Source organism: Abrus precatorius, unplaced genomic scaffold, assembly GCF_003935025.1.
Source record: "Abrus precatorius isolate BTA unplaced genomic scaffold, Abrus_2018 Scaffold5, whole genome shotgun sequence".
In the NCBI taxonomy this organism is placed as follows: domain Eukaryota; kingdom Viridiplantae; phylum Streptophyta; class Magnoliopsida; order Fabales; family Fabaceae; genus Abrus; species Abrus precatorius.
In genome coordinates this window covers 4,582,213-4,654,301 of record NW_020874395.1, presented here as the reverse complement: position 1 = coordinate 4,654,301, position 72,089 = coordinate 4,582,213, and the positions used below count along the sequence as shown (strand labels likewise).

Sequence of the window (72,089 nt, the reverse complement as noted above, 5' to 3'; positions counted from 1 at the left end):
ATTAGGTGGGGTTATAAATTAAAAAAATACATACTAATATTTCTTTTTTGTATATTTATATATTTTAAATTTAGATAACATTTAAAGTTATAAACTGAAAAATATCTGAAAGAATATTTAAGGAAGAGGAAGAATAAAGTATAATAAGAGACATCCTTAATGTCAAGAATGATTATTTTGTTTTGTTATATAAAAACATCTTAAAATTTTTATAAAAAAAAACTGATAAGTAATCTGTGAAAAAGGAAAATTTGAAATCAATAATTAATTTTTTAACATATCAAAATTTAAATTTATGATTTTAAAATTTATAGATACAGATAAATTCTGATATTAATGAATAGATAATTTGAAGTTCATCAAATTAAGTAACAATATTTAAATAAATAAATGATCAAATACTTAATATACCATAAAATTTGAAAAAAATTATGTCGAAAATGTAAACACTCATTTTTTATACATAAAAATTAATTGACATGTATAATTATATTGACAATATATAAAATTATATTTTATAACTATAATTTTTAAATAAATTTTGCAGGAGTGGCCAAGACATATCACGTGCTGAATTCGTGTGAATTTTACGAATTTTGGTTTGTATAATCCAATATTTTCATATTCAGCAACAACTGTTTATTTTTTCAAACTATACATAAAACCCTTTTTCCAAATTCATAATGTACCTAGCTACTTTCGAACTCTTTCTTCCTCGTTAGTTACTCATTATGTTTGCCGACTATTTTGATTTCAATATAACGTTCAAAAATATTAAAAAGAACTAAATTGTCATAAAATTTTAATTAAAAAATTTCGTACCTCTTAAAATCTTTAAAAAGTGCAAGTATTTTTTTATTAATTTTAATAAAGGGTCTCAATTTTGTTCTTTTAAATTATACCATCTATAAGATAATAGTCATTCTTGCTAACACAATACGATTTATAACAATAATATACATACACTTATATAGTATTTTAACTCTTTCACTATTTTTACATCATATTATTTATCATTTTTTTTACTTTTTATTCTCTATTATTTTATCTTTCTTTTCTTTCTCTGCTTTTAATATCTTAAAAATGGGGTACCAACGTTATTCTATTGTTTAAATGTACATTACATGGAAATAATAAAACGTCGGTGCATAATGAAAAGTTACAAGAAAAAATTTAACCAATTAGAAGCTATATATTTCAAATTGCTTGAATTCAACACATGGCATTTATGTTAAGAGTCAAATGCCACCAATATTAGAAGGTCATAAAACCTTCAATTATAGAGCACCTTAAAGTAACCTCCCAAACTAGTAAGACCAGCATTCAAATCGTGGGAAAATGTTCATTATATAAGGACTTGAATCCTTGCTAATCTTCCATATTCACATCTTAAAGCTAGCTAGTGCCTAGATAAGTTAACACACCAACCCCACATTCAAAGGTTCATTTCAATGGCAACCATGTCAAGTTTTGTTCCTTTGACCGTCCTCAGTATAGTTGTATTAGTAGTTGGAGGCATTGTGTCTGGGGCAGAAGCTAGGCCAAGGGCATTCTTTGTGTTTGGAGATTCACTTGTTGATAGTGGAAATAACAATTACTTGGCTACCACCGCACGTGCTGATGCCCCTCCTTATGGAATTGATTACCCTCCATCTCATAGACCAACTGGTCGTTTCTCCAATGGCTACAATATTCCTGATCTTATCAGTTAAGTTCACATATCTCATTCACTTTTTATGTTCCCCACCTTTTTAGCTTCAACATTCATCTTTTTTAACTTTCATTTTCATCATGCACATTTGAACCCTTTTTGTTAATGTGCCATTAACTATTGTAATATAGAGTTTAATTTTAATATTCTGTTAATATAAAAAAATTTACACCATTAATTAATTAAACATTATTTTAGTTATAACTTTTAAAGTAATTATTATAAAAGTTAATAATATTTATTAATTATTATAAAGTAATTATAAACTATGCATAGTTTCAAAGTATATGCATGTCTAACCAGTTGGGTTGTTCAGGTCAACGACTTGGTGCTGAGTCTACATTGCCATATTTAAACCCAGAATTAACAGGACAGAAGCTCTTAGTTGGTGCCAATTTTGCTTCAGCTGGAATTGGAATCCTTAATGACACTGGAATTCAGTTTGTATGTGCATCAGAATACATAAACATGACCCAAGATAAATTTTGAAAAAATAAAAACATTTAGTTTGTAAATTTTAAAATTTAAGGCTAATTATAAGGATTGCACTTGAAATTGATTGTGTGGAACTTATAATTTGCAGGTAAATGTAATCAGAATGTATAGACAGCTAGAGTATTTTAAAGAGTATCAGAACAGAGTGAGTGCTCTAATTGGAGCTTCACAAGCTAAGAGTCTGGTGAATCAAGCACTAGTCTTAATCACTGTAGGTGGCAATGATTTTGTAAACAACTACTACTTGGTGCCAAATTCTGCAAGGTCTCGCCAGTATCCACTGCCAGCATATGTCAGATATCTCATCTCTGAGTACAAGAAGCTTTTGCAGGTAACACCCTATTGATTAAACACAAGGACAAGGGTTTATTAATGTCTTATGATACTTAGTTTTCTCATATATGTATGCATTGTAGAGGTTATATGATCTTGGAGCTCGTAGAGTTCTTGTGACTGGCACTGGGCCTTTGGGTTGTGTTCCTTCAGAATTGGCCCAACGTGGAAGAAATGGACAATGTGCTGCTGACTTGCAACGTGCTGCAGCATTGTTTAACCCTCAACTTGAACAAATGTTATTACAACTCAATAGGAAAATTGGAAGGGACATTTTTATTGCTGCAAACACAGGACAAATGCACAACAACTTTGTCAGTAACCCATCAGCATTTGGTATGTGACACTAAACTATGTACTAACTTTCACACAAGGTTGCCATGCAGCCATTGCTTTCTTTTACTCATCTATGTGGTTGCTTTGTTCAGGGTTTGTTTCGGCAAAAATAGCTTGTTGTGGGCAAGGACCCTACAATGGTCTTGGGCTATGCACAGCACTCTCCAACCTGTGCCCCAATAGAGATTTGTATGCATTTTGGGATGCATTCCATCCATCTGAAAAGGCCAATAGGCTTATTGTCGAGGAGATCATGTCTGGTTCTAAAACTTACATGAACCCAATGAACCTCAGCACCATCTTAGCTTTGGATGCTATTAACACGTGAAGATACACAAATCCTAGCACTTGTATTGCCCTTCCATGCTAGTTCATGACAGCTTCTTGTTTTTTGAGTATTTTAATTGTGATTATGGTATTCCTCCTATATAAGTGAGGAGCAATATTAAAGGAAGATACAAACTTCCATTTACCAAAAGTTACAACGGACGACATAAATGGTAAATTCATTGTTACATTGTCCAGTTTATCCCCTTACCCTAGCTAATTATTTCATGAGATCTCAATATATTATAACAAAATGCTATTTCTACCCTTGAGGTTTTATATTCTCTTTATACCTATATTAAAGATAAAAACTCCTTTTATTTTGTTAAAATAATATACAGAAGAAGAATTACAAATTTAAGTATGAAAATAACTTCATTGATATTAAAGGGCATGCATGCAAGAGTGAGTGGATAGTTCACGTTCGTAAAATTCATGAGTATTATCCCTAAACACCCCATTCCTTTTTACATTGTTCTTCCCGGAATATATGGAATAATCCAGAAACAAAAAAGCAAATCATACACAAGTATGATCATTTGCACCGAAAAAACAAAAAAGACACACGTTCAGCTAATTAACTTCTATATGCTTGGGAAAAAAATGAAATTTTATTGCATATGTTCAATTGTAGAATCAAAAGATTCTTATGTTTGTTTATAAGAAATATGGAGATAGCCATTGCTGTTCCAAATCTCATTTACAAATTTATTGAACCCTATTTGAAATTATTTAATTAAATAAATAGTCCTTAAAAATATATTGTTTTTAATATAATTTTTATAAAAAATTTATTCAATTTTAATTTTGAAAATTAAAAAAATGATTTTAGTCTCTTTTGAGGGACTGAAATTACATTTTTTAATATAAAATCTAGAATTAAAATTTTTTTATAGGAACTAAAAGTAAAAATAGTAATATTTTTAAAAAATAATTACTTAATTATGTCTTTAAATTATTATAATTTTTTTATTTATCTTATTTTAAAATAATTTTATTAAATAAATGAGATGGCATCAATTAATTTATATTATTATTTTTTTGATAATTTTTTATTGTAAAAAATTAATGTTTTTGTTACATATAGTAAGGTTTATTGAAAAACAGTTTGTAAAAATTGTACATAAAAGAAATAAAGGTAAAATATTTTTAAAATTGAAGAGATAAAAGGAGAAATTATTAAAAGTTAATAGAGACAAAAATGAAAAAGCATAGCTGAAAGGTAGCATTATAAAAATGCTAACTAAAATAATGTTAAGAAAAAAGTACTTAACTACATATTTTAGCTACATTACTTAACAACGATGTTTTTATAAAACAAGCTTTTCAGGTAATAGAATAAGCTTATTTGAATTATCTTTCTAAACACACTCATATAAGGAGAAAAGTCATCCTTCACTTGCTTCCATTGGTATGTTACTACATCGAGATCAAATGTGCTATAATGTTGTGTCATTAGATAATTGTGTTTATTTCTTTTAATCATCTTAATTTATCAAATATTGATGCATATAAAGGATTTCCTTTTATTCTTCGATCAGAATCAAATTAGATAACTTTGTAAGGTTAGAATCCCATTATACTTATTATTGTTGTCTTCAGTCTTGATCAAAGTGATTGATTTTTTTTTTCTTTGATGGGATACTTTTCTGTGTGTGTATTTCGTTATTTTAATAAAATTTAGTATTTAATAATGTAAAGTTTTATATTGATAAAATAAAATAAAAATTAGTATTATTGTTTTCTATGTTTTCAAATTTGCACCCAGTGCTTGCTATAATTTAGAATTTATTATGCTAGCTGAAAGAAAATTTCTTGGTAGCCGAGATTTATTCTATAATTCTGCATTCTATAGGATTAATAAAATCTTAATTATGAACTGTTCTCCCTAATACATGATAACCATAATGTCATTGTGTTAGACTGCTAAAAATGAATGAGCTTACATGAATCCTTAAAATTGTTCGTGCTATGTGGAAATGTAATAAAGAAATAAATAATGATGAGACACTACCTATGCGTTTCAATTCAATTTAGTAAATTGCAACAGAACTATAAACCTTAAAAAGAGAACCGAGAATGTCCAAGTAATTATAAGTCAAGTAACTCTCCCTAGAAAAACCAGATTTGACCCCTCCTCACTTCAATTAGATAATTCAGTAACACCTAATAATAAGCTTAATAAGAAAAAGTAACCTAAAGTCTTTAAAATGGACTAAATAAAAGTGTGACAAAACTGAATTAAGAAAGTTTTGGAATAGACCTCCATTATGGATTATCTTATATGCTTACACACATGAAACTTCGATGTGAAAGTTTATATATTAATTTTGTTATACTATTAGAGTGATTGTAAAAGTAATATGTATATGACTTAGCATAAAAATGATGAATCAATTTAAGCATCCACCATGCATTGTTTACATGGAGAGGAAGGAAAGGTCAAGATAACAGAATGACACAGCTATAGAATGTTTATGTTTAGGTTCACAAAAGAACCTTAGCGGTAACGAGGGGAGATAATCCAATGGTGTGGAGTAGCTCACCTTAGCCAAGTCCTAACATGGATACTCATTACTAGGGTCGTGGCAAGCCCATTCCTAAAGAATGCTTATAGTGTGGGTTAAAGATTGACTAACAACAACTTTGTGCTTATTGTAATAGGAAATGGGGTCTTCTAATTGTCACTGGAATGATCATGAAATTAAAGAAAGTGTAAAAATATGAGTGACATACATTACATTCATGCATTCTTTTAAAAGTTTACATGTATATCTATTGTATTATGTAAATTCTGCGTAGGGATTGCCTTACTTGTTAGAATGAGAATTTCTTGATGATTCTTAATATTGTGATATATTCATTGCTTTGTCAATTATTCCTTTTGTGTTTGTTTTTTTGAAATCTTTCTTGCTCTTTGTTCTATATATATAAGTCCTACCTAGCGAGGAGGATGTATGCACTTACAAGCTGAAGACACATTGATGCATCTACAAGGAGTTAATCACCATGGACGTGGAACCTTTGACTGAAGAGGATTGGAAGTCTTTTTGGAATGACAGTATTTTGGTTGAGATCTTCATTCTCATACCGGAGTTGGAGTGGCACATTCCCTTTTTTTCGTTTGCTTCTTCTGTACGGCCTTTAAACTAAATATTTTTCCTTAACCCACAGGTAAACCCAGGCAAAGCCTTTATGGAGACTGAGCCAAACCTTACCCCTAGCCTAAATGGAAAGACATTGAGGTTATTAAGTCTACCATTTGAACAATTATTCATTCTTTTACACGGATACCTCCTCCACCCTATGATGAAACAAGACCCTATGTGCAATGTTCATCACCACTACTGCCTCAACCTTTATATGTAAAACATGAGGAAAGAAGAAGAATACTTTTTTTGCAAATATGTAAAATATGTTCAAGGACTTTTTTGCTTATATTTATTTTAAATAATAATATCATAAAATAAATTAGTTGGCATGTCACATGACAATACTAAACTGGCTTTCCATTTGCCAACTTAACACTTAATAGAAGAGAGTTGATATCAGGGTGTAACATCCTTAATTTATATTGCAAATCATGATATTCATTAGATCGAAGAAAAGTAATTAAAGTGAACACTTTTATTTTTATGGTTAAGAGAATTGAGGAAAGGTTGAACTTTCATTTTCTATTATTTAGTTTTATGAAAACTTGAAGGTATTTAAAAGTTTCAAAGAAAACATTTATAAAATTTAAATTTGTAAAGAGAATGAAAGTTAAAACTTTATATTTAGGAATTTACTCATTGTACGATACATACATGTAAATTTGAAACATAAACAATATTGCCTTCTGGTAGAATAAATTTCTAATTAAAATGAATATAAATTACAATTAAAATAGCTAACTATCAACATTACAAATATATTTTAAAGTACCCTTTTACAATAAAATGCCAAAATATTATAATCATTCAAAATTGATAAAAAAAAATTACATAAAATTTAAAATTTACAATTTCAAATAATTTAAATTCTACAGAGCGGTCTTTCTTTTCAATGTCACTGGACTATGATCCTATAAGGGACCAATATTCCTTTTATTATCTTTAATTTTATCTCTTGAAAATAATTAGTAAGGGTAAATATTTCTCGCTCCACTAAATCTCTTATTTGATAGAATAATTTAAATGAAAGTGAAAATATTATCTAACACATTTTAATATATACTCGTTACTAATAACACACAAATCACACCAACATATATTATATTACATCAATCAATATGTCACTATATTTGTCCTAATCACACATATTAATGTATTACAACACATATATCATAATAATATCAATCGATATGTTACAATGCATATATTATAATCACACAATTTCTATACTACTTCACATTCATCACACTTTCATATTCATTACCTCTAAAATCTCTTGAGGACTTAATAGTATAGATAGTTGGTAGTTAGCCGCTGCACATGGATACAATGTAAGCCAACCCAATCCTTTTTAGCAAAAGTATAGTAAGAAGTTTAAGTCAGGAAATGAGTGTGAGGCCTGTGGTGTTTTTTCCTCTATTTTCATTAATTATGCGTATTTAAAAAAAAGTATCCACCACCTTCATTTCTCCTAAATTTTCAAAATAACTCGTCTTTCATACCCTTAGTGTATCTCTATGACTATCTATATTTATTCTCAACATTTTCTGTATCATTCTGTTTCTCAGCATTTCTCATTTAATTTTCATATCCTTTTCATAGATCAGCATGTCATAATACGTGAGTTATGATTTATATAAATTCATGTATTATGATACATGTATTATAAGTACACATTTCAATGTATTTATAATATATGTATCATAATCACACTTATTAATTGGTTATGACTCATGTATTACAATCATAATCCCATGGTCATGTTACATTATTCACTTATATACATAATACTCTTTCTTCATCTAAGAACATTCAAACATTATTCGCTCACATCATTTACATGGGATTCATGAGAGTTTTCTTTGAGAGGAGAAAGTAAGAGAACAAAAAGAAATGACAATGGAAAGTTTTTTTATGAGAAAATGAACGTTTTTAGGGCTGGAGTTCTTTAAATACCCTCCCAAACCCGCCCGTTCTTGTTTGAACGAGCCCAACTTTCACCTGGGCGAGAAAATCAGACACTGGAACTAAATTTTCTGCTATTCTTACCTGAGGAGAGACATTCTCGCCTAAGCAAGCAACATCTCGCTTAGGCGAGAGGCATTATCGCCTAAGCAAGAATGAGTCTAAAGAACTTCCTGTTTTTCCTGCGACACCTCACCTGGGCGAGCTCCATCTTGCCTGGACTAGCTGCTCCTCACCTGAACAAGACCACTTCTCACTAGTGAAAGAACAATTGAGGCAACTTTATCCTATCTCGCTTGAGCGAGATTTATTTCGCTTGAGCGAGAATGCTCCAAAATTTCTTCTTTTAGAAAACTCTATCTTACTTGAGCAAGAAACTATGCACCAAACTTCTCATTTTTCCCATATAAGGGCAACAAAATTGAGAGTGTTACAGAGGGACTAAATCCTAACTTTTTAACATATAAGGGACTAAATCTTAGCAAAAATATTTATAAGTACTTATTACAAAATGTGTTAACTTTACAGTGACCAAAAGCATAATTAAGCATTCACGTTATCATACTTATGTTGACAAAATTGGATGAACGTTTAAAACAAAGTTAAATTTGAGGATCTCTTATGTGTGGTGGATGAGGTGATATGAGTGCCTTCAAGGTAAGTACCGCAATGGGTTGCGATAATGACCATTACGATTTATGAGTAGTTAGAGCCTTGGCTTCCTTGTGTGCCCTTATAACTCATGCACATTTTATTAAATGACCAAGTTTGGTGTTTACATTGTAAATGGAGATTTTAGTATATGTGAAATATGTTGTTGATACAAGGATAAAGGATTACTTGTGCCTGTGAACATATTGTGATTATAACTGTTTATTTGGTGTTATGAAACAAAGGAGCAAACCCTTGAATTGTGATATGGAAGGAAATGTTGTTATGCCTACTTTCTTGAGTTTCTTGAGCTTTGAGAACAATAGTATGGACAATATCACATTGTGCATGTTAAATCTCTCCTATTCATTGTATGTGTTGTACCTATTGGTGTGATAAAAATGTTCACTTTTATTTACTCTTATGTTTGATAGTAAAAAGGTAGTCGTGACATTTTAGTAGTATTAAAGTACTTCAATCCATTTAGCCTTGGATATGGCATGAACTACCTATCTATGTATGACTTTAGTTGTTTGAAACTTTGTAATTGGTATGATAAATTTTGATTGTTTCATGGTTCTTAGAATTATTGGGTGTTCCCTATTGTCTCATATGTCTGTGATTTGTCTTTCAAAACCCTATGGTTAGGAGACAAAGGGACGAGACTATTGATGCTTTACGAGAGAGAGCGGTAGGCATCTTGGAGAGGCAGCATGAGTTAGCCCCAAACTGCAAATCATCTGAGTTTCACAAGAATAAACCCTCCCAGTTTTGTGATGGGTTTGATCCCAATGAAGCCCAACTTTGGTTAGAAGAGCTAGCGAAGACTTTTGAAGCTATGGCGTGTTCAGATGAGGAGAAAGTTACTTATGTCACTTTCATGCTCATAGGAGAGGCAGAGTATTGGTGAAGGATTGCTCGCCAACAAGTGGGAATCGAAGGGATCCTCCCTGACTGACTGACTTTTTGCTGTAGATTTCTAAAAAAGTATTTCCTTGAAGATCTTAAGAAGAGGAAGGAGTTGGAGTTTTTGAACTTAAAACAAGGGAGCATAAGTGTTGGAGAATATGCAGCCAAGTTTGATGAATTATCTAGAGATTATTCTTATTTCGCCAATGCAAATGATAGGGCTTGATGCTCCAAGTTTGAGAGCAAACTCCAACTGAATATAAAGCAGGCTATCGACTAACAACAAATAGTGTATTTTCCAAGTAGACATGTATCATATTTACGAGGATGACATGAAGGCACGACAAGCAATGTAGAAGAGCATTGGACCCCAAAGATGTGTGGAGAGCTCTAGTTTCAAAAAAAAAAAAAAGGAAATTCATTTGTTAACAAGGAAGTAGTTCTTCTGGGAGCAAATGGCCCAATTGTGGAGATGTGAGACAGTTAGAGTTGCGGTACTATAATTGTAGAAGCCCTCATCTTAAGAGAGAGGGTCGTCACAACCTTGTGACTTGCTTTAGATGTAACAAATAGGGTCACCTAAGCCGCTTTTATCCACTACTAAGAGACAACGATGGGAATAAATGTAGAGGAATGGGGTGGAACAAGGGCAGCAACAACAAAAGTAGCCAAAGTCATTTGGGGAACCGTAATCTTCCAAGAAGGTCCAGCATGAAGGGACGTGTGTATACTATGAGTGGTGCTAAGACTGCTCACTTTAATGACTTGATCCAAGGTAAATGCATCATAAGTGGAGTTTTCTTAAATCTACTGTATGACTCTAATGCAACACATTTGTTTATTTCTAATGACTGTGTGAGACAATTGATGTTGTAGTTTCTATCTGTGTCGGTGTCTCTGTTGTTACTTCACTTGTTTGTTTAAATTGTCCCCTTCAAGTAGAGGGCTAAGAGTTTCTTGTTAACCTAATTTGTTTGCCTATCTCTGAATTAGATATTATTTTGGGTATGGATTGGCTCTCAACCAATCATGTTTTGCTAGATTGTCCAAATAAGAGGCTAGTTTTCAACTCTCTCAACAAAAGAGGAACTGAGGTTAAGGATATGGAGGACCAAGTAAATCACCAAACTTTTGTGTCAAAAGGTGCAGGAATCCAATTTTTTGCAATCCTTGCTTCTGAGGAGGCCACGGACAACCCTATGATTGGTGAGATATCTGTTGTTTTTTAGTATTCAAAAATTTTTCCCGAACATGTGTTTGGTTCATCACCAAGAAAAGAAGTTCTCTAAGTGTTGGTCCAATTTCTATAGCACCATACAGGATGTCGCCGGTAGAGCTAACTGAGTTGAAGCAATAGTTAGAGGATTTGTTGCAAAAGAAGCTTGTCAAGCCGAGTGTTTCGTCGTGAGGAGCTCCAATTATACTCATTAAGAAAAAGGACAAGAGTAATAAACTTTTTGACAAGTGCACCAAATCGTTGAAGTAACAAAAGATTATCGTTCACAGGGATTAATGCTAAATACCAAACCACAAGAATGACACTAGTTGGGTAACTAAAAACAGAGTAGAAATAGAATGAAAATTAATTAAGTGCAGAATTATAAAAACTAAATTAAAATGTTGGAATTTAATTGTATAATACACAAAATGAGAAACTAAATTTGGAAACACAAATTAAACTAACTACAGCATGTAAATACTGTGATTACTGAGATTGGGTCTGATAACAATTTAAAGCAGGTTGAGTTCGGAATCTCTTATCCCTTTCCCTTTGCATACAAATAATTTTATAACTCAAAATACAACTTCATCTAATGGTCAGATTTTCTAAAGTACCCAACCCCAATTCCTTGGTAATTGGTTCTAAAATGAAATTAGTGTCTTAATTCCTTAGATACAACTAAAAACATTCAGCATTAAGATTTAAAATCCAACAGACCACATCATTATAAACTCTTATTCCTAGACAATTTATAATAAGCATTTTGGTTCCAGTCCAAGAAAGCTCACAACTTTCTAGCAATGAACCTCTTTTCATCAACCCCATTCACATAGAACAGTGAGGTACTAAGTTCAAAATCAAAATGTTAGAATAAAGCATATATCTTGAGCTATATCCAATGTTAGTTCATTGCAAATGGCAAAAATATAAGTTAGTCCTCACTCAACCCAAAGATATCTAGCTAGACATAATGCAAGGAGATAATATAAAACTGAAATATATTACAAATATTGAATTCATGTTTACAGAAGAGCTTACAGCAAGTGGATGAAATGAGAAAGTTATTGTTCCATTACATAAACAAGAGAAAATGAGATGAAATTCAAGTTCCCATAAGAATCCTCTAACAAAAATGTAAAAACAATACCCTAGCTACCATATTTTACGTAAATTGTATGTAAAAACTTAGGTTTTTGCGCTCTGGAATCGTAAAAGACAGAAAAGTAAAAGATGTCACTTTCAGAAATTTTTTGCTTTTATATACTCAGTCAACATTATGTCCCCACAATCAGGAATCCGTGTCCCCACAAAAGTATCCTGCACTACACAACTTCAGCTCCTTAAGTCTAAAGTGCCAATTTCTTTTAACTCCCTTCAAAATTAAACTGTCAGCCATCAGAATATAATTTATTCATATATTTTTCAGCACTTACAACATTTCATTAAATTTCTCAATTAATTACATTAACTTATAATTTAAATTCAATGAAATATGCCAAAAATTATTAATTTTCTAGATGAGTTAGTGACTCATCAGAGAGTATGAGGCTTGTGTGGATTATTGCCAACTTAATGAGGTAATCATTAAGAACAAATATATGTTGCCACAAATCGATGATTTGATGGACCAATTGAGAGAAGCGATTATGTCTGTCTTTATTCATTTATCTATTTTATATCCTCTTCAATTGTACTTTATTTGTTTTTTTCTCTCTTTTGTATGGATTCTTGTTTCTGATATTAGAGCCTAAGTAGCAAAAGATGTTTAGGTTCTTAAGTTTTGAGTGTTAACTGATAAGTAGCATTAAGAGCTGGTAGAACATAAATTAACTTAGATCATGGTCCCCGTGATAATTCTTAAGAGAGACAATACAGCCCTTGGTTAACAATGATTTTGTAGTTATGAGTTAACCAAAAAATACAAAAGAGATAAACTTTATAAAATGTTTAATTATATATTACATAAAAAATTATATATAAAAATAACTTTATTTTAATTTTTTATTTATAATTTTAAAAAAATTATCAAAATATTTTAAATCAATAATATATATATATATTGTGTATGTGAAACTGAAGGCATCTATCGAGTGCACTCCACATTTGTAACGAAAGTTATAATTATGAATATTTATAAAAAGTAATTAGGAATTGAATATATGTTTTTCATAATTACTGATATTTCTAAAACATAACTTTGGGAAAAAAAATGTTGACAAAGATTAACATAGTTTATGAAAATTATTTAAATGTATAAAAAAGTATTAGATTAAAATGAAAAATAAATAATTTTTTATATTAAATTTGTTATAAATTCTTATATCCATAAACAAATTATCTGAAAAATATAATTGAATAAAATTAACTAAAAAATAAAATTAACAAGAATTATTATAAAAAAAACAAGACATAACTTTATAAAATATTTAATTATATATTACATACAAATTTATAAATAAAATATTATTTTATTTTTTATTTATAATTTTTTCCAAAAAAATAACAAAATTATTTTAAACCAATAAATATATATAAAATTAACTACGTTATAGCATTAATATAATATAAAAAATATTAACTATATGATAAATTAGGATGCAGAAATATATATATTACATATAAATTGATAAATTTAATTATAATTTTTACTTATTTTTATTTATTTAAATATTTATTAATTATTATATTTTAAATATATTTGCAATTGTATTTTTTATTTTTTATAAAATATTTCTGAACAAATAATTTATTTATGTAAAATTCTCTAAAAATCATCATTCAATGCTCTCCATATTTATATTTAAATAGCTTTTATTATGTTTCACCCTAAATTATAATTAATCTATAATTATTAAAAATTTTAAAAAAACTTAAAATTTTATTAGAATTGATTGAATTTAATTCTTATAAACTATTTAATGGTCAAGAAATCTTAATAACCAAAAAAATATATTAAATGTGTGTTGTTTTAAGAAATTTGATTGGAATTGATTATATATATAAAAAAATTTGTTAGTAGGCATAAAATGTTAAAAACAAAAGTAAATTATTGGTCATGAATTATAGCTAATAAAGAGTTATTCAAATTAATTGTATATAAACATGGAAAAATTAATCATAGAATGTTAAAAATAAAAAATTGCATTAAATACCTTATTTTTCTTTATTTAAATAATTTGATTAATTAATTATTATCTCAACTAATAAAAATATGTATAAAAAATCAAATATATTTGAAGAAAAAAAAATTAAGTAAGTAAGTAATATATATAACAATTAGTACACATACTTACAAAAAAATCTTGTTTCTATCTTATTGAAATATTTTTTACTTAAAACATACGACTATCAATTGATCAATAATTAGTAATTAATTGAATTTTAATGTGTTAAAAAGAAGTCCAAATCCAGAATTCAAACATCACTTGTAAATATTAAGATAAATAATTATAATACAAATAAAAAGAAAAAAATTATTAAATTAATTTTTCGTCTATACCTATATCATTAATTTTTATACAACTTTTAAAAATTTATCAAAACTTATTTTATTTTTTATTTTACAATTATGTTAGCTTTCAATAGTTATAAAAATAAGTAAGTACATATATCTTTTGAGTTGATAACTTAAAAAAATATTATTTTTTTTTGTTTTTCTTTCCTTTTTATGAAAAAATACATCCTACAATATTTATCAATCTTATTTTTTATTTTTCTTGGTTATGTGGCAATGATTTATAACCAAATAACCATAAATTAAATTAATTTTCTTCAATTTCACTTATTATTGATTCAAACGGATGCATGCACAAGCTTAGAGTAATTTGTTAAGCAACCTCGTGAATTCTTTATGGACAAATAGGAGGGAAATGTGTACGGAAAAAACTCATGCATTTGTTCATGCTTTTATTTAACAAAATCAAATGGCCAGCAAATTATGTTTTAGATTTATAAATTCAATTTGAGAAATGAGTCACATTAAAGGAAAATATGGCAGTATGTTTTGCATGTGTTTTGGCTGTGGAAGCATATAAGCAATGAGTGAAGATAGCTAAAGATAGTACATTTTTTTATTGAAGTCGAGTAGCAGAAGTGAAGTCAACTTCAGAATCAGAGCTAATCATCTAATGTTCTCTACAGTGGACAGGAATTCGCCATGAATGTTACCTCGTTCTCTAGTCATGATCACACACGAACACGTTTTCACACTTCTAACATATAGCAACTTTATTGGGCACAACATGTATCACCTCGCTAAAACACTAATGCACAACCTGGTCCAATAACTTAGGACACTTACATTAAAAGATAAACAACTTGAACTCATATATAAAGAAGGAATCTTCCTAAGACTAGTATACTTTCTAACCTAATTAAGTACTATAAGTGAGATTAACCCTTCTAACTTGGAACTCGAAATATTTCTTGCATAAACACCCACTGCTGAGATATCATTGAAACCATCCAACACTTTCCACCACCGAGAACTACCGTTCATAAAGAAAAAATCACCTATTCTGGTCATCTAGTACAGATCAACTGTAATGGAAATGTTGTACGGTCAGGAAATTCAAGGCCGATATTGGACTTGAATGTTGGTTCAATATGTCTTAACTTCATGAAAAGCCGAAACAAAGAAGCCAAAAGGTTCTCAAATGAAGATTTTAGTTAAAAACTCTGAAAAGATGTTTTCAGTAAACTTTTTATATTTATTGTTATAAAACATGTTGAACATGTTTCTGGTGTTTAAAATAATTTTGATGAAGGGATATAAAGTGTATTGTACTCATTTAAACCTCTGAATTGAATTTATTTAAATTAATTTTTTGAATATAATGTTCAATGTTAAAGCTTTTAATCATTAATTCACATTTTTCACTTATTCATAGCGTTTTAATTAAAGAAATTTTTTTAAAAAAGAAGAGCTAAAACTAATTGACAGAACGATAATTCATATAAAAAGGAAGTAGATTCGATTCTGAAGCATAAGCATTCCATATGGTAGGCACAGAATCTTGCATATGAAGTAAAAACAATTGCGCAAAGGAGTTTTTCTTGAATTCTTGATACTTTAACTTCAGTACCTTTTAAGGCTTTCTTTTTCTCTTTCTATCGCTGTTTTCTATTTCAAAAGGTTTTTAATTGTTTTATTTCATGCTAAAATAGAAAAACTTCGAATTGATTTTATATATGATGTGCAATTTTTTCCAGTAAGCGACAAAAGTAAAGTTGAATAAACAGAGTTTACGTCAGGTGAAATATTTTTTACGTAGCGCCTGTTTTACACAATGTGCTAACGGAGTTATGGCAGAATTGAGAAATTTTTAATTCTCGCGAAAAGTGTCTAAGTGTGTAAAACACAAATAGACCAGTAATTTTACTAAAATATACAAACACGAGAAAAGTTTTATGCAATTTAGAGTAAGGAGTTAGTGACAGATTTATCTGCACAATTGAGATTTTTCTTTTATGAACCATAAAATTAAGTTTGCTTTCCCTTTTAACACGTGACAAATATGTTCATACTTACAATTTAATTATATGAAATCCCTGTCGAACAAGTCCAAGGAAAAACAATTAAATATCTAACGATCCCAAAAGTAAATAGTTTTGGTTACTATAAATATTTTCTATTTTTTAATAGCCTAAATATCCCACCAAAAAGATAAATTTATAAACTTCTCCGGTTAACTTTTATTTAGATTTATACAAGTTCTCTTATCAATAAAAACTTTGCAAATTCTTAAAATAAAATAAATGCTTACTCGATTAAGTTACAAATTTTGTTGCTCTTAAAGCTACTAAAGTTCAACATACTGACTTTGATGCCCCAAAAATAAATAAAATAAACATACCAGCTTTGAAAACAATGGAATTTTGCCAAGTGAAAAACATTAATATTTGTTATTTGCTTATAAATTAATTTCCATGGTATACAACTGTTTACATGCTCAAATAGCCGAATTAGATCCAAGTGGATGGAATGATACATGATCTTTTTCTTTCCAAGTTATGAACAATTAACAATTCATTCAATGATTCGATACAAAATTACAGGGTATGAATGTTGACACACCAGTTAATGAGTTCAACCATAAACATGAGATATCAAGCTCAGCAGACAAAACATACAACACATAAGTTTAAAAATTAAATTATAAAAAAAATCATCCAAAAGTAAGCAAGTACATTTCCGTTTTTCTCATAATTTTGAGTCAAGTGTTAAATAATTTTCATTTCAAATTTTTTAGCTTTTGTTAATCAACCTAGTCAAGTAGACAATGCTTAAAATACAATCAGTAAAATGCGAGCTCAAATTGTATAATAACAATAGTTTAGCTGCATAAATACCAAATAAAACATTTTTATGCCTGCATTAATTACCGAGAAATTTCCTCTTTCTACTTGTGTTCATGTAAGGTCTAATCACCCATTCTATTTGAGCTTCAGTTTGATCCACCGTTCCCAACTTTATCTGCAACATGTTTATGAAAAAACGAGTAACTAATTGTAGGCGTTAAACAGAGTTGTACTATAAGGAAAAGACTCGGTTTCTATGACAGTTGACTTAGGCATAAACTGGAGTTTTAAGGTAAACCAAATGAATGAAAAGATAACAAAAAGCAATAAAAGCTAAAGTATGAACTGATAGGATCCTATTGAGTCTTGCAAGTTAGTGTGCACAGTAATCATTTTAAGCAGTTATGATACTAGAGGCTTTAAGCCAGCAGTTTACTGCTGGATCACATTTAGAATTTAAAACTGATATTACTTAGTGAAAGAATACATTCCATCAAGAGGCAGCATTCATCATCTAGAAAAAAGGGTGAAAGTTACAAAACTGTCATTTAAATGAAAAATGAATCATAAGAAATCAAATTAAAATAAAGTTTGAGGAATGTAAATAATGATAAGAACAGAGTGGAAACATATCGTATGACCCATGCAAAACAATGTCCTCTAAGTAAAAGGAAAATGTAGTTTTTTTTCCTCTAATTTTAGTACCACGTAGTTTTTTCCTTCCAACTGGAAGATCATCCTTCCTCACAACATCATTAATAATAAAGCAATCAATGGTGCACTTAATTGTGATGCAAACCTGATAAAGTCGCAACTCAAACCGTGGACCAATTTCCTTCAGTTCTACAGATTTGGGGCCGCCTGGCTTTTCAAAAATATGATGCCTGCATGCAATAAAACAATTTCAAATTTAAAGTAAACAAACTCTAACCAGTGAAAGTTAATAGAACTTGAACAAATAATTGTAAAACCAGTTATATTGACCCCAACCTGAATGAGATATAGTCGGACTGGTTGGAAAAAGTGACAATACGTTTTGTGTCTGGTTTTGGCACCGGAAAAAGATGCTTTAGAATGTTTGCTGTCCTTTCACCTAACTGTTTAACGTCCAAAAGAAATTTCAAACAAAATGAGCAATCAGCACACAGAACACTGTAAATATTGTTGTAGATAATAATTACTTTTGTCAAAGTTGAGTTTGTCAAGGCATATTTTCTTAAACAGATTGTCACGACATAAGAGGAAATGACCCAAAATAAAAGGGTCATTGAAAACAGATAATGATCCTATATATGTCAATCATGAATCACCAATGCTTTCAATGTAAGCTGATTCTTGGCAAACTCAATTTTTTTTTCAAAGAAAACATGCAATATATTACAAGAAATAACTTTGTTGATTAAAAACCACTAATAGGCCAGCGATTGAGCACCATTTGTTTTCCAAATTGAATGGAGTTCAAATCTCAGTAATGCAATTTCTTAGTTACACATGGATATAATATAAAATCTTCAGCTATTAGTTACACAGACCCGTGCTCAAGTGGTTGACTACACAACCTCTCTGGTCAGATCCATGTTCAAATTCAAGTACTGCTCCAAATATTTTGTGCATTAAAACAACACAGCATTGGTGGATTAAATAACTTTGCCTTCTGTCCAAAATCAAGTCTTCCCAGAGGCTATTTATATATATAAGCCCTTTTTTATTTACTTAACAATTTTTCTTGGTCTTACTTTATCCCTAACTTTTGGGCAATTCTCCATCTAATCAACTCTTCTTAGTAGATTCTATTGTCTGACTCCTCGTATTGCCAAACCATCTAGGCATGATTCTAACCAGAGATGTGCATGGATAGGTTTGGTATTAAAACCAAACCAAATCCATTGAAAAACCAATTATAAGGATTGGATTTCAAAGACAACCCATTTTCTGTTTTTTAAACAGGATTACTTTTGATGGAACCAGTTTTAAACTGATTGTGTGCCATTGTGTTACTGCAGGAAGAGCAAGCAATACTTTTGGTTTTAACAACCATAATACAAAGATACAACCCGTCCAAAAATATGTCAAACTAAAAGGTTGCAAAAAAACTATATCTCTTTGAAAAGTAAGATCCTTTTGTTCTTTCAGAAAATTTTAGGATGTTGAACCAGAAAGGAACCCAAGTGATATGTGTGTATTAAAACCAGTTTCTTAAAAAAAAAAAAAAAAGTAATTGTACTTCCTTGCAGTGGACTATGGTGGTTGTGTTCCTGAACTTGTGACAGAGCCAACAATGAGCTTCACAAATGGCAAGGATGAACAAGTGGCTCTGGCTCAATGGTATTTGAAAATCTAGTTTTTAACCGAATGGATTTGGTTTTCTAAAAGCAGATATGGAAAATATCAAGTAGTTATCAGAAGATCCAATGATGAAGGCGACCAACCATTACCAGTGAAATTTAGCGCATAGGAAGATAATAAAGCTATGCCGAATTATGAATACCTTAGTTGAGAAATTATCAAGAATTAGATGCGGATAAGCCTCAGGCATTGTTCCAATGGCTCTCTTGTCTTTAATTTCATGCCTTGTAACCTACAAGAAACAACAAATTAGCTTATTGTCCCCTAAAATCAATAATAAGGAACACTGTAAGATTAATACTTACCACGTTGAGTAATCCAAAATATGCAGTTGGACCAAATGGTAGATGACAAACAATTAAACCATCAGGGACACCACGATGTTCATGAACTAAAACAACATCTGTGTAGTCATGTGCACGACAAGACTCTATAATCTCTGAGATAACCTGAAATGAAAGGGAAGATCTTATAAATATAAATAGTTGTGTAGAGAAAAGGTCATTAGGCATTAGAACAATTGAAGTCAATTAGTTCAAGGAGTCTAGAATTATTAAGTGATAATATTTTCACTTCACTATACTTGTCCTCATGGTAAATCAACAAAATGTTAGTCAAGAAAATAATATATTGATAGAAACTGGATCAGAGAAGTATGAAGAGAAAAAGAATGTCTTTGTCAATGTTATCAATAGCAAATAGTAGGTCATGGCAGAAAGCCAATAAACTACTATAAAATTATGGTGAATGCCATGGAGGCTTCTGGCATAAGCATAGTATATATAAGAAAATATATTAAAAAAAATTCAAAATGTAATAAAAAACCAAAAAACTAACAACAAATGCCAAAATCAGGAAACCCAATTGATAGAAAACCAACAAATAACATCAAATGTGTAATAACAAGATATCATAAGTCTCATAATATCATAATAACATAGTAGCATAAGTCTCAAAGCTTGTTGTTCAGCCATAGTTTCAGGTCAAACAACAGATTAGAAACATTATGATGTAAGAGATGTAGGAGGTAGAATAATGAAACCTAGTGGTCCAAGAAGTACTAATCATGCTATGCCTTCAATGTTAATCATGTGTGAATCACAGCATGGTATTTGTATCAACTTCTTTAACAAGAAGCAAGAGGAGTAAGTGTGCATCACAATGAAAGACCCCAGTTCTATCTACCATTGAAAACAAAATTATACCAATTTCATAGGCCTGAATGACAGAAAAAGTAACAAAAAGGAAGTAAATCAAGTAATGAGTTCTTCCGATCTTCCTTGATTGAGATTCTTCATTCTTCTCATAATTTTTCATTTATTCTAATCCATTGACGATTTGGATTCAAATCTTTTGGTGTGTTTACTTCTAGCAACTCCTATTTTCAGTTTCTTACTCATTTTCCAGATAGATAGAAGTTCCTTCAAGCCCATTTGGAACTTGAAAATCTAAAATCCCCTCCGAGGTCAAATTTATGTTTGGATAGCAGTAGAGTTTGTAAGTGACATGTGAAGATTTGTGGACCTCACATAGCCCTCTATTCTGATGTGTTCCATGCACATCTACTTTGGAAGCGGCATTGCATTTGGCAACCTACTTTCTAATGGAATGCTTAATTAGTGCTTGTAGTGTTATTTCACCATTGAGTGTTTGCAGTTTTCACCCAATGTGTCAAAGGCTTTGGCAGGAATAAGGATATTCAAAACTTCTCACAATCTTCACTTTTATGAGGCTCTTTGGTACTTGAGTATATCCATCTGGAGGATTTGAGAAGCATGGTTGAAAAAGATTAAGGGGCATTGCATGTGCTATAATATAGGATAGTCCTTATGGTATCTCTTTGGCCACTCTGCATGTAGATGTTTCAAGTGAACTTCCATTATAGACAATCAGAAAATTAGAGAGCTTTCAAACTTTCAATTATCCATTCCATTATGTTTTAAAATGACATCTTATCCTCCACCAGTTGTTCTCTTATGATATTACCTCTCCAATTACAAACATATTTTCTTATCTAAACTACATAAACGAAGAGTCCAAAAATAATAATTGAATCTTCAAGCTACAAACACATACAGAAGTCATAATATGAGACAATGGATGGTAAAACGGTAAAGGTACCAACCTGACCACCGCGATTCATTCTTTGTGCATTAGGAAAGACAATACTCAACTCCTACACAAAGAATTGAAAACCGCAATACACAATAAGATTTCCTTGAATGAACAAACAAAACAAAGTATAGACCAAAGAAAACAAAACAAGCAAACCTTTACAAACTGTTGAAGAGGAGCACTTGGATCACGTGATGTGGTCAGCAAAATTTTTGGATCTTTCTCCGCAGCATTAGCATACTCATCATCAATGTGTGTCCTTGGAACTGAATTCAATCACAAACCACACCAAACCCCATATAGAAAGTCATAACTAAGTTAAAAAAACAAAAGATATAACACAAAAGGTTTAAAAAAAACTTCGGCATTCCAAAACTTCATTTTAAGTTAAAAGCAACTAACTGCAATTCCAGAGCTATTACAAAATTCACAAAAAAATAGAAAAAATTCAAAATAAATAAATAAAGCATAATACCAGCTGTGTATTCATCCTCGAGATCGATTTCACGACGAAGTGCCGCTTCCTCGTTCCTGAGCTCAGTGGGTATGGATTTCCCTTCTGAAAATTTAAAAAAAAAAAAAAACAATTGCATAAGAAACAGTGAAAAAAACAATTTGGAAAAATTAAAATTGAAAAAAGGATGAAGGAAGGAAGAGGAAAAGGAGGGACCTTGAAGAGCTTCTTTGATCTGTCGCTTCTTCTCGTAGTGCAAGCGCTTATGGCCTTCTAAGCTCTTTCGGTACAAATACTCTCTCCTCAAACGGATGTTTCTACGAAGCATTTTCACTACACCACCAAATCGTCACTCAATAGAACTGCCGAAGGTTACTGCGAAGAATAACGCACACTGCGGCGGGGAAAGAGAGTGCAGAGCGGCCGCGGGAAGATGAGAGAATGAACAAAAGAAAACAACACCTTGCTTACCCTTAATTGTTACGGGAAATTAATTTAAACACAGCATTTTAAGATATTATATAATGAAATTTTAGAGAAAATTATAAAAATATTTTATAAAAATTAACTGATTTTATTTAAATTGTTTAAGTAATTTTCAATTTTTATATTTTAAATTTTTATATCTTTGTTAATTTTTTAAATTTAATATGTATTTTTTTTCCTAATAAATGAAACTAAAAAGCCCAAAACATTAACAACCTAGGCCAAGAAACACCTAAAGTATCAAATATTAATAGGGTTTCTACAGAGGGAGAGAGCCCTCTCAAAATAGAAAGGTGGCAACCCAGTCTCAAACTCAAACTTAATTTTTCTAAAAAAATGTCTAATCTTATCAATCATAAAAAATAAAAGATATTCACAACTTTAAACATTAGCAATTAAAGATATTGCTTTCTTAGAGTCACACTTAACCCATATAACATTGATATTTCTAGATACAATAATCTCAAGATTCTAATATATTTTCCATATTTATGCAACAAGGGAAGAGTAAGGTGGAAGAGCTTGATAAAAACTAGCTAAGAAGGACCCTAATGATTGTGAACTAAACCCTCACAGTTGGCCTATCCAAAGTTAAGCTGAGTTATTCCATCAATGTTGAGCTTGAATTGATCATTAATAGGAAGAAGCCACCTCACAAAACTCTTAGGCACCATATTACCAAAAAAATAATGTTGGTTACTCCTGTCACAAAACAACATGTAGTCAAAATCATAAACAATTTTATGCAGTAAAGTTTCATCGGATAAAAGAGAGTTATAAAAGATAACACAATTCCTTTTTTTTCAAAGATTCCAGCTAACTACACCAAACAATTTGCTCTACGGAAGAAACAATGAAAAATTATGTTTGAACAAATTGATATCCAACTAATTTTGAAGGCCATAACTGAAAAAAGAAGACCATTTGTTAGGGGAAATAAAATGGTTCTAGATTTGGGATGCGCAACCACAATTCCTGAGAACATAAATTAATGACTAAGGGGCCAAATTACACCTAGGACACAAGGAAGAAATAGACATTTCATGACTATATCTTTATTTATTAGTTAACAATTTATTATGAGCAACTTTTCAAAGAAAAACATTTATTTTAAAGAGTCTTCCCAATCCCAAATTAACCTAAAATTAGGATTATTATTTTGCCTATTCTGATTCTAAGAAAAAATAAAATTATAAGTAATTTTATTGAGAACATACCATTATTTGATAGAGTCCAAAAAAAATGGTCTTCATCAAGAAATAATATGTATTATTTTTAAATATCTTACAAACAAATACTTATATTACACCTACAAAATATTTCAATAATTAGTAAATTGTAAGATTTTATTTTAACTTTAAAAATTTAATTTTAATATTATTAAAATATGTTAAATAAATATATTATATATTACAAGAGATATAAAATAATAAAAAATTTATATTGAATTAAAATTACTTTTAAGAAAAATAATACTTAGAGAATATGATAGAATTTATTTTTTCATAATTTTATACTATATTTAATATTTTAAAATATAGTATGCATATTCTTTATTGTGGTTAAAAACATTAATAATGAACCTTTTAGTAAATTATGACTAAAAATTAAAACATATGTTATATTTGATTATAAAATATATTTTAAATGTAATTTACAAGTTATTTGAGCAACTTAAAAAGACATATTTAATCAATATGCTAAAAATAACAATTATAATATCATTAAAGTATATTTAATATTTATTAAATATCTTTTAATATAAAATTTTAATCAACTTTACATATCGATAATCATATACGTAAAAATATTTGTATCATAATAAAAACTGAAAAAATTTACTGAATAAAAAATGTTAATATTTGAACAAAAAATTAAAAATGAGAAAATTATGAATATTTGTTTAAAAAATTATAATAATAGATAATAACTTACATAAATTAATAGAAATTAAAAGTTCAATTAATATTTTATTTATTATTTTATATAATATATGATTATTTATTTTAATTTATAGAGTAGTTAATATCTTATTTAACGTTACTATAGTGAAATAAATTTTACATGTAAATTAGTAAAAGAAACATTTTTTTATAACAAACTACTTATTTTATAAGTAGTACTCAATATTTTTTATAGCAACCTTCGTATTTGAATTTGTAGGCGTAAAAGAAATATTATCTTATAACGAAGACAAGAGATATAATATAAATCAACTTTTAATAATATATTATTTATATTCACAATACAAAAAATAATACTATATATGAATTTTTAATTAAAAAAGTTGAAGTGTTAAGATATTAGAATTTAGTTTTTAATGTTAACTTCTATCATGTTAAGTGTTAAGTTTGTTGATGAAGAATCAACTCAATACTACCACGTCATTTAATTTTTTTAATATTTTAGATTTAATTATGTATTTGATTCCTATAAATATAACACGTTTTGTGATAAGTTCTTATAAAAAAAATTGTCAATATTTAATTCTTAAAACATTAAAATGTTAGAATTTATTTTTTATTGTCAATCCCTTCTTATTAAGTGATGAGTTGGTTAACGAAACTAGAGAATAAATAATGGTGTCAAAGTGTGGGGTGAGATTGGGGATAAGATTGAAATTGAGAGCAAAAGATAGGGTAAGGCGAGAGTAAAGGGAGGGGACTGGGAATGGAGGGAGTGAGGATCAAGGGAGGGGAGAGTGAGGGGTTGGGGTGGTAGGGTGAGGGACCGAGGAGAAGTGTGGGGTAAGAAAAAAAGGAGTGTGAAGTTGAAAGAAAGAAGAAATAGATGACTTAGTTGTAAATATTTAAAATATATTTATATACTTATTTATTTTAAATAAAAAATATTAAAAATTTAAATAATATGATGTGAGAGTAATGAGTTAGCTCTCAATTAGTAAATAAATCATAAAAAATTTATGTATAACTTATATTATCTTACATTTTTTAACATCAAATTTTGAATAAAAATATATACTTTAATACTTTTCATAAATTAAAATACCTTATCGTACTTACCATACTATTTTGCAATAATTTACTATATGAATATAATATTTTTTTATCTTTTATGTTGTTTATCATAAAATTCATATATAGTTATATTATCCTATATTTTAAATGTTATAATTTTATAAAAATAAATTTAATTTTGAAATAAATTCTCTTTTACTAAAACTTAAATGAATAATTTTTTTCATAATTTTTATATAGAATTATGTGATTTTGAGTTCACTATTGTATCGAGAGAACTAAACTTACTTAATTAAAATAATTTTTAAAATTTTTCTCCTTTTTATAATATCTATCAATATTTTTAATTTTTTTAAAAAAGGTAAAGATAGCAAAAATTATTGATTAGAGATTAAATAGATATTTTCAAAATTATAATGAAGTTGCACACTTAATTTAAAATAACTATTATTTAACATTACAAAGTGCTAATATCTTCACATATATAAATTTATACCAAACTTATTCTTTATTTCAAAGATTATATTGCTTTTCATACAAATTTCTAAGGTTTTATTTTAATAAATTTTAGTAGTGATTCTTCTTATTTTTAAAAAAATAAATAAATGATATTTAGTAACATTTTATTCATATTTTATATATAATACATAATTGTGTATTTTAAGTTATAATGTAGTTAATATTTTATTTAATGTCTAATTACTTAATAAAAATTTATCTTATTCTTGTCGGTGTTTGTTAAGATATTAATAAAATTTGTAAGAATTTTATTTAAAACTCTACTGTGTTTTTATTAGAAAAGGTTCTAAAAGTCAAATATAATTGGGAAAGAAAGTGTAGTCCTGATTGAAAAAAACAACTCAATTTGTTTCATATTTAGAGAAAGATTTGTAAAGCTTGAAATTATACTTTATAATGTTTTGTTTTGGGTCATTAGGAATGGTTTAACTATTAAATTTTAGGAAGCCTTTTAAATTCTTAGTTGTCGTAATCTTAATGATTCCTACCGATATTGTTGAAGGCTTGCTTTAGTGTAAGGGTGTGGGATTGAGACAAAATTAATTATTTTCTTTCTTTGGTTATTTGTGATTTTATAGTTAATATTATTTCTTCTTATATTAAAGTTAATGCAGATTCAATTAGCAGTAAACTTTGATAAATCTTTTAACCAACATGATATATTTAGTTTTATCTATAAATGACTAGGTTCTCAAAAGATAAAAAAAATATTTTTATGGCAAGTGACCCATGGTGTAGATTTCATGAAAAAATAAAACTTTAAAAAATGTCTAACTATTGTAATTTAGACTCTAAATTTGTATTGCTTCTAAATTATGGAATTATTTTAATTAGTAATAAGAATAGGAGTAAATTTTATAGTTAGGTCCTTAGCAGATTATTGGTTTTTAATAGCAACTAAATAAATTAAATGGTTTGGATAATTACAATGTTTTATTTAGTATTGAAGTTTGGTTCGTTGGAACAATAGAAATTCTAAATTTTTTTAAAAGCAAGTTGAAAATTTATGTCTCTAGTTAACCATATAAAAGGTTATGCAAAATATGTTACAATAAATTTTGTTGCGTCTAAAAGTTATATTCTCAACTATGTTAGATAGAAATCTATTATCTTTTGAAATCTGCCTCTTAAAAATAGGTTAAAGTTTAATGTGGATAGTTTCATATTATGAAGAAATATCTAGGTATTTGATGGGTTTGGTTTACAATGAGTACAGTGATTTGTGGCTAGTTTTTATAATTTTGATCCTAATAATATTATTCATGTAATTTATATTTTGATATTATTTTTATGATAAATTTTATTATAATTTAATAAATAATAATTATATTTTTAAAGTATTTTTATATTTAAAATATACAAATTAATTGATTTTAAATAAAATAATTTAATAATATTATAAACAAATGCATAATAATTATTAATTACTCTTCAAAATAAGTGAATAATTTACTTCTAACCTTTGACTCTAACCCGCCATTTTTTATATGTTGAAGTTTAAAAGAAAAGTAAATCCTTTGAACATGAGACTTAAAAAAATAATGAGTTATATAGTAGGCTAAGTAGAGTGAGTTATGAGCTTCAACCCATTTTGATAATTGAGCTTTGGCATCTTAAGTTAACCAAGACTTTTCATTTTAAATATATATATATATATATATGCAAAAATAATTTTTAAATTAATTGTTTATTTGATTAATTCTAATATTAAGAAGTGTAATAAATTAGAACTTTTAATTTATAAAACTCACAGTCACATTTAAGCTTATAGAGTTATTAATTTATATTATATGCACAAAGAAAGTAATAAATATGTTAATTTATTAGTATGTATAGTCCTTAAAAAAGCTAAGGAGGTGGACAGTATTCATCAACTCTTCTCTTAATATAATTTCTATGATTAGAAATTATGTTTATCGAATTGGTTTACTTAAGATTAGTTTTATAATTCATTTCATTTGTTGGACTTTTCAGCTTCATTAGAAATTATGTATAATGATTCAACTAACACATTAATCTAAAGTGCTACACTTTCTTTAATTTCTGCAAAGTAAATCTTGGCGCACCTCAACAATTAAAGCAACATTAAATTGACAGTTTAATTAGAAAGAAGAAACAGAAGAAACAACCGACAGTGATGTAAAAGCACCACCACCCCATTGACTATGTAATTTGCCTCCAGACAACAATTTAGTTGCTCAGACATGTCAAGATAGTGGTCACCTACAAAACTCCTTATTATTTTATATTTTTTTTCAACTTATCTCTTAATAATAAAAGCCAGCTGTACAAAAATATTGAATAAATTTTGGTAATTTATAAAAAAGTTGTTTTTAAGTAGCATCTAGCTTCTTAAAAGTTATAATTATTGTTATTTTAATTTGATCTTTAACATTTAAAATGATTTACACTTACACAAAATGATCTTAATACCCTTTTTTTATTAGTTTAACAATTTTGAACTAGCTTTACAAATAGTTTTACCAAATAATTTTAATTTTGATATTAAAAAACAGAAAAGAAAGAAAGAAACGTTTAAAGCACCAAGGCTATGTGTGTTCTGTATCAAGCATTGCATAAAGGAGATTCATTGTATGGGGAAAATTCTATAATGAAAGAATAAATAGTTATAAAGCAAAAATATAAAAAGAAATGTGACTTGGATTCTCTTTAGTATTGGAATGAAATGCAAGATGCATGTGCTGCTCATATCATAACTTTTTCAAATCACTAAGATGTATTTGTTTTATTATAGAATACAATTAGTTTTAAAGATCAAAATTTAACTACTTTAAAAAATTATCATTCCCTTAGTATACCTTTGCTCTGTTTGATTAGGCCCAAAATTTAGTGAATAAAAAATAAATTTAGAGAAACAAGCCATCTTTCAGTAGTTTGGTTAAAGAAAAATAATAGTATTATTAAATAAATATTTTTATTTATATAAAAGAAAATGAGAAAGTGAACAAATTTATTAAGTGATAATTTTTTAATTTAATTTTAGTGTAACATTGTGAAATCAATAAGAATAATTCATAAATATATTTTTATATTAATTATTATAAAAATGAATAATTCTTTTTACAAGACAATCTACGATTAAATATTAGTGTAAAACGTAATATTATACGATCGATATATTTAAATTAAATAAAAAGAATTTAATTTAATATAATATTAGTATAATATTAAGTAACTAAATTGTATTATAAATATACTTTTTATATTAATTATTATGATGATTAATATTCTTTGCTTTTTTTTAAATGATCTTTTAAAATCAATAAAGTTATTTCTTTATAATTAAAACTCTATGCATTGAACCGCCATGAAAATTAAATATATTATTATTATTATTATTATTATTATTATTATTATTATTTCAAATAAAGAGCAATAAGAAGTGAGTTTCTTACTTAAAAATATTAATTGAAAAACAAATTCTTAAAATAGGCATGGGTTAAAAATATTCTTTTATCTTGAGACTTTTTTACTGTGCCAGTAATTTATAATATTTATTTTATCATTATTAAAAAAATAATATCACATTTATAAAGACTATGCTTATTTTTTATTAGTGAATAAATTAATTAGATAATATTATTGTTGTATCATATTTTTTATGTCCAAGAAGGTGTGGAATGAGTTCACGTGCAATTTTAGTGTGAACTGGGGCAGTTAATCTCACTCAAATAAAAGTGTAAAAATATAACTGGACGGCGCAGTTATAGAGAATCCTAGTTCATGAGATTACAAGGGATAGTGTAATATTTTTGTTGATATGACAAAAAATTTTAATAAATAATTTTAAGTTATACTTATTTTAAAAATTTATTTTTAATAAAAAAGACGTAAAAAGTTATTTCAAATAAGATAAAAGTAATTAGGGTAAACTAAATTAAACAAAATAGGATAGGACAAGTGTAAATCTTAGCTTTTTAATTATATTTTTTAACAAAATTTTGAAAGAGAAGATGGTACTCGTCTTCAGTTTTAAGATTAATTTGAATATCCTAAAATATTTAAAATTTATTAATATATTTATTATGTTAAAATATTAAAATTAAATACTATTATTAATTATTTAAATTTAATTATAAAAGTTGAGATTAATATTGTTCTTAAATAGATGATAAAGGCTTCAAATTTGTCCGCTGCTACCATAGAGAGATAAGATTGTTTCCTTTTTTGTTGACTAAGCAGAAGTTTAGAAAATTTTTATTTTTAGAAATGATTATTTATTTTAAAAAATAAAACTAAGTAAGTATTTTTAAAATAATTTAAAACAAATATGTGATAAATAAATTAATTCTAAAAATTAATACAATATTTGTAAGCATAATTAACCAAAAAAATAAGATTTAATATATACTAAAATAAGCATAAAATTTACACAAAATATATAAACATGTAATAAATAATAAAATAAATATAAACATTTAATAAATTGTATATATGAACTAACACATTAATCAGGCAAACATTACATTTACTCCCAATATTTGGGTGGGACAGAGATGATATAACGTTCGGACTCTAATGGATGCATATATTGTGACAAAAAAAGAGAAATTGACTGGAAAATGATAATAATAACAAATATAACGAGGGATATAATAAAAATACAAATATAAAATGGATATAAATATTAAAATATAGAAATCATGGTAAAATAAGACTAAATTTGAAAAAAAAAAAAAAAGGTTAAACAAATTTTCAGTGATTATTACTCAGGAATTAACTTTAATTTTTTTTTAATTTAGGAAAACGAATTTTTTTGTAAGATAATTTTTTTAAAGTAAAATTATCTATAATATAGTTAAGTTAGTTTTTTAAAGTAAAATACATATATAAGCATAGACTTACAAATGAAAAATAGAATAAAAATTATTTATTAAAAAAATTGCTATCAAATGAAAAATTTAAATCTAAAATATTATTTTAAAAATTAGATCTATATCATCTAAATCATCTATCAGTCAAATTTAACTTTAATAATGAAATTCAAGAGTGAAACAAAATTGTAATAAAAATAATATTCCTTTTTACTTAACTAAATTTTTAATCTTTAAAAAATTGAAATTTTTTATTTTAATTTTTTTGAAATGAGTCAGTCCTTTATAATATATTTGTTTGCAAATGTTATATTATTATTTTTCATCTCTTCAACTATCATTAATTTCTTATTCAACTCCTGTAAATGGAAATTTAATAATATTTAAAACTTTAAATAAAATAATAATAACAAAAATATTTTTATAGTAAAATATATTTTGAGTAATTTATTTTTAAAAAATTATAATTTAAAACTTAATGAAGGTTTTTTATTAAAATTTTAATTTTATCTAAAAATTTGAGCATTTTTAAATTAGAGACTGAGATATAAAAAATAAAATTATTTTGTTTTTTCCAATACCAAAATTACTCAAATTAAATTTAAGGCGATCAAAATGAATCCTGCTATCACTAGCTTAAAAAAAATTATAAATAATTAATAGAGTTTCAATAAAAATCATAAGATATTTTTTTATCAAATAAATCAAGCCCACAGTGGTGAATGCCTCTTACGTTCTTGCATTGATCATTTAATTAAAATTATTTATTATTAAAATCCCCAACCATTTTATAAACGAGTCTTCTTCTCGGTCACCTTTTGGTTTCTCCTCCTTCAAACCAAAATGGAACCATTCACACTCTCTCTCTAACATCGCTCTCTCTCTCTCTCTTCCAATTCCACTAAAAAATGCCAAAGCTTCAGAGTTTCAAGCTCCTCGCCTCCCACTGCGCCACCACCCAAAGCCCCACCGCAAGCCCCGTCATCCGCCGCCGACGTCGCCGCCGCAAGACCCTCCGCATGCTCCTCCACCATGATCCTCCCCAAACCACCGACAACGTCAGAGTCCGCCAAAAACTCAAGGATTTGCTCCTCTCCTCGCCGTCACCACCGCCGCCGCCGATCAAAAACCGGCTAGAGCACGAGGAACTGCTCCCCGCCGCCCCTGCCTCCGCCGGCCTTGGCTTACGGTTCCGAACCGGCTCGACTTTCCGTCGCGGTGGCGCCGCGGCGCTCGGACCGGTGTCGTCAGCGTTCCGGCATAGACTATTGAGAAGAGCGTGGAGACCCGTGCTTCTCTCCATCCCCGAGTAGTTACTATTATTATTTACTGTTAAATTATTAGTTCTTAAGTTTTTATTTATTAATTAATTTGTTATTATTAGGGCACCTAAAACATATTACTTATCAGTCATTATATATCACATTTCTTTTTAAGCTTTTTTTTAATCTAATTCCCTGTACGTGTAATTATTTTTAATTTTTTACATTGTCATCGTTGTTAGTTGTCATTGTAATATTGTGGAATTGTGTGAACCTACGTGATGATGATTCTCGCATAAAAAAGTTAAAAATATAAATTAAATTTTTTTAAAATATACTGTAACTTTTTTATTTGTTGATAAAAAGTGCCTCATAACATGTGTATTTTTATCTGAATTACTTTTTGGTACAATTCAATCATGCCCTTGTTAATTAAAAATATTTTAATTTATCAAGTTGTATGTTTGTACGATCCATTACAAGGATACATGGATTCGTACATTAGTTATGCGAACACAATTCGTACGTTAGAAACCTTGTGGCTCCTCACAGAACTCTCGCCAATGGGAAAAGTGAAACCAAGACAAAAATGAATGGGTTTGTAAAATGATGATGTAGAGCATAACGTTGGCATGCAATCATGCTAGCTTGCTGTAGAAATGTAGAGTAACGGGCAGTGGATGGGGAGGCATGAGTAGAATTGGCTTGTTTATTATCATTGTGTTTATACTTTTAAATTGCCAATTTATCATTCTCTTTGAAACTATTTTTGAGAAAAGTATTTTTTAAGACTTAATCAACACATATTTAACATTATTTTTTCTAAGTATACAAAAATAAAAAATAGGTAAAGGAAACAGAGCCTTAGATGAAAATATAAGATGGGGTACTTAGTTTAAAGTTCAGTAAAATTAATTTTGTTAAAATTGACTTTGAACTATTGAGTTAAATGTAAATTTTCTGCATGTGTTTTTTGAGTTTGGTAACTTCTTTTATCTTCAAATGGTACATAGTCGATTTTCTCTGAAAATTTGTGAAAAAAAAAATCTAAGCAAATATTTTAGGAGTGTTTAAAAAAACTTATGAAAAATAATTTAAAGCTATTGCAAGATCTTTTTAGCTTATTCTAAGAAAAATTACAATCAAGCTGAGTCTCTAAGAATAGTAGCTTAGTGCGATCAAAAGATTATAGCAAGAAACGAGTTTCTAGCCAATGAATACTTTCTAGAGTCTCTGGTTTAAGGGTTTCTTTTGTTTTTTGTCTTCTCTTTTTTTTAATGTTTGGTTTAAGGGTATGAGTACTTAGTAGGGTAAGCCTTTGATATATTGGGCTTTGGATGTTCCCTCAGTGTAAAATTGGCATTGGAATCCTTGGGCCTTGCCAATGTTTGGGTGCATAGTAGCTTGGACCTTTATGAATTGATCTAAAACATTATCTTGACACCAATGTCTTATTTGTTATGATCTTCTTTGCTATTAGTTGATGGGCAGAGAACATTTATGAAATAAAGGGACTAATATGTTAATCGGATAATTTAAAAAAAAAGAAAAATAATGGATATTTTTAGTTGATGCGACACAATTTAATTTACAGGGACAAGAATAAGGACAAGGAGAGGGGACATGGTATTTCAGTCCAAAACAATGAATGCTAAAATTGACCCTTGTATAAATCATTATCTATAGTGCTTTTAAACAATTGGTCAGCAACTTCAACAGATCACAAAATTTTATAGATCAAGGAGATGAAAACTCTAACACTCAAATTCGTCTTGAATGAAAACTTTCTTGTGATTTACATTGATCATTTTAGACTTAAGAATACAATGGAGCTCCCTGAAGTAACTAACAATGTTCAACTAAAGAAAAGTATTTATAAATCTTATAAATATCTTCTCATTTGATAATAATGTTTGCTTAATGATACCATGTATAAAAATTAATGTCTAATGGATAGGGGTGCAGAGGAAATTAGCCTATCTTGTCTTATGTTTTAAAAGTGAGCTACAAAATTTAACCTAATTCATTTGAAAGTGAGTTGTTAGATTAGTGCGAACCTGTCAAAGATTAAAAAAATTAAAAATAAAATGAGTTGAATAATAATAATAATAATTAATAGTTAACAAATAAATTATTAAAAAAACAAGTTGGTGAGTTGACAAATATGGAACCTTTGATCTTACTTAACACATTAGGCGAGTTAAACATACCAATCCGCCGCAACAACTCTACTTTATTACTTTTACTAATAAAATCTTAAAAGAGATTTTTATTCAAAAAGAATTTTGGAAAGAGCTTCATGATCATGTCTTAATAACTAAATTACCTTCAATAAAAGAATAATAGTTTTAAAAAAAATTTGTAAAAAGAGAAAAAATAAAGTGCATAAGACTAGTTGATGAAAACTAAAATGAGTAAAGGCTTGTTTGGATAAATTTGTAAATAAGTTATTGTAAGAGACAAAATAATATAAAAAATTAATAATTATATTTTCATAAATTAAAATTAACTTGTACTTCTTTATTTTTTAGAAGTTATTTTCGTTTAACTTCTCTAAAAGTTAAAAAAAAAGAGTTATTTTTAATTTATAGGAGAAGTTTTATTATTTTTTATATTATTTTTTTTCTTTTACAAATATTTATCCATAAATTCACCTAACTATATCTAAATGTTTTTTATCCATGGAATGAGTAAATTTTAAAGTTAACCTCAATGTTATTTAAGCATCTAAAAGTGAAATTTTTTTAAGAAAAATATTTATTATATTTAATATATAAAAGTGTAATAAAAACTTTTTCAATTATTATTATTTGTTGCTAAAACTTTACAGTTGAAGTTAATATTTTTCTTTTGAAAAATATTTTGTTAATTCTGAGTTTAAGCATTTTTAAAAAAAAATTGTTATTAAATCATTAAAAAATATTTATTATATTTAAAATACAAAAGAGAAGTAAGGAAACTACAAATGCACATTGGTGATCTAAGTTAGTGTGTTTGGAATTCGCAATATGTTGGTTCCCAATGATTTTGTATTACAAGTTGAGATAAGGTAACATGCTGATTAACAATCTTTTCCTTATTGTGATTGCCATTGCATGAAGATGAAACATTAAGGCCAATTTTATTTTTTATTTTTAATTATAAAATACAATTTAAAGAAGCAACACTTTCTATGTTAATGTGAAGAACAATATATAAAGACTATTTCAACTTAATTTGGGATTTAAAATACGAATATCAAAAGATATAATCGTGTTAAATATTAAAAAAATATCAAAAAAATAAATTTATCACCATCTCAATGAAGATGAACAAAACTTAACACGACACAAAACCAATATATGGTGAGTCTTAATCCAAAAACATGTTTAGAAAACCTACTTTAAAGAAAGAATAAAGGCTATTATACTTAAATGAAAATGTGTTTAATCAATCAAACAATCAAATAATGTTACATAAATTAAAAACATAAATGTTTATTATGTATGCATGCTAAATCACTAATGCTATGTTATCTATTTATGTCTTTGAATTGTATATCTATATAAGAGTTAGATGCAATTTTCAAAACAGGTAAAATTTGAATGTAACTATCACTAACATCAAGAGAATGCAACACAATCATGTCTAAATAGTGAGAACAGTGGGAAGAGTAATGTTATATCCAATTACAAGATATTCCTATCAATCACTTTATTACTTTATAAAAAAGTTAATCATTAAATATAAATATATTTAATGCTTTTTTATATAATAAATAAGAATTTTGTAATAAAAAAAAATGCTGTAGGAAGATATAAAAGATTTAGTTGGTGTAGAAAAAATTATTGTTTATTGTTTACGTCTCCTCTTTCTTTTTCCTTATCACGATTGCTCATGCATGGATTTAGATTCGTGGATTGACGATAAAGTTAAAATAGTAAATGCAACTTATTAATCAAGAGAACGATTTCAACAAATTGATTTTTTTATTAAATTTTTACATTTTGAAAGCCCAATAAACAATAATTTTTTACAAGTAATAACTATTTTTAAATACACACTGCATTTATATATTTTTGTCTTTTGATAACTTAAAATACTTTACTATTTATGAGATAGTTGATTTTTCATTAATTAATTACTATTTTTATTGTAAATATAAAATCATTAATTTGTTTCCTTTTTTAAAAAATTTATGAAAACAAACTTATAATTATTTAAAAGTTATTTGCATTATTTCGTTTATAAAATAGATAAAAAAATATAAATAAATGATATTCTTAAAATTATTATAAAATTAGCATCAAAAGTAAAAATAAAACTAAAAAATTCTTTTTTTAACTTTTAATTACTAATGTGACAATCATAAGTTTACCTTTTTTTGTCAAGGACATGAAGTGTCATTTATCATGACAAGACTTGTCCAGGTGCAGCAATCAATTATTTTTTTATTCTATTTCAAAATAAGGAATTTCTTTGAATTGAATTTAGAGTAAAAACACATCATTCTGGATAATTAACTTGCTAAATAAATTAATAATGTTCAATATTATTTTTAATAAAAATTTATTATTTATCAATTCTATTATATATTCTTTTAGATACGTTACAAGATATTACATTATGTTCTAATTAATGTTAATAACAATAGTGTTAATAAACATAATACTTTTAAAAGTCAAATTCATTTCATAGAAAGATTAAAAAATTGGAGAAAAATAAGTCAACAAAATGGATGAGATACATGAGTGCAAGAGCTAACAACATCAACATATATGTAATTTCTTCATCTGTAACATTTTTGAACTAACATTTTTATGTGAGAGTAGAAGAGGGAAATAGTTACTATATATAGTGAGAAATAGGAGTTATCAAAATCCTCTAAGAGATACCACAAAATTTCTTTATTAAATAACAAATTAGTATTAACTTAATTAGTGAAGTGGAGTAATATTTAGTTTCATTTATGACATATTATAAGTTTAAGTCTTTATTTACTTTTTTTGGAGTAGAATAAAGATTTTTTTTTATATTTTATATTTTTTAACCAATGAGTGTAAGTAGTAATTAATATTTATTTATAAGAATCTAAAAAGATAATCTCTTTACTTCTTAATGTCTATTGAGGATGAGTGCATTAATGATTGATTTAATTGCAATCAAGGTGGGAATTAAGAAGGAATTATGGGTTTGTTTAGGCAGAAAGAGGTCACATGAGATGCATCTCTTTCTTTTTCTCATTTCAATTCACCATTATCCGATCATACATCACCTGCACCTACTCATGACCCATGTAATCGACTTTGGTGAGTCCCACATCCCCATTAGTTCAATCAATTCAATATATTTGATTGTGTCATTTCACTTTAATCAATGCATCAAATTAAATATCTTATGGTTATACATCATCAGATTAATCAAATTCAAATTAGGGAATGTTTAGAATAATTTATAAAAAAATTATGGAACTAATTTATGATATTTTTTATTTTTTTTAACATTTACTCTAAGAGTTGAGTTTAAATATATAAGAGTGATGGATTTTTTTTAAAAGAACACATTTATTATATTAAAATCATAAAAAGTATAATATTTTTTTTAAAAATAAAATATTATTTTTTTAGATATTTAAACTCAACTTTAACGAATAAAGTTAATATTTTCTTTTGTTTTAATTATTTTATATGATTTATTGAAATACAGTTTTTAAATTTATTTTATCATCAAATCTTTACATTAAAAAAATATATTAAATGGGTGCTTAACTAATATATTTTTCTAAACGTACTCTTAAACCATCATTGTTATGCTAAAGAAAATACTACTTTTGTAACACAAATTTTTTTATAAGGTTTAATTACACTTCTAGTTTCTGTAATGTAGGTTATGTGTGATTTCAGTTATTCTACTATTAATTATTTATATTTGATTTTTTTAGTTTCAATAGTTTAAATTAAAATTTTCATCTTAAAATTTAATTCAAATGATAATAAAATTATAAAAATGTGATATATTATTAATTTATATTTTTAATGAAAATTATATAAAAAATCTTATATTTTCACATATTATTTATTCTTCATTTAAATAATATATATTACTAAGTTATATAAATTAATCATTTTTTATACTTCTATAGTATTTTTGTTAATTATGGGTCAAGATTTTAAAGTGAGAGACTTAATTTAAATAATTAAATATAATTTAACTTTTTTATTTAACTAATAATCATATATGAATGTTCTCTACAAAAATCATAAAACTATGGGCCGCAACCTCTCCATTTGGTGGTTTTGGCAAGTATGATTTTCCCCTTTTGTATATTGTTTAAGGTAATATCTTTTTTCTTATAACTAACAAAAATATGATATCAATTATTTTCTCTCAAATTTATAATATCATATTAGTTTAATTATGCATCTAAAATTTATAATTATTTTAATAGTGAAATTACATTATAAAGATGAAAAGCTAAAACCCATTATAAATTTATAATTAACACATTTTTATTTCCCCAAATTAAAAATGTGATTTGAAAGGGGAGGGTAGTTTTGTAAATTGAAAGTTTGAGGGTGTTTAAAAATGGGAAATTTTATGGTGCGACATTTGATTAAAAAATGAGAAAAGGGGCACGTGGACATGTCTATTTTCACATGGTGATTGATTTGTGAAGAAGAAAGCACAACCATGTTCATTTTTTCTTTTTGTTAAGGAAGAGTTTTCTATGGAATATAATCTTTCAATCCTTGTCCCATGCCTTCTTCCTTCTCTTCAATTTCCTTTGATTTCAAATAAGTGAATGTAATTAAATTTATATGCTTTTATGCTATTGAAACAGAGGACACCATCCATAACACAAGACACATCAAGTTTAATAATGGAGAAAATAAGATATCTATTGTCTAAGGTTTTGATTGGTTCATTTATCTATTTTTATAATTAATTTTGAACAATGGATGTCGACAGAATCGATTTTGAAATAATTTATATTGAAATGTTAATTTATATTTAAGAGTAATATTTTAAGAATAAGTTTTAAAAGATGCTTTTTTATGTATTAAAACAATTACTTTTACAAAATTTAGGTGTAGATATTTTTTTAAATATATTATAGATTTTACACATTAAAATAAATATGCTTTTCAAAATTAATTTAATATTCTGAATATTTAGTCAAATAACATAATTAATGTGCAATCTCAATTTTCAATGCCTGAAAAGTACTAGCTATATCCAAATAGAGATAAATATGGGTGATGTTAGGCTTTTATATAATACATGAGTTTTGACTTTTTTTAAACTATAAGGCTTAAGTTTAACTTATTTATATAATATTCTAAATATGATAAAGAGTATAAATTTATATGTAAGTAGGTAAAATTGAACATTTTAATAAACCAATAAATATATTATATTAAAATTAAAAAATTATAATAAAAATTTACATGTTATTGTTGTTGTAGATTTTGTACATTGTAATGAGTGTAGTTGTTTTCATCATCATTATTAATTTAAATAGTTACCTTATTAAATTAGAAAAAAAACACTTTTTAAGACTTTAATTATGTTTTTTTAACTAAATAACTTGCTTTATTTAATAGATAAACTTGATTTAGACTTGACATAGATTATGTCATAGGTGACCAACAAATGGCTTTACTTATTTCTACTCTATATCCAAATATCTAATATTCAATATCTAAGAGGACTTTTATTCTAAGCACACCCCTTTCCATTTTACATTATATATAATTATATTTTCCCATTCACAACCAAAAAATGAACGAAAATATTGCTTCAAAGTTGAATGTGATTATAACCTCAACCATGTTATGATGCAGAAAAAGTAAACGGATGTCGCTATCACGTTGTCATCAAACCGTGTTGCTAATGCCATGGACTTGGAGAGTTCGTATATTCATTTTATTTGAAAATTATATGATACTATTATTTTGCAAATAACACCGAAGTCTGTATATATAAATTTTTAATCTTAATTATTTATATATAATTATATCATTTAAATTTAAGTTCTCACGTAAAAATCATTCTGTGTACATAAAAAACTGAATTATAAATTTTAAGAGAATTATGCCACATGTCAATCAATTCACGTATTTAAGATTATAACTATTTTACTTTATTGAAAATTATAATAATATTTAATTTGTTAAAGTTATTAGTTTCACTTATTTTTTAATATTTATTTTTCAAGATCAAGTATATATATTGTTGGTGGGAATGAATTTAGCTAAAGATTGACAATTTTATTATAAGAATACGAGTTTTGTGATAATAAAGATAAAGATATATTGTTTTTTTTTGTATTGTAATATTTTTATAAATTTGTAGTTTAGGATATTTGAATGATTTAATATTAATATATATTTATTTACAAATTTGTATAAGACATTATTGAGATGAAATTCAATAAAAAAAGAAGAAATAAAATAGAACAGTAATGGTGTAATTTGTAGTATCATGAATAATTTAATTTCAAAAAAATCATATTTTCTTTGATATCGGTCTATTAAACGTTAATACTTGATTCTATTAGTATTATTTTTTAAAGTAGCTAGTGATAGAACTTTGAAAGCTTATTTATATTTGTAAATTGAATTAATAATTTTCTAATATGTATTATTAATTTTTTATGAAAATATGTATTAGAATATTCCTTTAAAAAAGTTTAATAAAACAAATTAATAATTTATATCAAATAAGAGATTGTTATAACTTAAATATCATATTAATTTTTGGCTTAATTATAATTTTTTGTTTCTATAAAATATAGATTGTTTTGTGATTAGTCCTTGCAAATATTTTTGTTAGGAAGTGATCCTTTTAAAATTAGTAATTTAGGAATTGGTCACTGTTGTTAACTCTTCTTCTGTTAAGTGCTGAGTTAGTTGACTGAGTGTCAGCTCAGCACTCTACGTGGCGCCACGTTATATCCTATATCATTTAAATTTTTTATTTTTTATTGATTAAAATAAATATTTGCTAAAAAGTCCATAAATATGTTTTATATATTTGCAAAAAAAGTTTCTTCTTCCTCTCCAAACTTCTTTCCCTCAATAACTACAACTCACTTCCAACCCACCCCAACCTCCACTCTCATTCCTTCCTCCAACTCCTCCCCCACCCTCACTCCCACTCTAAACCTCTACCTTCCTTACTCTAACCCCTCCCCACCTCTAGTCCAAACCTCCACCTTCCTCACCCCAACCCCAACCTCTATTCTCACCCCTTCCTTTAACCTCTCCCTCACCTACACTTCCCCCTTCTTCGACACCCTTCTCTTTTTCACATTCTTACTCCTTATGTCATTTATTTCTGATTCTCACATTTCTCCTACTTCTACCTACTCCCCCCTCTCACACCCATTTTCGTCACCCCTTTCTGTCATCCCTTCTCCTTCTCACATTCCTACCCATTTTAACATCTCCACTATCTAATTCCTTTTTGACCCCACGTCATATCTTTTCTCCTAAAAAATCTAACTTTGTTGATTTCTCATCGTGAGGTTTTGTTGTTGTTTAGGCTTCTGAGAAATGTTCCCAACATAAGAACCGCGCTTCTTTTGTATTGAACCGCCTTAGCTCTCTTATAACCCTCAAAGGTGTTTGATTCTTCACCATTTTGATTCATTCATTATTTGTTTCTATTACCACATTGCAATTCACTCTTGGAAAATGGTTGAACCATTTGAATTGGATGTTGATTTAGGGATTATGAGACTAGAGACATAGGTGGTTTACCACTTGACTAATTGAACTAGTTAATTTGGTCTATGGTTCCAAATATTGAATGTAATGTGTTAAGGGAGGAATGAGTTTTTTCCGCATACATGTTCATGATATACTTTACACTTAAATAAATAGTCATTTTACTTATATTATTAAGCAATGTTTTTGCTAATAGATATCATGTTATTTTCTTGAGTTAGTCAGGAAAACAGTGGATTGTGATGCTTATTTGCCGCCCTGAGGGCTTCTTCAGATACTTCCTCTCAAATCATACATAGAGGGTCGGATTGTGGTCCATAAATTGGACCTAATAACCCAAAATTTGCATTGGTCTCTTTATCCCTTCCTTTTCATTTCTTTCTTGTTTATCCATTCATAATAATCACCCTAATGTGGATTCAAACCTAATTGCAACTTAACTAGATATACTTATGGTCCTTCTAACAGGGAATGCAAGCTCTTTTGGATCTTATTTTTGCAGTTGAAGGCTCCATTTCGGAAGCTGCAAAATATCTTGAGTATTTGATATATTCTTTAAGTATGGCTTTTAGTTTTTGGGTGTTATTGAGCATGTGAAGCCTCATTAGTTACCATGATTCTTATATTTAAGATTAGTAAGCTTGGGATTGGGGTGAGGAAGGTGGAGGTTTGGAGTGGGGTGAGGGAGGGGTTGGAAGAAGGGATAAGAGTGGAGGTTGGGGTGGGTTGTCATTATTGAAGGAGAGAAGTTTGGAGAGAAAGAAAAAGCTTTTTTTTTTATAAATATATAAAACATGTTTATGGACTTTTTAATAAATATTTATTTTAATTAATAAAAAATTAAAAATGTAAATGACATGGCATATAACGTGACACCATGTGGAGTGCTGAACTGACTTTCCGTCATCCAGCTCAGTACTTAACAGAGGAGAAATTAATGGCATAAACTAATTCCTACATTACCAATTTTAAAAAATCACTTCTTAACAAAAATATTTAAAAAAACTAATTATAAAATGACTTATATTTATAGGAATAAAAAATATAATTAAACATTAAATTTTTAATAAAAAATTTATAACAATATTTTTTTTTCAGATAATAGTATCACAATTAAGAAGAAATATTTTTTTTTTCTAGAGAGGAGTTTCACTACAAAATTATAAATGTTGCGGTTGAAATCGTAATTATGGGGAAAAGATCAATCACTTGATCATTCCAACTAAGAAACTGTATATTTACTGTTTTTCAGCTTGATTGAATCAATTTCTTACGTACGACTATGAATATGATTGAAAAAGAATATATATATATATATATATATATATATATATATATATATATATATATATATATATATATATATATATATATATATATAAACTTTAGCGCTGTTACTCTTAGTTCTTCTACGGACAAATATATAAAGTGTATATGAGTATACTTATTTTTAAATTGCAATATAAGCGTACCAACTATTTTGAATTGAGGGAATGTTTGAATGAGAGATTAAATAGATAAAAAAAATTTGGTAAGAAATAAAATAAAAATAGAGTAAAAAATATATTGTATTCAGATTAATAGAAATAAGAGAGAAACATGTTTAAGAAAGTATTTAGTAAAAAAGAGAGTAAAAATATAATAAAGTTATATAATTTTTATAATAATAATATAAAATTAAATTCAATTAAAAAATTTCAAACTTTTTAATATATGATTTTATTATTCAAATTACGGCTAATGAGGAAAGAAAAAATATTTGTGATATTATTTTTTTTCTTTTTTTAACTAAAATATAAAACATTCAAACAAGTAAAAAAATATATTTTAATATAAACTCACTAAAAATTAAGTTTTTCCCTGAAATTCACTTCATTTAAATAAAGTTGTGTTTATAAATAGATATATTTTTAGTTTTTATAAAATTATTTTTTTGCTAATGTTTTCATAAAATTATTAAAATTTTATTTATAGTTCTTAATATTTTTCTGTTTTAGTTTTTAGTTGATATAAAATATTTAAAATTAGTCTATACTATTATTTAATTTTTGTTATTTGTTGATTTAACTAAGATAACTTTACGTTATTATACTGTTAAAAAATATTAAATATGTTTTCAATCTTTGTAAAATTATCAAATTTTACTTTTAATTTTTAGTTTTTTTAGTTTTAGTCTCTATTTAATTTAATTATAAATTATTACTATATATAATTTTTAAAATTATATATAAAAAATATTTAAATTAAATTAACAAACCTTCTTAAAAAGACATATATTCAATAATTCAATATAATAAAAAAATTTAAATATTATCATCATGATACACATTTATATTATTTTTTTATAGGTAGCACTACTGTTATTTCCTTTGCATCCAATACAGATACAATAGCATATACAATTAAGCATGCAATATATTTTAGAGAACATATAAAAAAGTATTATTTTTAAGTAATAATTATGAAAAGACATTAAAGCTTGTTTGAAAGTTATTTTAAAAGAAAAAAAAGAGAAAAAAACTTATTTAATCATAATTTTTGTTTAAAGATTTTCAAATAAAAAGAAATTTTTTTATAAATTCTTCTAAACTCGTATTTTTAATTTTTTTATTTGTATAATTTTTTATTAATTCTTTTTATCTTATTTTATCTTCTAAATTATTTTTCCCTTTAAATTTTATATTTTAAAATTATTTTAATATAAAATATTTTGTATCAACCATCTTTTATCTCCTCTTCTCTTTTTTTTTTAAAAATTTTCTTTTCATTTTTTTTTCAAATTTTCAAACAAAATCTAAAAGACATAAATTAAAGTATTTTTAGTTATATCACATACTAAAATAAAATATTAATTGACTCATGTAAAATTAATGTTCTGGTTTTATAATTTTTTTTCTTTATTAAAAAGAAAATTAACGTTATAAATAAATAATTTATTAATAGTTATTGATAATAGTTAACTTCAAAGACTAACATGAAATATTATAATTTATAATTTTAATGAAAAATTTAATCTTTAATATTATTACTATTTTTGCATGTTGAAGTATATATTTTAATTGATAAGTAAGACTTAAATAAAAAATGTAAATTATTTAAAATAAATTTTATATGTTTTTATAAAATTTTTGAGTTTAATTTTAATGTAATATTAGTATAAAATTTTGAGTTTTATTAACTTTAACTTTTAAAGTTGAATTTAAGTCTCTACAAATAAAAAAAATTTATAAAAAAATTACACAGTTATTATATTAAAGTTATAAAAATATAATAAATATTTTTTTAATATAAAATTTTATTATTATCTGCTGCTTATCCTCTGTTTTAAGTGCTGAGTTTAATAAAATTTTAAATTTTTTATATCATCAATTAATTATTAGAATAAATTACAGATATAATTTTAAAATAAATTATTATGAAATTCAGTAATATTTACTGATATAATAATCATAAATTGAAAGATAGTATAACTTTTTTTACATCAATAATATATTTGAATTAATTTAAATTTTTTTTAATATATGTAACGAGAAATTGAATCCTATTTAAAGAATCTAATTATCTATTATATGAAAAACATAATATTTAATATAATACTAAGCTCAACTTTTGAGTATAATAATTTATAAATAATAAACTTTAAGAAATTAATTGAGCAAAACAAGACAGAATTTTATATTTAAAAAAAAATGAAATTTTAAAAATTTTTAAAGAAGAAAAAAATGTAAGTCTAAGTAATTTTTGTACTCAATAAATCACAAACTCAAACTCAAAATTAATATTAAGCTGAAATAATTATAATATCAAAATTGAATATAAAAAATATAAAAACTAAATATAAAATAAATAATTTTTTAAAATTATTTTTAATTAAAATTTTACTTTAATAATCGTAATATTTTTAAACATAGACTCGTAATACAGGGATACATAGATACATACGTTATTATAGTTATCTAGGTACGTACGTTGTCAATCCCATGTATATAGCAATAAAAGCAAACTGAGTCGACAAATACAACAGCACTCAACAGTCTCTTTCTTTTTCTTTCTTTCTCTCTCTCTCAGTTGAAATTCAAAAAAGTTGTTCATATAATATACTAACAGGCACCGCCAACTCCGAAATCCACGCGCCGCCACCGACCACCGTGACGCCGTGGCCTTTATGAATGGGCGGAGTCACTTCCTCAATCGCCGCCAAGTTCGCCTTCTTCCCGCCGCAGCCGCCGTCCTATTCGGTGGTCGCCGCCGAGGGTTCCGATTCTCCAACGAGCCTATCCATTCCCGAGGTTCCGAGGAAGGACAACGTTGACGTTCTCAAGCTTCGGACTCGCCGAGGTAACGAAATCGTGGGGGTGTACGTTAAGTACCATAGGCCAACCTGCACCATGCTCTACTCTCACGGTAATGCCGCTGATTTGGGCCAAATGTTCGAGCTCTTCGTTGAATTGAGTAACAGGCTTCGCCTCAATGTTATGGGGTATTTTTCCCTTTTAATTTCGCTTTCTTAATGCTGCTTTTTGGTTTTTTCTTTTAATTTTATAGCTTGATTTTGATGTTGTTGTGTCTGATTTTGGTTTGAACTTTCTTTGCATTAATTGGTTATCTATGATGGTCGTGGAATGAGAATGTGTTGTATTTAATTGGTTTGCTTTTAATCTTTGATTAATTAAAATTTTAAAGGTTTTGGTAAATATAATTATGATGTTAAATTAGGCATATTGTAGAGTTTTGTTTTTCTTTGTTACTGATTGCTTTTGCTTACCCCTTTGTTTTTAATGATATTATTTTATGCTTGGAATTGGTAATAGTGCTTTTGTGATGGGTCTGAAAAGAGTGTTCCAAGTTGTGGAATCTTTATTGACGGCAGTGATGTTAAAAAGGAAGGGATATTAACTTTTTCTCTTGGGGAAGTCAGCTACAGTAATAGAAAATTTGATTGCTGAAGACACACATTCTTTTTCTTTTTGGATGATTTTTACCATAAAAAAATGGATACTAAAATAAGAAAGTTTTGAGTGGATCAATGCTTACCTGTTATCTATCTTCCTGCTGCCATTTTTAAAGCATTGCCTGGTGTTGAAACTTTAAACTTCTGTTGCCTGGTCCTGTGTCTTGTTAGCGTTGCTGCTATACGAAAGAGCTGAAGCTGCCTTGTTTTTATTTATTTTTTATTTTACTATTAGAAAATTCTGTTTTTCTAATTGGGCTCACTATAAGAACCAGAATCTATATGTAGTAAAGTTTTATTGGAAATCACATGATATCGTAGGATTCAATGCATTGATAATATTAAATTATATAATTTCTAATAAAAACTTACTATTAATTGTTTTCAAGGGCACACATTAGAAAAATTGAAGAAAACTAGGTTGCTTAGAATGTGAACCTTTAGGTGGAATTTTTTTCCATGTTGGATTATATGAAGCTTCACTCTCTTGTTGTGTGTCATAGTGATTGGCGACTAGGAAATTGGAACTTATTACCACTGCTCATGTTTGCCAATGTTTCAGAATTTGGCTAGGTATTATTTTTTTTGATCAAGCTTATGAATGATTCTTTTTTTCTTGTAATACTGAATATTTATCCTATGTATGTCATGCTGGCAAAGGTTGAGGTGTGTTATATGCTAACACAGTAGTACAGTACACAGTATCATGTGTCGTTAGTCTGTTACCATTATGTGTTCTATTACTATTAAGCATGTCAGTTATAGGCTGTGATGGTTGCTCGTTACGGTTTGTTGCATGCTGTTAAGGTTAAATGTCCTGTTACTATTAGGCTAGTTAGTTGTAGTCTGTTACAGTATTTTGCTTCAGTCTGTTGTAGTTGAGCTACAGTGCAGTTACTATATATAGTTCAGTCTCTGCATCAGAGATGACAATTTCCAATACTTCACGTTACGGATTTGATTTTCAGCCTCAGATTCTCTCTGAGATATATTCTCTTTCTTCTACTTTCTTTTGCTTTTTTGCATCACTGGTTTGTCATGTGGTACCAGAGCTGATTTTTGGTCCAGGTACCATTACTTCCCAGTGAAATTGTTTCCATTTTTCCATTTTCTAGAAAATTCTGCTTCCAATTCTATACTAGTTACATTTTCCTGCACATTCTCTATTAAACTAGATGAGAAAGATTTTCTACAGTGCAATAAGCAAATCGAAGTTGTAATCTGAGGCCACAAACTACAAAACTATTTAGTCAATTGTGGGATTCCCCAGATGCAAAGCAGAAGAAGATCATGAGTGAGAGCAGCTGGATTCTCTTCTCTTTACCTGGCTCCTATCCTCACTTTCTGATTCCCCTATTCCCTGGGATGTTGGATGTATTCATTCTTGATAAGTTTGGGAGGAGATCTATAACCTTTTTCACGTGCAAGCACAGGAAAATTCTTGTCCGTTTAGATTTAGCTTCAAGAAGGGGTTGGGCACATTTCTGAATATCTTCTTAGAATCATGCCATTGTTAATTCCTTACTTAAGTTACTTTTGATTGGAGATCCAGTCTCTGCTTGAGGTGATCTTGGATCAATTCTGGAGGCCTCCCTAATGAATTTAAATATGTTGTTTTCATTGCTTCCGTGAGTAGTAGACTTGATCCTCACCCTGTTAGCGAAGTTGAAGTGTTCCTCCTTGCTCATGAGGCGTGCTTGAGAAGAGTAAGAAAGTTGCAAAATATCACTTGAAGAGATCATTTCTTTTTTGCTCATTGTGACCTGTTTGAAGATGTACTTATTGTGTCTTAAAATTGTGATTGTTTGTTATTAGTGAATGAAAGTGTCTCTTGGAGAGTTAACTTTTGTTCACTTAAGCCGTTTATGGAGAATAATTACTTCGGTGCAATTTCTCATGACAATTTTTTTGTGGTGCAAATTTAGATTCTATCAAAATTATTTCTATTCTTCTTAGCAACACTTGGTTCAGTTTTGGCGCAAAAGTGTGAACTGAACCATATTAAATATTGAGTTTCTGATGAATTATTTTGGGAAACCAATGTCAGTAAACTTACAAATATCCTGTGTTAAATTGTGATAATTTATTATTTAAGTGTTCATGGTAATTGTTACTAGCATCATCCTGCTCTAATTTTTTATTCATTGATATTTAGCAATCTTACCTTCCTTATTTCCTCTTCCTGCTCCTATACTGGCCCAAAAGACATGAAGGATGAGCAGAGTGACATAAATAAATTTTATGGAATCATGAGTGTTATGCGTTATTTTTAATTAATATTTTTTTGTTGGGAATTTGTATTTGTGTGTATATTGTCTATTATTGCTTATGTGGGCAATTAAGCAAGGCATACCTTCTAGTGTTCTTCAATGTTGTTTTATTCTTCATCATTTTGTCATTCCATACTGCATTACATTTATCTTCCCGAGTAGATATATTTGTCTTAAATTTCTCTATTTTGAATTTAAGAAATAAATTATCTATTGGCTACTTGTTGATTCCTGTAATATAAATTTAAAATTGCATACGGGAATGCTGTTGTTATAATCAAATGTCACATGAAATATTCCCATTTTTTCTTTAAGTATCTTCTTTAATAGTATTACATTATTTCTTTTCTTTGACTTATTTTAACAACTTCTCTTTCTGCAGTTATGATTACTCTGGTTATGGACAGTCAACAGGAAAGGTTAGTTGCATAAATTGTCAGCCCTTCTACGTCTATCACTTTATTGATGGAATTAAAATGTATCTTCACGCAACATTTTAAGTCCTTATTGTCTAACAAGTTTACTTTAAATTTTTCCATGGAATACACACATATATACTTCTAGACGTTTTGGCTACTTGCCAGGACTCATTTGGAAAAAAATGTGACTATTGGCCATGACTTGTGTAGCAAGATATTTCAAAACATGCAAATAAATATTCTGAGGCTAAAGTGAATCCTTTTAGTTTCTGTAAGAATATCTTGTAACATCGTTAGTGTATCTTGCAGTCTTTTAGGGTATGTTATATTATATTAATAGTGGTTTCCATATTTCATTATATTTCATGATTTACGTCCTTATTTAGGATCAGTGTTGTTAAATGGCGGCCATGGCGGCGCCATGGCGGAATTCGGTGGCGGTTTTTGACCCCGCCGTTACAGCGTTACCGTTTTCTGGCCTTTTTCAATGGCGGCGCCATGGCGGCCGTTACGCGCATGGCGGTAACGGCAGCCATGGCGGAAAATGTAAAAAAATGGCGTTTTTGTGGGAAAAATTGAGTTGGGCCATTGATTGGACCTGCTCCGAAAAGATAATCTGTGAGCCCAAACCCTAAATCACATATTTTCTTCCTTTCTTCATTGCTGTTGTGCCGCAATGGAGCGTCGGTTGGCTGTTGTGCCGCTGTGGAGTGGCGGTCCGCCACCTGCTGCTGCTGTGAAGTATTTCTTCGCAGGGGTTAAGCCCTAGTTGTAGTGTCTTGGTGTGCGTGTTAAAGTGTAATAGAGAAAGAGAGCGAAATTCCAATCTTGCCCTTGTTTTATGTATTTTAGGGTTTTTTAAGGGCAAAATAGACTCTTTCCACTTAAAATTTTTAGGGTTTACCTTCTCTTCTCAGGCGGTCAATTTTCTGAAGGGTAAAATATTTAGGTTCTCTACACTGTTTTTCTTCCTTCTTCTCTAAAGCCATTTTCTCCTTCACCATTTTTGCCGGAGAAGACATCCTTTCCGGCTGTTTTCCGGCAACTGTGAATGGAAGGCCCTATTTTCGGAAGTCCATTTTCTATTTTGTGTCTCTGGACTCTGCCCCTCTTTCTTAGTTTTTTCCTCTCCTGTTTTTTTTTTTTCAGTTCTGTTTTTCCCTCTCCCACTCTGTTTTACTCTCCCATTTTTTTTGTTTTTCCTTATTATTTTGTTTTCTTGATTCTATTTTTCTGTTTTCACTTCCAAGTTTCCTTCTCCATATTTATTTTAATTCTCTACTTTTCTGTTATAACTTCAGCTTATTATTCCCTCTTTCTTAGTTTTTCCCTCTCCTATTTTTTTTTTTTTTCCAGTTCTGTTTTTCCTTCTCCCATTCTGTTTTACTCTCCCATTTTTTTCGTTTTTCCTTATTATTTTGTTTTCTTGATTCTATTTTTCTGTTTTCACTTCCAAGTTTCCTTCTCCATATTTATTTTAATTCTCTACTTTCCTTTTATAACTTCAGTTTTTTTTTCACTATTGTACAACCATTTATTCTTTTTTTCTCAAAACCTTCTTTTTATATGTAGTTAGTTTTCTAATTTTATATCACATTTTGCAATATATATGACCGCCATTATTCCGCCATAACCCGCCATGGCAACCGCCATAATTTTATGGCAGTTTTTTTGTTTTCCGCCATGACCCGCCATCTGCCATTGATAACATTGTTTAGGATTGGTTGTCTATTGTTAATATAAACAGGATTGATACTTTGTAGTTTATATCTCATCAAATCAAAGTCAAATTCAGATTATTGGCCACCTTAGTTTCTCTTGTCCTTCATCTTTACCTAAACTAAAATTTCAACATGGTATCTGAGCTTGGTTCTATCCTCCACGACCTGTCTCATCCCCATTCCAGTACCAAGGTCCTTAAAATTTGATTTTTTATTTTTTTATTTTTTTGCTTTGTATACTGTATTCATACCACCTATTTTTCAGCAGTTGTCTTTCTGTTTGTGCACAAAATTCAGTCCTAGATGAAAATTTTCATCCACCTTCACTTTCTCTTTCCCTTCTATCACTCTTGTGTGGTTGCCAATGTCCATTTGCTGTCTGTTAGTGGGGTTTTTTAACCACCACTGCTGTGATCTTCCCTGTCATCTAAACATCAATCAGTCACCCAAATTGCACAACCATTGCAATCCAATGCACTGCTATGTTGCATGAATATGGGCACAACACCTGTATTAGATAGTTTGATTTTGTAAATTCTATCATGAGTCTCATCTAGCTTGAGCTTTACAAACTGTCTCTTTGATAGTTTGATTTTGTAAATTCTGTCATGACATGACTTCCCATTTGTTAAAGCAGTTGACCCCAATAATATCCCAATAGAAGATTGGAAAAACAAGGACTAAAGTGGCTCACTAAGCTCTTTAATGATCTTTTGAGATGTAAAATATGCCATATGAATGGAGGAATATCACTTTGGTTTCTATATACAATAATAAGAGTGATATCCATAATTGTACAAACTATAGAGAGATTAAAATTAAATTCATGAATCACTATGAAGTCATACTATATATCTTTTATGAAAGATGATGAAAAAATATCGCTACAAAGTAAAAGACTTAACACATAGATTTCATTGACTTAAAAAGACATGATTGGATACCAAGAAATGTGCTAAACTTTAGAAAATAAAGAGGTCTGTGTAATATATGTTCGGGCTATACAAGACAAGACATGTATGAGGTATAGTAGTCAATTGTGGATAGCGGTGCAGAGTGACTGACCTTAAAAAGCTATTACGGAATAGTGAATAGTGGCGACCGCTATTCTAAAGTTTTAAATATACTTAATATAAATGAACTTACATGCATATATATGCTGAAAAATATCAAATTAATACACAAATTTGAAACAAAATAGAGAAGGAAAACTCAACAAAGAAGGAAATAAATAATAAACAGTGATAAGAAATAGAAAACAGAGGGTTCAGTCACCAAAAAATGTTTGGGTCACATCGGAAACTTTGACGAAGATGAAGATGACTGGAAAATGTCTAGTCATGTCATAAGCTTTGTCAGAACTTAAGAAGACTAGAAATGTCTAGGTCACATCAAAATGTGTTGCCAAAGATAACGAAGACGACCAAAGATGAAGAAGATGACAAGAAATTGTTTGGAAATGGTGACTCTTGATGTTGTGTCAGAGAAGCAAGAGGAACTAAAAGCATGTTGCACTACAAAAGCAAGAGAAATAGAAAGGGAGGAAATTTTAGGGCATGCGGGGGAGAAGATATGAAAGTAAAAGGGGCAAAATCCCAAGATTGTCCACTTAAAAGCACCTTAACATTCAGAAAGGGAGGGTAAAATAGGGATTTGACCTAGGAAATGAAATTGTGGCTGCGATGGCCGTGATTTGCTCTGCTTTTGGCTGCAATTCATTGCATGACGGCCGCTACTCTGAAACACAATGCGATGATGTCTTTATAGCGGCAACCTACCGCTCTGCTCCTCTGCAATAGCAACCGCTATGCACTACTATGATATAAGGGGATAACTACATGTGTGAGAATTTCACGAGGCATATATAAGGACTTTCCAATTGTAATATGTTTACATCAAGGCTCCGCTTTGAGCCCTTACTTGTTTAATTTAGTCTTAGATGTGTTTACAAATGACATATAAAAGATTATCCCCCAATGCATACTCTTTGTAAATGATATAGTATTGATTGAGGATTTAAAAGAAGAAGTTAATGCTAAACTTTAGTTATGAAAGGAGATTTTAGAATTTAAGAGTATTCACTTGAGTAGAAGTAAGATAAAGTATATATACATTATTGGTTTAGGAAAAAACAAGATGAGGATCAAGCATCCCTATTCCCCTGCATTTTGTGATCTTCAAAAACCATCCTTCTCTCATTTTTTCAAGTTGGTGCGGCTTGTTTTGATACCTACTCTATTATTATCTTCTTGATTTTTCTTGTTATTGACTTGTTAATTATGCCTTAAATTTATGATGATCATGTGTCTAGAGCTTTTAACTATTGATTATGAATATACCTTCATTTTTGGGTTATTTTACTTGTGTAGTGTAAATTGTTCATTATTTGATATGCATAATCTATGGTATAGTGGCCATCATGTCCCTCTTGGGGATCTGCTGCTCCATGCTGATGTTGCTGTTCAGTATTCACTATTGACCAATGTTTTTAAAATTAGACCAGTAATTGAATCAGTGTAGGTCGGTCTAGGCATTAGGTTTGTCTAAAATGTGTACTTTATGCTATGGCTTTACATTATGGCTATGATGTCACAGTCATAACCAATGTTGTCAAGATTAGGATCTTACCTAAGATCGGGAGGGAAGTAAGATAAAAGATTATAAATCGTGGGATCGTAAGATCTTACCGAACATCTAAAACTATATTTCAAACATATATATAAGCATAGAAAATAAAATACATGAAAAAATTAACATCTAAATCACATAATTTAATTAAACATAAACTTAAGATCCTAGTATTGGAAGCCATGCAAGGATGAGAGAATCCAAAACAGAAGACAAATGGAAGACCTACAAACTGAAACAGCAGTAGAGCACGAAGAGGACACCCATTGAACAGTAGCAGAACAGAACACTTAAACCCACAGTTTAGCAGCAAAACAGAACATCGACAAACCACCAAGAGAAAACACACAGCACAGCGAACCAATGGCAAAAAGAAGAGAAATCAAGAGAACACCTACAGTATAGAACCCATGGCAAAAAGAAGAGAAACCAAAAACGCAGGCAGCAACACCTAGGTTGCTGAAAATAGAGGATCGACGTAGAGAGGAAGAAGCTTGTTTTGAAATGTAGAGCAGAGGTCTCAGAAAATGAAGATAGAAATAGCACAAACAGAAGTTGTAGAAACCAACCCAAACCTGTAAACAGAAATACTGCAAAGGTTGTTTCGAAATAGAGAAAAGATGAGAGAAAACTTTGTGACCTATTGGAAGAGTCGTTGTCGTACGAGACTAAAGGAACAGAAATTCAAAATCAGGTAAAAACTGCCCTAGAACCATGTTTTTGAAAATCAGGTCATAAATATCCAACCCAGAAACGTGTAGTGAAGATTGGATCGTAATCCTACGATCCTAAGGATAAAGATCGGGATCCTACGTGATCTTGCCGATTTCTGACTCTATTTCTGATCAAGATCGCGGGGTGGGCAAGCCGATTTCTGACCCTGTTTCTGATTAAGATCGTGAGGTGGGCAAAAGATCGTAAGATCGTTAAGATCGAGATTTTGACAACATTGGTCATAACATTTAAGTCCAATGATAGAAATAGAAATAATTTGTGTTGACAACTTGTACACAGCATCCAACTAGGATGTATTCATGCATGTAGTATAATAACTATCAAATCTTATTGCATTAAATGAGGTCTGCTATATGAATTATATGACATCATTGAGTTCGGTCAAAATTTAAAAATTTTGATATATTATTTATTGCCAAATCTTATTTAATAATTTTCTGCAAGGTTCTTTTGAGTCTTCCTTTACTCTTTTTTACCAAACTAAAACTCATGATTATCCATTCTCTGCACCAATGCTTTCAATGACCTTTGCATATGTCCAAATTATATTAATTATTTTTTTTTTCATCTTTTATGCAATAGGTGTTATTTTAATATTTTCTTGTATACAGTTGTTTTTTTATCCTATGATTTTCTTGTGTATTTTAATATTTTCTTGTATGCACAATAGCCAAATTATTTTTTTACCCATTTATTTTAGTATTCTCATTTTTGGAACTCTTACTTTTTTCTTATGTTGTTATGTTCAAATCTAACATTCACCATTATTTAAGATAATTGATTGTATAACTGTATGATAAAACTTTTCTTTCAGTTTAAGAGATATTTTATGATTATACTTTAACCACCTAAATTTTGTTATGTGATTAATATCGTTTTGTAGAATTGATTCTAGATACTTAAACTTGGAAACATGTGATATTATGTTATCTTCAATTTTAACTTTCAATACTTTCTTGATAAAATTAGAATGTATATATATTTTGATTCATTTTACTTTATTGAAAATCTTCAAATTTTAAAGTTTGTCTCTAAAGTTCAAGTTTAGAGTTAATCTCCATTTTTTATTCTTTGATCAGTAATATCATGTGCAAAGAGTATGAAATTAGGAATAGTATTTTTTGTATCACTTATAAGCACATTTAAAAATAGGTTAAACTAGTAAGGACTCAAAGTTAAGTCCTAATATAAACCTATCCCTATAGAATTTCTTAGATATGCTTTTAGGAGTTCTCACACTTGTAATTATCTCGTCATGCATATCTTGTATAGTTCGAATATGTCAGACAAACTTCTTTCCTTTCTAAAGCTTTTCACAGCAGATTTTTTGGTCCACAATCATATGTTTTTTTCAACTCAATAAAAATTATATATAAATTCTTTACTTTATAGCGGTATATAATTACTATTGTAAACTTTCCTGAATTGATTGTGTGCAATCCTAGTCTCTTCTTTTAGTTTATGCTCAATTACTTTTTTTCCATAACTTCATAGTGAGACTCAAGTTTTATTCCTCTATATTTGCACAATTCTAAATATCACCCATGTTATTGTCTACAGGGAACCAAAGTATTTTTCTTTTACTCATTTGATATATTCTTAGATTTCAAAATTTCATTAAATAACCTAGTAAGTGAATCAATACCTTATTCTTCAATATATTTTCAAACTGCAATAGAAATATTATTAAAGTTGTTAGTTTTACCATTATCTATCTTCTCAAGGTCTTTTTTTTACTTCTTTAACTCAAATTTTGTGATAATATGCTAAATTTAGCTCACTCTCTTTAGTTTCTAATCCTTTTATATCATCATTTGCTCCTTGTCCATCGTTCACAAAATTTATAGATATATTATTTCTGTTTGTCTTTGATAGCTTGATCTGTGATCAAAACTTTCTTTTCTTCATCATTGATATATCTAACTTGATTCAAGTATTTAGATTTTTTTCTCTATTTTTTGCAAGCTATCTTTCTTTTGCCATTCTTTATCCCAAGATTGTGGTAGAACTCCTTAAAAGCTTTAGATCGTGCTTTACTTACAATTTTTCTTGTCTCATTTCTTGCATTTTTGTACTTTGTCCAAATTTTTGCATTATTGTACTCATGTAAAACTTTAAAACACTTTTTTTTTTTATCTTTAATCTGCTCTTGCATACTTTCATTTTACTATCAAGATTTCTTGTCTTTCAATCTAAGCTTCTAGATTCACCCAAAAATGTTTTAGCAACTCTTTTAACCTTCTTAGGCATTTCATTCCAAATGATATTAGCATTACCTTATATTTTCAGTTACCTTCTAGTAATTGTTTATTAAATGTTGTTCAAGTTTGATTGAAAACTTGAAACTCTAAATTATGGAAAACCCCCGCAGAAGCATTTTGCTCCTGCCATCTAGTGACTTCTCTGTCATATTAACCGATTCTGATTTTGCTAGAGTGGCAGGCAGTCAGTTTCTCTTCAATATGTGAAAGTATGATCTGAGTGTGTATGCATTATCATGCAGTGGTATCTCTCAACGGTCTGCTGACAGGGAAAATTCATTCCTTTGTTTCAGCTTGGGTAGGATGCATCTCAATTTTTAAATATTTAATCTATCACGTTAAATATTGGTTTCAGTTACATGTTAACATCTAGTTTCAGTGTGTTGATGTTGTATTGTATAGAGATAATCTAGATAATTTGAGATTAGATTGTTACGTGATGTCTTATGAGACAAAGCATTGACACTTGTTCATTGTGTGAAGTTAGTAACGTTAGTAATATAGTGTTACTAGTACAAGCCAACACTAAAAGAGCACTAGCCTAAGAAGATTCGCAAGTCCTAACTCCTAACTAAGTAGAAAAATCTTAGTATTCTTATTTCTTAATTCTAACAGATTTTTTTGTTTGATTATAAAAGGATATGATTTAAACTGTTTGAATAGTTTTATGGCCAAACATGGTTTTCTAAGCAGTCTGGGGTAGATGACTTCCAAGTTTATCTCATTGAATAAAGAAACTTCTATTTGTTTGTAAATGAGCTACCGATATTTTTACATAATACTATTTTGTTGTTGTTGATGGTTCTTTCTGAGTGACATTATTACTTGTAAGTTAACGTTCATCCTTTTTGTCTGCTGAAACAGCCAACTGAATGTAATACATACGCAGATATTGATGCTGCATATAAATGCCTAAAAGAGCAATATGGGGTGAAAGATGAGCAATTAATATTGTATGGTCAATCTGTTGGTAGTGGTCCCACACTTGATCTTGCTTCACGGATACCAGAATTGAGAGGTGTTGTCTTGCACAGTCCAATTTTATCTGGGCTTCGAGTACTATACCCTGTAAAACGGACATACTGGTTTGATATTTACAAGGTAGAGTTTTGTTACTGATTGTATTCCAATCTGTTTATTCAATATATGGGAGGACTTATATGGTTTGTTTTCCTTCTATCCAGAATATTGATAAAATTGGCATGGTGAAATGTCCTGTTTTGGTTATACATGTAAGTGACTCTCTCCTTCCAAATTGTTAATCCATCTTCCTTGCCTACGTTTATATGCATCTAGTTTTCTTTCAGGCTTCAGCAGTCAATTAAGTTAACCACCCGATTTAATGTTTTTATTTGTCTTGAGGAATTCTTATTGCAGAAACATGCTTGCTTAATTAGGTCAAATAACTTGCTATTGAGGAATTTAATCCATGTATAGTGTAAAACATTATTAACATTTGTTGCTACCTTCTTTGAAAAACTGTTACAAAAAACTTCCAACCTTAGTCGTACGATGAGTCACTTTTCTTGTTTACTGTTAGTTTAAAAAGCTTTATGCTAGTAAGGGATCAAATTTGAAGTCTATTGATTGGTGCTATTATAAAGAGACCATTGCCACACACCATGCATTCTTACAAATTATTTTATTCATATTTTTAAATCTGCTTCTACTCTGTCTGTCCTTCAGAATTTTATGCATAGTAGTGATGATTATCATTTTTTCATTGCCAGGGAACAGCAGATGAAGTTGTAGATGTGTCCCATGGGAAGCAGCTCTGGGAGCTTTGCAAGGTAAAGTACGAACCCTTGTGGGTAAGTGGTGGTGGACATTGTAATCTTGAGCTTTACCCAGAATTCATTAAACATCTAAAGAAATTTGTACAGACAATGGGAAAATCTAAAGCAACAACTACAAATGATTCTAAAAAGGATACGGTAGAATCTGAGAATCAAAGCAAAGCTAGCAAAGAATCCGAAAGTGGAACATCCACTACTTCTGAATTGAGTACAGAAATTCCTGAAGCTTCTAGAAACAGTTTAGATAGCCGTCTTGAGAAGTCTAAAAAACCAGACAAACCAGAAAAATCTCGCATGAGCACAGACCATGTTGATAGGTTTAGGAGAAGAAAGGGGTTAGTTTGGTAGTCTCCTACAGGAACTGTATCCAGAATAATTTATCTGCTAGTATTCACTTGGCAGGAAATCTAATTCCACTCTTCAGGTAATGATGCCAGTTCTAAAATGAATATATTGAGTGAGTTTTCTGTTTCCTTTCCTCATGTAGGTCCATAATTCAGCTGTATGTTAAATGATTGAAAGTAATATGCATTTGTATGGCCTGTAAAAACAGCTTGATCTAAATGCAATCGTTAAGATAATTTGTTTTGGGTAATTTTCATGTGTCTAGGATGATTTGGTTTGTCTTCATCCTTTTCTTTCTTCATTTACCGATGGAAACAGAAAAATGTAAGGCGGGGTGACAGCATCCATATTACCAATAAACAAACTACCACCACCAAGGGCTTACTTGGCAGCAAAATCAAATCATCTAATTGTTTTTAAAAATTTGCATAGAAAAAAATAAAAATAGAAAAAGGATATTTTTCAGTGTTTTCTGTATAAATCTTTAAAAATAAGAAACATAATAAAAGCAACCTTAGTTTTATAATTAAAAGTAAAAGTAAAAATAGCAACAGGAAATATTTTTTTAAACTAAACAATACATGTTTTCTCATGAATATTTTCTCTACCATCTAATTGATCTTTCACCTGTTCATATTTAAGAGGTAGAAAGTGGTGGAATATTATGTATATAGAATATTAAAGTAGCTTAAAATGAATATTAGCATGTTTGGTTGTGTTGAAGCACCTCCAAACTCCATTTTGGTGGTGACAACGAAGATTTCAAAACAATTTATTGCCAAAGGAGAAATTTCGTTGGGAAGATATGCAATAATCTTCTAAATTTTCTCACCTAATTTCAGGGTGAGCTCGTGACTGAAGTCAAAATTAGTGTGGAATTTATTTGAACCAGTTTTTTTAATTCGTTGTAGGTAAAGTCCCAGTTATATTTCAAGTGTAATTTAAAGTAATAAAAAATGTACAGTATGCTTATATATTTTTTCAAGGGGTTTCTGTGTGTGTTTCAATTATTATTGTTCTAAATCATGTCTCTTAATATTTCCATTACATGTAACTAAGAATACTGATGAAGTGATAATATTGAGCATTTCATAAATAATCTACTTAAGTATAATTATGTTTACCTAAAATTTAAGTTATTTATTGCTTTTTTGAATTTTTTTAAACAATTTTATTTGATAGGAAACTTCTCATAGGCTGATATCGCTTTTCATTACCGAGTTATGAAATAAATTCGCTATGTAAGCTAATAACCTTACCGAACAGTGTTAAAAATGGATACATTTAAACAACTAGAACTGTTGCCAAAAAAAAAAAAAACAATAATATATCACCAGAACTAATTTCTAATTTTTTTTCCTTTTTGTTACCCTTGTAATTGCATTTAAACATTCCTTTCATTTTCTATGGAACTAAGAAATGTGTATGATCCACCACCTAGTACACCCATACTTTACAAGCCTCAATGTTAAATTTGACACACTTCTCTTCTACTCATTAAAGAGGCAAAGTGGTCCTCTCCACTTCTTGAAAACCTTGACTTTACTTCTTTACAATTCTTCTCCTTTGCCTTTTGCCATATCAAGTCATTTCCCTGTTCCCTTGGCTTTTAGGGTCATGCTGAATCATTTCCCATCCAAGCTAGGTCCCTACTACTAACCTTCCTCTTCTAGTGGGTGGAGAATAGATTGGACTACATAAGCCTATCATGAAGATTCTATCTGTAGAGCTAAGATTACTTTTATTGATCCTATGATCTTATATGAACTTTGCCTCTCATTTCCTCTAGGGGTGGTGAAATGTCTATTTTGATAATTCACTATGACTTGGAGGGTATCACTCCAAAAGTTCTTGCTAAGGTGGCCACCGGCCCATTAAGGATTCCTTCATTCTGTCCTTATATTGTACTTGTTCCATTACCCCTAATGACTCTGAAGAATTTTTGGACCACTTTTTGTCTATGGAATATATGAATTTTGAAATTATTCCCAACCTTTCACCATACTTTTGAGTTATCTTTCCTTTACTAAAATTCGTCGTTGGTTGTCACATTCATGTGTCTAAACTTGGACCACTTTATGGGCAGCGTAACATAAGCCGAAAAATCGTGTGTACCGTTAGATATACTGTTTTTTTTTTTCTAATAAATGAATGGGATGAGTAATTTATCTTAATTTTTGTTAAATGCAACTCTATACCACTCTTATTACAGAGCAAAGCTACAGAGTCAACAACTCATTACCCCAAGCTCTCCCTCTACTCATTCAATAGGCTTTTTGACAAAAGTTATTTAAAATATAAAATAATATATCAAATAACTTTAAAGAAAACAAATTATTAATTTGTGATTACCTTTGACATGTAAGATACATATATTATGTAGTGTAACAAGTATACTGTCAAAATAATTGGTGCAACTCTTTAAAAATGAAAAAGTGTGTTACATGCCAATGAGGTTTGTGTTAGAAGCGACAAAATGACTAGTTTAATTGAGTTGACCTATTTAAACTCGCTATTACTTATTTGAACTTTTTCGCTTAACCTATTTACTTTGTTTTATTGAACTTGGGCTGATTCGCTCTAAAAGTGTAACTCAGACATATTTTAAGGTATGTTGACGGAAAAAAAAGGGCATTTTTCCAATAAAAAGGCATATTTTAAGGTACAAATAAGAAGTATACCATTTTAAAAAAAACTCAATCTAACAAAGCTTGAAGCTCAAATCAGGCCAACTCAATAGTGATTGGATAGCATGTTTTGAAAGCCTTGTGGTGCAACAATTATTAGGAAAATCGCCTTCAAATGATCAAATGCATGATTTATTGTTGATAGACCATTATTAATGTTAATGATCGAAATTTGGGCATAAATTCTAAGATATATCTATTATTATTGATGTTTCTTAATCACTTTAACAGCCTAACATTGCTAATATGTATCTTCCTTTGTTAGAGGATCTTAATAAGTGTAGAAAATATAAGTGTCTGCTTTGAGGAATTTATATCGTGAGTTGTGTAATCTAATATGTAATAAAGAGATCTGTGACCTCACTATTATATAGATTTGGGCTTGGGAGCAGATTTTAATGTTACAAATAGTTGAAATTTTGCTTTCTTTTACAATTGTTAGGATTTATTAGCATATTTGTGACCTCACTATTATATAGTATTAGTGTAAAAATGTTATTTTCTTATTAGCATATTTGTTAATACTATTGTGATGCTATTATATTTGATAATAATTATTTACACTTGTTGATAGATTGTGTGGGAACCTTATGATAATGATGTGTTGATGTGGTTAGTAGAGATTTGCTTCCATCGCATGCACATTTGGAGAGTTTTTGTGGAACTGGCACATTTAATTTTGAATTTTTTTGTTGAAGTGGGATATAAAGATTAATATAAATCTAAAATATACTTTGTTCTTCTATAAATGTAAATATATAAAACCGTTAAATGCATGCATGTAACTTCTTTTAATTATAACAATATACTGATTAATGCTAACTTGCTTGTTGTGGTGATGAACTAATGAAGATCAATGATGCAATTAAAGAAGTAACTACAGTTAGATTCGCTGAAAAATATAATCAAAGTCATCATCAATAAATATGTTTAATGAATTTTTATTAGAAGTTTCATCTTCGTCAAAATCATCATTATTACTTCTTTCCAATGTAAGTTCCTGGTTAAATTCCAAAACACCATCATTTCGCAGGTTGCATGGTTAAATTCCATGATCCGAAGCTACAACAACATATGCACAAAAAAACCTTTACACTTTTATACGTGCATACTTTTAGTCATATTAACATCATTAACTTAATATTAAATGTATAGTATTTAAAAAACTACTTGGGCACTTGTAGACTCGTTAATATCAGAATTATTCTTACTTGAATTTCTAATACTTACTAATGGGACATAGCTGTATTGCTATTATTGAACTGTCAATACATATTGCAATGATATTGTTGAACTACCAATTACGTTAATATTACTATACAATTTAAGCATGATGGTTAACAGCAGTAAATTTAGAGATATAAATATTGGTTCCAAACTTGACTTCCATGCTGTCCCATAATAATTAAACTATAAAGTTGGTATAAAAATAAATAAAATATAGGTAAAATTTTAAATGTAAAAAATTAAGGTTGGAAAAAAGAAAAGTGTGCATTTTATTATTTTCATCCGCAAGAATTGATTACTATTTTAGATAAAAAGTAAGAGGATATTTAAAAGAGTTTATAAAAAAATTATGATTATTTTCAGCTTAAATTTAATATTTTTTAATATATTGTATTAAAATGAGTTACTTTTAATTATATAACATAAGCATAGTTTAAAAGTAATTTATTAAATAAATATTTTAGTAATGCATTGTTAATCAAAATTGAAATATCACTTTAATGTTTTTTTTAATAAATATTGACACACTTCAATTCGATAAAATTTAATTTTAATTAAAAAGAGCACTTACAGTAATTTACTTATATTTTGTCTCATTATTTTCCATGGTACGAGGACAAGCTGCATAACCTGTACAGATTTTATTTACAGAATTGCATGTCCCATAAATGGACGTGACTGTGTGACTCTGTGATTCAGATTTGGTCTCCTTATTCTACCTCATCTGATCACATATGCACTTGCTATTCAGAATCCATTATTGGTCACCTTTCCCCACACTCGATCACTACCCAAATATTTAACTTAATTTATTTCAAGTTTGGTAAAAAAAATATTAATAGAATTAATTTTAAATTATTAAATATAATTGAATTATATTTTTCAATTGATTTTAGTCATTAAATAATATTAATTTTTATTAAAAGTATTAAAAAATTGCGTCAATATAAATAAGACCTTAGTTTTAGAGCACTTAATTGGTCATTTGTGTTTTTTTTATTCTTTGAAAAATACTAACATCTTACTTTTTAATATATTTTTAATTGATGGTTAAAATTTATTAAATATACAAAAATTAAGTGAATTTTTCTCTTTATTAATCCTAATTTAATATTTTTCTTTCATATTTTTATAATATTTAATAAATTTTAATGAATAGTTAAGAATGTGTTAAAAAATATATTTTTAATATTTCTCTTATATCTTTTATTAAATGATGAAAAGGAATACCAACAACATGCTCTTTAAACTCTTAATTATTGGTTAAAATACATAAATATGAGAGAAATATAAAAAAGAGTAAGACAACTTAAAATTTTTAATAAATTTTAATAAAAAGTTAGAAGTGTGTTTATTATATTAAATATTAAAATTAAAGGTTTTTGATAAAGTATATTAAATGCTTATTAAGAAATGTTGGTGCGTTAATCAGACTCTTGCTCTGTTTTCTAATTAAAGAATACGCATAGCCAATGTAAAGGAGAACAAAAACCAGCCTCAACTATATTTTCAATATTTTAAAATATATTATATTTTAATTTTAGTTTTGACAAAATTATTTTTTAGTTTTAATCCTTACAATATTTTTAAAAAATGTTAGTTTTAGTCTTTATTCACACTGTTAAGTGATAATATTACTAATTTAAATATTGACATGTGTTGCTTTTTCATAGGCATATTTATAAAAGCCAAAATTAAAATACAGTATATTTTGAGAGACCAAAACATATTTAATCCAAAAAGGTACACCTCAGACCTTCAACAAAAGTTTTCACATATAGCTAAAAAGGATTTCTTTTACTGGAAAAAATCTAAAAACAAATAAAAAAGGACTTCTAATAACTAATTGTCCATCCAATACAGTCAAGTAAATTTATTCTAATATATGTTGGATGTGGAATGGAATTCAAAGCCAAGTTTCTTCCAAGTGGTTGGATGTTAAATGGAATCTAAGATACCTGCACAATGTGCAGGTCTATATCTAGTATAAAATAAATTCTACTCCATTTTGCTTCCTTCCTTTCTTAGTTTAAGATTTTGTTTCCTTATCATATAATGGTAACTTTTTTTCACTAAATGAGATCAATTACACAAAACATGACACCATAGAACTCGGTAAAATATCAAGTTCTCCAAGGGTTTCCTTTTCATGAGATATTCACTTTAATGCATACAAACCTCTAAGGATTTTTTTCTAACTGTAATTCTTAACATCACCAACGACTAACTTTCAACCTCTACTATCAAATTTAAAACTATAGAAGATGAAATAAAAAATTTTGAATAAAATTTCAAAGCCAATAATATGTATGTTTAAAACTTTAATTTCATCTTCTGAACTCTAAAACCTCAATAATATAATGTTTAAAATTAGCTATCAATAACTTTAATATACAGAGAGAGAAAAAATGCCCTTTAGAGACTTAGTCATAGTTCACCGAGGTTAAGAAATTCGTTTACATCAAACAAAATAAAGTATAACATGTATTCATCTCTTAGAGAGATGGAGCATTTTTTTGAAATTAGGAGCAAGTGTAATGTAATATAACACCTTTCAGAAGAAAGTATAATTTACCCTGGAACCATTGATGCAATGAATGAGGGAAAGAGAAGGAAACATGACAAGGCATGATAGTGGGAGTCATCAGTTCTCAAATGAGGAGAAAATTGCATTATCATCTCAATCTCTGCCACACAATTTAAGAAAGAAAATAAGCTTAACCACATAACCTGTGGTATACACAGTAACAATGGAGTCAGATACAAGGAAGTACCACCTTAACCCTAAACCCTGTCTCTATAATTTCGAACATCACCTTGTGATTTACACAAGATAAATGCAGTGAACATACTTATGCTTTACATGCAAGGAACCGCATTTCAACAATGCAGAGATGATAACTAATGAATGCCAATGCAAGTCTACAATTCATTACATCACATTGCCTTGCCTTTGTCCTCCTCAGGGTCGCGAAGGGTCCCAAACATCCAATCCATCCATATGGTGTAATGCCCATAGTTGTGCCGATATGTAGTATGATGAATGGTGTGGTAACCAGCACCCATAACTGGCCACAATTTTCCATGAATGCAATCATGAATGTTTGCAGTCCAAATGCCCTCAATGAATATGAGCACTAAATGTGTAGTAAAATGGGTTGGGATGATAAACAAACCAAGGCAGTGTGGCAATGCCTGAAGTATACCATCAAGAGGGTGAAATGCCAAACCTGAGATACATGGGGAAAAAAAGTCAGTCCATCCTTTATCTGGTGGGAATGATATGGACAAAAGTGGTAATATCTAATATCAAAGTGACCATGAGAAAGAAACCAACGGTAGTGCAAATCAAGATAACAGTACTTCTGGAAACTGGAGTAGTATGAGTATGACAGAACAAGATAACGGTACTTCTCGAAACCAGAGTATTATTACAGAACAACACAAGTAACAGACTAACATAAATGAGAAGTATAACGTCTTTGTACGGCGGTATCAAAATGGAAATGTTGCTTCTCGGTTCTAGTAAACAAAATAACACACGTTCATTTATAACAAGGAAAGAAAACCTTACATATATACTATTAATTAAACATGTTGTTAATAAAACAGCATGTCATTTGCAAGTATCGTAGTTTCCATACATGCTTCGGTTATAAACCACACTAAAATGAAAGATAAATAGTCTACCAACTACTTGGAATGAACGCGAAGTTTCCGTTTGTCGGCTTGTGTTTAAAAAGTAAAACATGGGGTAATACAAACAGATAAGGTCAAGCTTCCAGAGAAAAAGTTTACTATTAAGAGACAACTTGGTTTCTGATGGCTAAAGGATGAAAAGTGGCATAGCATGATGTAGTTAAAAGTTTTATATAATGAAATCAAGGAATATTGATTAAAGGCAACAGATACCTTGAGCCCTCCCCACCATTTTGGGAAATATATTTATTGGTTGACAGACAATAAGTTGCATGAAATGGGATTTCAATACAAATGTTATTGTAGAGACACAAAACTACTTCAACTCTAATGAAAGTAAATATCTTTATCTCAATTTACATATATTCAGGTCTGATCTATATTATTGGTTTTGTCTATACCCTTATATCCCCAACAAAAATTTTCCATATTCTCTCTTTGTTTCTGTTAGTCTCCTTCCTTTCAGAATATGTTCATAATTCTATTTCTATTTCCCTTTTATTGTAACTAATACTACCGTCCTTCCTAGATATGCCCTTCCATTTATGAGGTTTTGCAAGTTTCTTAGTCAAGCTGGAGTAGATACTGTAAATTGGTGATATCTGATATGTATATGACATGTTAAAGAATCTTACTATATATATATGTGTGTGTGTGTGTGTGACTAATATTTAGTTCTTCATATTTCAGCTAACTAAACCAATAGGCAAAACAAATTCACAAATCTAGCAACAATTTTTGGAAGGGGTTCCAAGCCCTCCCCCTCAGCTTCTTAGTCAGGTTCATGGCCTGCCCAAATCCCTAACTACTCCTGGTGCATCTGAAAAGAACATATTTAAGTTTCACATGACATACGGTACAGAAGGATTAGTTTCTCATGATAAAGTTGTTTTATGAGTGATTAACTTGAAGGTTAACCAGGAAATTACTTTGTCAAAAACATATATTAAGTCATTCTGATCAAGTTCTAATCCTTATAATCAATATCATCTACCCCAGCATATATGCATAAATTATTAAATAAACCAACCAACAATACACAGAAACATCTTTTTAAGAAAACCAAACTCTCTTCTAATCAAGTATTATAAAGTTTCAAAAAATTAATATATGAATAAATAGAGTTCTAGCTTGAGAAAACAATGACTTCAGTGTCAAAATGTTGAATATTTAATGTACTCACCAGCAAAAGGAGAGAGAGTGTTCTGTTTATTGTAGATGTGGTGGGTAGCATGGAGGTGTTTGTAAAGTGGTTTTATGTCATGCAGCTCTCTGTGCACCCAATAAATACCAAACTCTACAAGAATTAGATAAATTGATAAATTCACAAGGTAAGCAAGCCAACCGACATGATATAATCTAGGATAGGACTTCGTCCAGCCAGTTTCTGTCAGGTACTCTGAAATAGTTGGAAGCAGACTGTACCAAGGCATGGCTTTCATAGCAACACCTATTTGTAACAACATAGCTCTACGTGACGGAATAGCATCTGCAACAGTAGATTTAAATATATCAAGAAAAGAATTTTACAGAAGACTTTATACGTACCTTACACAGAAATCACTTAAAATTCTCCTTTATGGTCAGCTGACAATTGCTATAACTTAGAAAGAAAAGCTAAAAACTGTAAGGTGGCGATTTGAATGAGGTTCTAGTCAATTCATATAGGCATGAAACAACAAACACCAATGTTCTGATTGAATAAACAATTGAACAATCCACTACCAATGCAATCCCTCTTGTAAGATTTACAGCTGCAAACTACTAAAACCATGTTGGTATTTGTAATAATGAAATTGACCAAAGTAAGCTGCAAACAAGAGAAATTATTTAGATTCTCCACAACTGATGAAAAAAATGACCAGAAAATAGATGTCCATGGCATCTTGGACAGATCACAACAAAGTGCAAAAAAAGCCCTCTCTAGGAATGTAGGAACATGCATTGTGTTTGGTTGAGTGGATTTTTCCTGAACAAAAACATTAGTCCCAAACACTTGCTTAATGCTCACTGAAAAACTTGTTTGTCCTAAATCACAGTTTAAATAAGCCTTTACACAACATACAATACATGAGAGGCATTACTCAGTTTACCAAACAAACAGTACATAATTGATAACATACATGAAAAACAAAAATTCAAAATACAGATCCAAAACAAGAAATTAGAAGCAGATATCATGTGCAGGAAATGAACCAAAACCTCCTTACATTTTCAAATACAAAAAACACCAATATCAAAATTTAAAAGGAAAATAAATAAATATGACCACTGATCAATTTTGTCAAGGTAACCAAAGGAAACCATCAATGACAAAAAAAAAAAAAAATCAGATATCAGCTTATTCGGCTTGAATCCGAGCACAACGCATCTAAGATAAATAGCTTAAAAGTTAAAAAAAAGAAGTCAAGTGAAAATCACACATTGAAAGACCGATATCTAATTGAACACCAATTCATCACCTCCAAAGAGATTAAAGCCTACAAACAATCCCCCACCCCAAATAAACAAAAATCAATCTTTTCTTTTATTTTTAAATTAAAAAAATCGAAAAACAATAAGAATAAGAAATCAGATTAAGAAACAAATCAAGACCCATTTGATAAAAGAACCAAAACATGACATCTTTAACAGAAAAAAAGAGAAGAAGAGACCTTTGGGGACATAAACGTTCCGTTTCCAATAGTAAATGTAGAAGCACCACAGGAAACCAGATATGAAGTAAAGAAGGACTCCACCAACGTAGTTGCGAAGCCATGTTTGGAAGAAGCGAGGAAGTGGGTCCCACACGCACTGTGGCAAGAAAGTGGCCAGCACAATGCGGTTGTAAAAGTCTGTGTCCTCCGCGAAGAGTTTACCATAGTCGCTGCTCAACAATGCAGAGTCTTCCATGTCGGTGATGAATCAATGAATCTAATGACAAGGATGATCGAACAATTAAAACACCGCACACAGAACAAATAGATGAGAGAGAGTCTGAAACAGTGTGCGGGTCTGTTTACTTCCCTTCTAAGATTAAAATAAAACGTTTATAAATTTATTTTTTAATGCTTCAAAATTTATATTTTTAATTATTATATAAATATTTTATTATACTTTAATTTTAATCATTATAATACTGTTAAAAAATATTATTTATAAAAATATTATTATTAAATTGTGTTAATATTTTTTTAACGGTATTATAATATTACAGAAGCAAAACATTACTTTAAATATTAATAATTTTGTTAATATCACCTGTGATAATATTAAATTAATATTTTATTGACTAATTTGACATTTAATTAATATTTTTTAATAGTAAGAACTAATTTTTTTATGGATTAGAGAATAACTTTTAAATAAGAATTAAATATTTCTTTATTTTATAAAATATATCAAATTAAATATTTCTTTATAAAATTATTCTTTTAAGTTTCATTTCTACGTTTTTAAAAAATATTGGTTTAGTCTCTTAATATAAAATGATGACATATTTAATTTAAATGTTATCATGTGTTAATTTTTGTGTTACGTGCTTTTTTGTGCAGTTATGTCAGAAATAAGTATTAAAATCAATAATTCTAAAAGAATGTAGGAATTAAAATTAAAAAAAAATTATTGGGACCAAAATCAAATTTTAATATATACTAAAAGACTTTAAAAAATATTTAATAATTTTTTAGAGATTATTTTTAAACCTAATAAGGCAATATTATAATTTTAGAGATTAATATATCAAATAAAGACTCACCAAAAATATATTTCTCTAAATGGCAATATTACTATTAAAAATAAAATATACAACTTATGAATATACAATTATTGAAGACAGAGATAGGCAGTACTTATATTTTAGATTTAAATATGATAGTAGCAAATATAAAATAAAAAAATAATAAATTTTTTTTATCAGACAAATGCTAATTAGTAAATTTTTTTATCAAACAAATAAAAAGAAAAAGTTTTCTATAACTAACACTAAAACAATTTTTATATATATATATAAATAAAAAAACTAAAACAGTATATTTATTTGGGCTAAGAATTACTCACTTTATGTAACAAACTTTTTATATACTTATCGTATACGGATCATGATTCAGTATGTTTTGTACGTAAAATGTGATAACATATTTTGTAATTTATATTTTAATAAATTTAATTATTAATTAAAATTTATATAATTTTGTTTTTAATTTAATAATATTTTTATACTTTTATAAATTTTACTTAACAATAAAATGTATTAAAATATATTAAATTTTCTTCTTTTAATGATTTGTCTATTTAAAAACATTGTATGCTTGTCATTTTATTGCACGCTTTGTTTAAATGAAACAAGTTTACCTAGATTATGGTTAACAAAAAGGGACAGGTACTTTATAGCTCATCTTTATAATAATTTTTTATATTATAAATAAAAATTTATTATTTAATAAATAAAAAGGTAATAAGTTTATTTTTTTATAATTTATCATATGTATATTTTATAATTAAAAATAATGTATAATTTTTTTTCTACAATTATTTTATTTTATATTTACATTTTTACTATTTTTTCTAAATTTTAAATATTAAAATTATTATTTAATTTTTTATTATTTGTTATAAGTATCTATTTTTACATTTATAAAAGTTGTCTTAATTTTTTAATTTAAAATTTACTTTTAAGAAACTTATCTCTTACTAATATATACTAATTATTAATATTTAATTAAAAACATTTTTGACACTATAAGATAAAAGTATTATTTTAAATTAAATTATATTTAAAAATTATTTAATTTTTATATTTTAATACATATTATTCATAACTATAAATTTAAGTTAAAATAATTTTTAAAAAGTTATCATTTAAAATAATTTTTAAAATGAAATGTTTCCAATATTTTTTTATTGCTGATAATATGATTGAAAATATATTTTTAATGTTTAAATTTAATTTTAAGAGCTATTAAATAATAAGGGGTGAAATTGGTATTGTTCTTTTAGTAGTTAGCGTAAGTGGAATTGGATAAGTATGTATGGATACAAACTTTCCTATATTCTGTGAAGTGATGAGACTAGACATTAATAAAAGGTAATGGACAATGGACAAATTTTTCCATCACTTTATTAATGTCTAGTTTCACCACTTCACGAAATATAGGAAAGTTTGTATCTATACATACTTATCTAATTCCACTCACACTAACTAATGGAAAAATAATACCAATTTCACTTCCTTATTATTTAATAGCTCTTAAAACTAAATTTAAG

At 28.3% G+C, this 72,089-nt stretch overlaps 5 protein-coding genes across 6 annotated transcripts; 3 read left to right on the top strand and 2 right to left on the bottom strand.

The window, feature by feature from the left end:
* The first annotated feature begins 1,398 nt into the window (after positions 1-1,398).
* LOC113867388 (GDSL esterase/lipase At5g33370-like) lies at positions 1,399-3,206 on the top strand. Its single transcript, XM_027502683.1, has 5 exons — positions 1,399-1,707; positions 2,028-2,155; positions 2,295-2,537; positions 2,623-2,875; positions 2,968-3,206. Exons 1-5 carry the CDS (start codon positions 1,452-1,454, stop codon positions 3,201-3,203), a joined length of 1,116 nt encoding a protein of 371 aa, XP_027358484.1. The 5' UTR covers positions 1,399-1,451; the 3' UTR covers positions 3,204-3,206.
* A 14,026-nt stretch (positions 3,207-17,232) lies between these two features.
* On the bottom strand, positions 17,233-22,780 carry LOC113867730 (U3 small nucleolar ribonucleoprotein protein IMP4-like). Its single transcript, XM_027503177.1, has 9 exons — positions 22,533-22,780; positions 22,338-22,421; positions 22,019-22,128; positions 21,873-21,923; positions 20,053-20,196; positions 19,890-19,979; positions 18,392-18,498; positions 18,201-18,285; positions 17,233-17,576 (listed from the first exon to the last, which is right to left on the bottom strand). The coding sequence occupies exons 1-9, from the start codon at positions 22,642-22,644 to the stop codon at positions 17,478-17,480; spliced, it is 882 nt and encodes a 293-aa protein (XP_027358978.1). The 5' UTR covers positions 22,645-22,780; the 3' UTR covers positions 17,233-17,477.
* A 9,192-nt stretch (positions 22,781-31,972) lies between these two features.
* On the top strand, positions 31,973-32,519 carry LOC113868085. The gene has a single exon (XM_027503650.1). The coding sequence runs from the start codon at positions 32,043-32,045 to the stop codon at positions 32,445-32,447; it is 405 nt and encodes a 134-aa protein (XP_027359451.1). The 5' UTR covers positions 31,973-32,042; the 3' UTR covers positions 32,448-32,519.
* A 13,600-nt stretch (positions 32,520-46,119) lies between these two features.
* LOC113867233 (alpha/beta hydrolase domain-containing protein 17C-like) lies at positions 46,120-59,621 on the top strand. 2 transcript variants are annotated; one of them, XM_027502398.1, is made up of 6 exons: positions 46,147-46,586; positions 49,710-49,746; positions 57,956-58,192; positions 58,276-58,323; positions 58,822-58,881; positions 58,975-59,247. In XM_027502398.1, the coding sequence occupies exons 1-6, from the start codon at positions 46,276-46,278 to the stop codon at positions 59,233-59,235; spliced, it is 954 nt and encodes a 317-aa protein (XP_027358199.1). In that variant the 5' UTR covers positions 46,147-46,275; the 3' UTR covers positions 59,236-59,247. The 2 variants fall into 2 exon arrangements, with proteins under 2 accessions (XP_027358197.1, XP_027358199.1); XM_027502396.1 differs by having other exon boundaries at positions 46,120-46,586; positions 58,822-59,621.
* Positions 59,622-65,788: 6,167 nt separating this feature from the next.
* Positions 65,789-69,850, bottom strand: LOC113867234 (delta(7)-sterol-C5(6)-desaturase-like). Its single transcript, XM_027502399.1, has 3 exons — positions 69,500-69,850; positions 68,029-68,334; positions 65,789-66,376 (listed from the first exon to the last, which is right to left on the bottom strand). The coding sequence occupies exons 1-3, from the start codon at positions 69,735-69,737 to the stop codon at positions 66,084-66,086; spliced, it is 837 nt and encodes a 278-aa protein (XP_027358200.1). The 5' UTR covers positions 69,738-69,850; the 3' UTR covers positions 65,789-66,083.
* Between the last annotated feature and the right edge of the window lie 2,239 nt (positions 69,851-72,089).

Excerpts from the sequence above, each read along its gene's own strand:
- LOC113867388 (XM_027502683.1), top strand. The coding sequence starts at position 1,452 with ATGGCAACCATGTCAAGTTTTGTTCCTTTGACCGTCCTCAGTATAGTT. Across the intron at positions 2,156-2,294 it reads ATGACACTGGAATTCAGTTT|GTAAATGTAATCAGAATGTA; the intron begins GTATGTGCATCA and ends TATAATTTGCAG. Across the intron at positions 2,538-2,622 it reads AGTACAAGAAGCTTTTGCAG|AGGTTATATGATCTTGGAGC; the intron begins GTAACACCCTAT and ends TATGCATTGTAG.
- LOC113867730 (XM_027503177.1), bottom strand. The coding sequence starts at position 22,644 with ATGCTTCGTAGAAACATCCGTTTGAGGAGAGAGTATTTGTACCGAAAG. Across the intron at positions 20,197-21,872 it reads GAATGAATCGCGGTGGTCAG|GTTATCTCAGAGATTATAGA; the intron begins GTTGGTACCTTT and ends CTTTCATTTCAG. Across the intron at positions 18,286-18,391 it reads TCCGACTATATCTCATTCAG|GCATCATATTTTTGAAAAGC; the intron begins GTTGGGGTCAAT and ends TATTGCATGCAG.
- LOC113868085 (XM_027503650.1), top strand. The coding sequence starts at position 32,043 with ATGCCAAAGCTTCAGAGTTTCAAGCTCCTCGCCTCCCACTGCGCCACC.
- LOC113867233 (XM_027502396.1), top strand. The coding sequence starts at position 46,276 with ATGGGCGGAGTCACTTCCTCAATCGCCGCCAAGTTCGCCTTCTTCCCG. Across the intron at positions 58,193-58,275 it reads ACTGGTTTGATATTTACAAG|AATATTGATAAAATTGGCAT; the intron begins GTAGAGTTTTGT and ends CCTTCTATCCAG. Across the intron at positions 58,324-58,821 it reads GTCCTGTTTTGGTTATACAT|GGAACAGCAGATGAAGTTGT; the intron begins GTAAGTGACTCT and ends TTTCATTGCCAG.
- LOC113867234 (XM_027502399.1), bottom strand. The coding sequence starts at position 69,737 with ATGGAAGACTCTGCATTGTTGAGCAGCGACTATGGTAAACTCTTCGCG. Across the intron at positions 68,335-69,499 it reads GAACGTTTATGTCCCCAAAG|ATGCTATTCCGTCACGTAGA; the intron begins GTCTCTTCTTCT and ends CTACTGTTGCAG. Across the intron at positions 66,377-68,028 it reads CACTCTCTCTCCTTTTGCTG|GTTTGGCATTTCACCCTCTT; the intron begins GTGAGTACATTA and ends CATGTATCTCAG.